Genomic DNA, 72089 nt, shown 5'->3' on the forward strand with positions numbered 1-72089 from the left:
GCTTTTCATTTTTTGTAACACTTCAACAGGCTTATCTGCGGCCGCCATGAAATGAGTTAGAGCTAATGTCTTCAATGATGGCAATGGGCAATGGGCTTGTATGGAAGTTGCCTTCCCCTGGTGTGTGTTTGAGTTTGTTTGCTGGTTGGATTCTGCCTTGCTTTAGACGTGCGCATTAGATTCTTTGGATTACGTCTTCATTGACATTTCGTTTTGAAAAAAAAGGATCACTGTTGAATCACCTAATTTGCTGGAGATGAAGGGATGTGAGCTATTGCTGTACCATAATGCCATGGGCTTGGGTGTCAAGGAGGAAATTAATTATTTTTTTTTCTCGCAATAAACGTTGGTGATGTGCGCCTTAGTCGAGCTCTGTCTTCGTGCTGTTTTGGTTGTGCAGCTGTTCCTGTGTGGAAAACCTCGTCCAGCTGGTTATTTGAACAGATATATATTATATTTCTGCATAACGAGCATGTAAATTTATAGGTGTTAAGCTTTTTTTAAATGGTATAAGTACGAACCCAAAACAGAACCGCCTTTTTAACGCTGACGATGTATGTGCCGGTAAACTCGTTTAATAGGAAACCTATGACAAATGATTCGGCAGTCGTTAAAACCGTTAATCAGGCAGGTCAGTTGCAATAATGCCTCTGACGTGATATACTCTGTGCGACAAAGTAGAATGGAAACCTTCCTCCGGTAAGCTGTGAAAGTATGCATATCTATCTAAGCTCGGATCCAAATATAACAAAACCTCATCGTTGACTTTTTTTCGTTGTCTTGCGGCCTGCTCGATGATTCATCTCGATTAAATAACGGCCGGTAAACCGCCCACGATATTACACAGTCACGCAATCACGCAGTGACGCAATTGTTGCTCTATAGGAAGAATTTAGATTCGTATTTTTTTTAGAATAAAAGTTTTGCTGATGGTTTACATTGGGTTAACCCTGAATTGCCAAGTTTGCATTCAACAGATTGTGCCTTTCTCCAAACAAAGCCCGTTCTTCATGGGCCTCTTCTGCACGCCACCTTTTCAGTGTCTCATTCTGACGTGCCTTCGCGTTCCGACGCGCTACTCTGTAGGGTGTTTGTTCTCCTCCATCTTCCGCAGTGTTGTAACCTAGGCATGCGCCCTGGGGCTCTTATTTGTACACATATCACCCCTCTAGCACCCTCTACTTGCACGTCATACTGACGTCACCTCAATTGACTTTGACCTTGACAGTGGCCCCGGGCCACTTGCTGGCTTATGTGACTATGCCCTACAGTCCCATGGTGACCATCAGGTAATGTGACCTTGACAGTGATCACTGGCCCCTTGGTGGCCTATGTGACTATGCCCCAAACTTGCATGGCGACCACCAGGCCTAGCACAGAAGTTTGGCCTCTTAATATCCCTTAAGGTGAAAACCGTGCGTACCCGACGGCACCTCACGATACCGTGACGGTGACAGCGGTTGCGGGCCACTTGACAACCTACGTTACTATGGCTCAATATCACATGGCGACCACCAGGCTTAACACAGAAGTCTGACCTCTAAATCTTCCTGAAAATGAAAACCGTACATTCCCGAAGACTCCAACAACCTGCCGTAGTGAATCTTTCGCATCAAAATTTACTATTACCATGCACTCTATTTCCCCCTTTTCTTTAAGCCGTCTCATATCGCGCTGTAGCAGGGTGCATTTTGTAGCTGATCAGCTAGCCCTACTATAGAAGCTTGCGAACTTTTTACTGGACATGGCGCGAAACTCTCTCAGTACTCCCGACTCCCCATATAATTAGCTGCAGCAGGGTAGCAACGTATCTATAGAGGGAAGTTACGAAATGTTCTGAAAAGGTGGAGTTTGTTCATAAGGTACATTGCCTAATATAAATAAATTCTGTCATTTCACGACCCTTTATACCGTGGCTATACGTATTGTTGATAATTTGGTGAACTGCGTTCAGAAAGGTAGTAATCTGTTCTGAACAATATTCAAATGCCAAAGCTGTCCACCTGAGGTTGGTTGATTGCAGGTTCCTATGGAAATACGTAAACGTAAAATAGGAGCAGTGTTTTTGTTTATTTTATAATAAAAGCATAGGCACGGTAATGAGCATTTACATGAGAATTTATTTTGCACCTTGTGGAATATCTTTTGGCCAAACTGTTCTAAAGTCACAACAAGTCTAAAGGTGTAGAAAACAGAATATATAATATACGCCTACATATATTCAGTTTCATTTTCCATGAGCAGTTCTCGTACAAACTGGCGGCGAGCTTTGGACTACTAGATAAGTTTTTCAATTTTCTACAGCTGAAATTTTGTTTGCGAGAGATTTATAATCCTAGCACACAACTTTCACTGTCGTGCAATTGAATTGTGTTACACAAGTGAAGCTTTCCAGTTTTGAAACTTTTATTCTTTATTACGGTATTATTTTACTTTTACTTATGTTTGTTCTACTAGTGGCACGTGTTCCATAGCAAAGCCAACTTTAGAATACCCGTCAGATGGTTGAGAATACGATGCCTCAAGCTTTTACTGCCGGGCAGTTTAAGTGGTTTCGTATTGAACAAAAACGTATTTATCACTTTTTATTTACTTCTTCACTACGCCATCTAAAGCAAAGGTCGCCATGCCGAGCAGCTGCTACTGCACATGCACCGTAACCATGACACCACGCTGGGCCGTTCGACAGCTGTTCGCCGCTGCGCTACTACAGCATGATCCGACCAGACGCGCGCGCTGGCGCGCAGATAAGGATAGTTTTAACACACTGCACTTGCGTGCGCCGCCGCGGAGAGTGATCGAGTTGAGCAGGAAAGCTATTGCCGGCATCGCATGTGCAGGCAATGAAAGTGTACTCTGCCTAAATTGTGTTGAACTTTAATGCGTCCTACAGAACGCTAGTTGTGTTCGATGCAACAACCCATCACCCGCGGCCAAAGCTTTCGCTCCGCATTCGGTTCAGGAGAGTTGAACCCCTCTAACAGTCAAGCAAAATTATTTACCGGGTTAGTTGGTGCATTACTGATAAAAGGAAACCGAGAGACAGGCCAAAAAAGAGGCTGCTTAAAAGGCGTTTCAGAACTTTAAGGCCTCCGAGGTCGCAAAATATTACAACCATGCCCATATTTTTTTTTATCTAGTTTCAAAGAGTACGAAACGTCCACGTCATAGCACACACATTTTGTTGAACTCCTTCTATCCAAATGATGAAAAGTTGGACTACCAGCTGAATTCCCGTACTGTTATCAATGTACAAATGTCAATGTTTTTTTCCTTCTGCATGCGAGAGCTTGATGCTTCGGCGGGCTCAGATTTTAAGAGCATATATCTATCAGAACAGCAATGAAAATGCTGTTTTTGTGTGAACGTCGAGACGTGGGTAAGCATGAAATACCGAACTTACGTTTGCAGGTATTTTCTAGCCAGAAATTACTACATCGTGACTTTTATGCCTGTTATAACAGGGTAAAGTCTTACAAAAATAAGAAAACGCAATTATTAGCTTGTAAAGAAGATTTGAATAAAGCTTGGTACATTTATATAAGAATTAGCAATATTATGGTTATATCATTAGGCACGGATAATTGCCGCCGTAATGAGCCCAGTATGAAGACTTACTTATTAGTGTGAGAGTCATTTTACCGAGAGCTCTTCTATTAGAGTCCTGTTGTGAGTGCCCTTAAGTGCAAGATCCCTGTGAGACTTATTAGTATGAGAGCCCTAATTGTGTTGCCTCTGGAGAGGCTGTGTAACAAAACGTTGCAAAGCAAAGCGACTGCATAACAGCTGCATATAGTAAAGCCTCTCCGAGGCCACAGCAAATGTGGCAGTGTGGCTCAGTAGTAGCGCAGTCAATGAATAAAGAACTTCATTGTTCACAAATATGTGTCAAGCTTCAAGCGAACTACACAAAACTAGACAACGGAGGAGGAAAGCCTGTGCAACTTGACTTTTGCGCAATAAAAAAAACTATAGCATAAATCTTCTGCATTTTTATGTCAGAATTTTTGAAAACCTCAGCTAGTTTACCCTTAACTCATAAATAAAATATTCACCATATTCCTTCCTAATGCCGATGGCTCCTTTGAGTGTTATGCTCTTCATCACGCCTCTGAATTGCACTAATGCAGTTTCTTCAAAAAAGCCGGCATATCCCATGTTTGTTTTCCAGTAACGATCATCTCTACTTTACGTATGCGATCCTCTGAAGGGTGATGATGCGTACGCACTGACGCTCTGTGGATAAACTATGGGATATTTTCATTGTCCTAGCTTGCCTGGCGGGCAATTTCTTCTTTCGAGATTACTTTTATGATACTCGGGCAGGTGTTTAATGAAGTATTTTATATCCCCTGTAGTTCCCTGTTAATAAATTTGTGATTTACCAATTGTGAGCCGACCGAATTGCTGCGTGTGGGTCATCGTTAAATTAAATATGTTGTCGAGTCTAAATTTAGCCAAGGTTTCTTAAATGAATGGCACTGTGGAAGCAATTTGAGAGGGACCGTTAACGTTGGTCCGGCGTTAGATTTAACCAAGCTATATTTTATTTATTGGAAAATAATAATTATGCTTAATTATTTTTCTTCTAAAGTATAGACCTAGACCTCATGTGTGATACACAGAGTGATAGAGGATTGACAAGAAACTAATAATTCGTTTCTACCGCGCGTTGCCGATAACATTCACGCCATATAATGATTTGTTCAGATATCCTTTTAAATCCTTCCAGCTGAAATTTCACAAAGAAATTAAAATTCATCGTCAATATTGTGAAACCAAAATTGTTTAGGGTACTTGCTTAAGTAGAGCAGATGAAGTCGGCTGTTTGCATGCATGTAGCGGCGGCTAAGCAAAGTAGGTCCCTGACGCAGCTTTGGCCCATGTGGGCCACCTCGTTGCATTGCGAGGCCGAAATGATTTATTGCACTTTTCAAATAAAACTTCATATTTATTATATTTTTTGCCAAACTATGTTTCGCAAATAATTATTGATAAATAATTTATTAAAGATAATAAAAATATTTCTCAAAAGAGCAGTGCCCGCCCACCTTCCTCCGCCAAATCTGTACGGCGGTGTTTCTGCATACAACACGATAGGGCGCCTTAGGTGCCATCCCCAGGACAGCGGCTTGTTTTGCTTCGTTTGTTCTCATTAAATCAGGCAAGTAGCTCATCAAATGTAGTATAAGATGCCGTCGTCTAACGGCCACTTTTGTGCAAAATTTGAGCTTCTAGGATTTAGTAGGTAACCAAGAGGAGAATTCTACGGCATGCAGGTAACTGCTCAATGCGCGTTACACATCATACGTCGTACTTCGTCCTGTCTCGGTAAGACCTCCCCGAAATATAACAACTCCACATGACGGGCGCTCGAACACTGCTGCTGGGATGATATCAAATGGGCAATACATGAACGGGGTGGGCTGCATTGTGACTTGGGGCCGCGGGAAAGTGAGAGCGATTTGTTCCGATAATTCGGCGTGGGCCTCTAGCTTTGTTCCCAACACTGCGCAGAAGGACAGTTCTATCTTAGAGATTCAAAAAGCCGTTATCTTTTTCTTTCACACTCGTGGACCTTTTATTGTTTCCATGACGCTCAGGAACGAACGCGTATAAGCGCCGTCATGCGACATGAAGCGGAGGCCAATTACAAACATCTGGCAAAACGCCCTGTAGCTTCCCCGTTGCCCGTCACACTGCAGCTGACAGCTGACCTTTTTCATCTATTGCACGTGGGAGAACAGCACGATAGCAGTGCGCCGCAAAAACGCCCAGACACGTGGCGGCCTTGGAAATGTTTTGAACAGGCGCAATGAAAATCAAGTTGCACCTCGAATACCGCCGTTCGGAGGCGTATTCCGGTGCGCGGCAGCAGGAGTACCGTCTGTTCCTCTTAGACCCGGTTTGATGGAGATTGTTCAGGCAAATATTTACCTTCAATTTATTTTCGCTGAGGGACGACCCGCTGCCCTGCATTTCGGCTTACAACATGTTGGAGGGGAAGCTTCCGCACTTAGAGCTTTAGTCAATTCACACGTCAAGCGTGATGTGAGGACATATATATTGTTACGGACGAGGAAGAAGCGGACAGTGGTGCGGGAAGGTGCACTCGCGCTGGCCCCGCCGCCATTCAATATACGGACGAGAAAGAAGTGGGCAGTGGTGCAGGAAGGAGCGCTCGCGCTAGGACCATCGCCATTCAATAAATCATCTCTGAGTCATCGACCATCTTTCTCTCTGTTCTCTGTGCGCATCGGCTTGCCGCTCAGTAAAATACGGATGGAGGTGCCGGGTAATTCATCTCTCCTCATCTTCGGCCGGAGCTTCGGCGCCCTGTGTGTTCTTGCGGCGTCGGCAGAAGGCCTAGAAGGCATTTCATGGCTGGTCACCAGCCTGCCGGCCCCTTAGCGACCTCGTCACACGTACCACCGCCTCATCCCCCAGCAACGCCCACAAGGCATGACGAAAGAGACTGACCTGAGAGGTGTGTCTCGTCCTCCCTTTTTTTCCGTGTTTAGCTTGCGCTGTTTCCCCCTTGCGATGAACCAACTAGCCCGCAATGTTTTGTTTTGTTCATGACCTGAGAGACCACCCGCACGACCACAAGGAACGACTAGAGAACCAGATGACCATGTTATTCCACTGACTCGATATGCAGACCGTAGGCCTCAGCGACCCAAGATGCCATTACACTCGAAGACATCACTCCGCCATCAATTTTTTTGCGAGCTGTGGTCCGAAAACGTCCTGGGCAAGGCTTCGTCGGGAATCATTGGGGCGGCAAGCCAATGTCTCATTTTTTCATGGCATGACGATGGGCGTGACTGGATGCCTGAATAATAATTCAGACATCCAGTCACACCCATCGTCATGCCATGGATCTCATCCACATCGGTAGACTTGTTCGTCCACGATTGGGACGATCGCTCGGTGGCCCCGGTTAATGTTATGGACGAGGAAGAAGCGGGCAGTGGCGCGGGCAGGAGCGCTCGCGATAGGCCCGCCGCAATTCATAAAATAATTTCTGATTCATCGACCATCTTCTCAGTCTGTTCTCTGTGTCCATCGGCCTACCGCTCCGTAACAATATACGTGTTAGTTTTCTTTTTCTTGACCTGGCTTCTACGAGACAAACAGATAAATGTAGGGTTTTTAGAATCTGCTAGGTAAACATTGTGATTTAGTAAGTTTAAAATCTGACGGTATGCAGCAAATTGCGCGAGTTCACACGTTTCCTCAGCTATTCTAAAGATATGGGAGAAGGACAAAAAGGAAATACGTAACGTTGTGCTCTCAGTAGTATAACAGGATAGCTAAGCGGGCGGGTTGGTGATACAGTAGTGTTCGCAGTTGTTGGGAGGGTTTCTGTGCCGCCGATTAATTGTTATCAAAAAAGGAAAATCAAGTGTTCGCCCTATTTGCGCCAACGCTCAAGTACTTCAAAGGAGTTCGTTGAGGAAAACAAATGCACATATAGCACATGGTAAAATTCTAATACGGGGCGAAACAAGTTTTATATCGCCTAACATTTTTTGGTTCGGCTTCAATATTACGCACATTTCCTGCAATTTAAATGTTATATTGTTTTCCTTGATTGCGCAACTGCAGCGCCATACTGTGCATTTCTCCGTTGCCTCGCTGACACGTTGCGTTGCGCTCAATTGCTGGTGCTACAGATAACAATGCAATGCTATGAAGCTGTAATATTAGAAGCTGTTTAACAATCGCAGCTGCTCCAAGCAAGACAAAATTGTGCCCCTCTGGATTATCGCTTTTACTGTAAGGCTGAGGTGCCTACCACAAACTTTTCCCCTACCGTACAACTTTGAACGTTTGCCTTGCGTTCCCCTGGCATGGGTTCTCATACTGCTAGATGGACGCGCGAGTGTCTCACGCACAAAATACGCTATACCTATACTGGAAATGATCAAATGGACACTCAACAATTATTTTTAGAGCATGAAAGATTTTATTCTCCCTACATGTCAAAATATCAATAAACATCAGGCGGATAAATGAAACGTTTTCCTCCATGATGTTCACGCTTCGAAAAGAGCCGCACCGACCAGACGCCCAAATGGAAATAAGTGGATCGACGAAACGGCAAGCGACGTCGCGTATCCCTGGATGCGACAGCGAATGTGGTCAGCGAGTGGAAACAAGCACAAAGCGAGATCCATGAAGGTATCGACGCTGTACTTTCTGTTAAATACACGAAATGGCTCATTCCGATGCTTCTGTTCTAATTGTAGAAAGCGTACATTGGTCGCACAAGAATTTGTATGCCCAAATGAATGAAGTCGCATACGTCGGAATACCCGCTCTACCGTGGATAGAAAGGGCCTTGTTTTCTTTGACACAGTTCGCTCCAGGACACAAATACAGAGATTTCGTCCAAGAGTATGTCGTCTACTAAGGACAAAACGACAATGACTAACTGATAACGCGTTCACTTTCACAATAATCACTTGTGCATCCAACATCACCTCAGATTTTTGGACATGGCGACCAGGTTGAATAGGGCTGCTCAAACCGCAAATTACAGATCTCCATGTTGGTATTGGTGCGCGTTCACTGTATTTTCCGGTTCCATTGGACGACGAAATGACCGTTCTTCAAATATCTGGCAGGTCAAATTCGCCGGTGGCGGGGTTTTTCCCTGCGCCAGGTGTCGAGTGCGCGCCGTCGGGCGAAAGTCGTCTTCTTGACACTGAAGAAACGCATTATGTATACCGTCCTTAAGAGCTTTACACCCCTGATTGTTGCTGCAGAAAGCGGTTCTGCAGGTTCTCAACCGTAAAGCTTAATTTTCTCTACTTAGATCAAAACCATTAAAATTCGCTAAACACCCCGCCTGGGTGGCGCGGTTGTTTCGGAACTCGGCTGCTATTCCCAAGGATGCGGGATCGAATCGCGGCCTGGTCGGAGGTGGAGGCGAAAAAAGCAAGGCGCCCGTGTGCTGTCCGATGTCAGTGCACGTTAACAATGCCCAGGTGGTCGAAGTTTTCGGAACCCTCCACTAGGGCGTCTCTCATAGGCTGAGTCGGTTTGGGACTTTAAACCCTACAAACCAAACCAACCAAACCAACTATGAATTACGCCGCTCTATTTAGAGGCCTTCAAATATGCTGTCACCTGACCAGCTGTTATTTTAAATCGTTCACCAAGCACTGCCCGGAGAAGTGGGTGTTGCTATCTCATATGCGCCTTGAGGGTTTAAAGTAGCCCCGCAGGCACGAGTAAAATTACCGTACGTTAATAGCTTTAGTGAAACAGCGTGGCTAATCAGCGGCGCCGAAATAGGTAGAAAAGGCAGGTCGTGAGAAAAAGTTTGATAGACTTTGTCTTCAGGATGTTTTTCGTGAGGTCCAAACATTGTTGAATCTGCAATAAAGATAATTTTTGGGGAATCTTTGACATGCAGACACTGCATGTACAGCTCCATAGACGTCTTCTAAACATCGAATTATTGTCGTGTGATGGACGTTTTGCTATTGTAAGGCCGCAGTGAAAAGCGACTCGCACGTGGAGTCAATCTGGCGGTCGAACACCCCACGCGCCGAGGCCAAGGAGCGAGCACTGTTGTTTTTTTGTTCTCCTTTTCTCCCCTCTTCTTGGATGCACTTCTTGGATGCTGAATGCGCCACGCGGGGCGCGCGGGAGGCTTCGTTTGTTTCGTTCCTTTCGCCCCGAGGCGTCGCCAAGAAGCGAACGGCAGACGCGTCCTTATCAGCCGGGAAAAACATCAGCACGCTTTTGCGAACCACTTTACGGCCAGCTCATCCAGCGATGTCCCGCCGTGGCGCCAAGCATGGGTGCAGGGAGACGCCGTTTATGAAGCTCTTTGCACTGCCACAAGCGCTCAATAAATATCTTGCAGAAGGCGACAATAGGCGCGCCCCTTGGCCCTCCCAAGTAGGCAATCAGCCCAGCGGCCTCCCGCTGTGTCGCGAGACATTGAATCCGAGCAGCGGCGACTGTACACTGCTCTGGGACAAGTGCCGCCCCCCCCCCCCTTTTTCCTCGAACGGGACGGCTGGATGGCCTGGTCTCCAGATCCCCCGCGGCGTTTCTTTCACAAAGGCGTCAGCTGCAAGGTCGCTTCGCAAACACGCCGGGGAGAGGAAGGAAAGACAGGCGCCGTGTGAGAGGGTTTGGGGACCGGCGAGTGGAAAGAGTGTGTGTTTTGAATGTTGTATTTTTATTTGACGTAATTAAGGACCTGGGTCCGAGATTATTCCCAACCCACTGGTGTTGTGGCATGTTTTCAAATAATTTGATTGGCTGCTTCATTTTCGGGGCGGATCACCTAAGGTGACCGCCCTTGGGTCTTTGTTGATGTCTGGTATCAAAAAGCGTTCCTCGGACCATGTTCGACAGTCAAGATTGAGGCTCCGTGCTTAGCACGTATTTACACACTCGGTAGGAAAGTAAGGGCCTGTAAATTGACTTCTCTGTGTGAGAGTCTTCATTTTCTTTTAAGTTACAGTTGTCTGTGTGACTTGTTGCTGTAACTTTGCCTATGTATACTATTTTGCTTCTGTAAATATATATCTCCTCCTGACCATAATCAGATCATCATCTTCTGCTTCCTCAGTGCCTGCCGAAGACAGCTAAACATCACTGCCATTAAAAGCAAACAAAAACGGCCCAGCTGGTATTTTTTTTCTTTTATTCGCCGAACATAATAGGACCTAATTTATTATAGGTAATTGGGTGGCAGCTTGCCGTAATTTCATCGGCGCAGCATTACGCGAAGGGATCTTGTGGACATATTACCCTTGAAATGGGATTTTTATTGCGAATGCTTTGCTACGACAGCTGTGGCGTCATCCTGAGACGCACTGTCTTTTCCCTTTCCTTTCCTTCGCCCAGCTCTTACGGAAGTTATGTGACTGTTTTGGCTGTATGTATATCTGATAGCTAAACATTAAAGATGGTCATTCTCGGTCAGGATACCACGAGCGTCTGTCTTCTTATCTGACATGGTGTCAGAAGTGGGATCAAAGCAATCCGGACGTAGCACCGCTGCAGCCCCGTCAACCAGCGAACGACCAGCAATTGCATCAAAGCGTTCCGGAGGCAAGCGACAAGTAATGCTTCGGAATGGCAGGAATCAAGCCTCCGAGGCCTTTGGACTTCCATAACACGGCGGACTGGCCTGCCTAGATGGATGAATTTGATGACTACAGGTTCGCGTCATGACTACACGAGAAGACAGACGAAGTCCAAGTGAGGACTCTTCTCTATACAATGGGCAGAATTTTGCGGGAGATTCTTCGATCATTAAGTGTCACAGACGAAGAAATGAAGGACCTCAACTTGATAAAGTCGAAGCTTCATAGCTACTTCGTCCACACTAAAAATACAGTCTACGAGAGTGCTCGCTTTAATCAACGCAGCCAGCATCTGGGCGAAACAGTGGACGAGTTCGCAACCGAGCTCAACAGGCTAGCAGACAGGTGCGAGTTTAGGGACATGACAAAATGCCTCATTAGAGACTGGTTCGTAGTCGGTCTACGGGACCATGCGTTATCGGAAGAACTGCAGATGGATCCGAATCTCACGCTGAACATTGCTTTGGCAAAAGCGCGTACGAGCGAAACGGTAAAGAAACAACAAACTGAGCTAAAAGGTGACGACAGTGCGATCCCAGACGCTTACGTCGCCGCGGTAAAGTCTAAGATAATGACGTGTAGGAACACGTTTAGACGGAGACAGAAGGCTGCTAACCGCCAAAACAGCTGTAGTTTCTGCGCCGGTCCATCTCATCCGAGACGCAGTTGCCCAGCGCAACAAGAAAGGTGTAGGTTCTGTCGAAAGTTAGGCCACTTTGAAAAAGCATGTCGAAAAAAGAAGCAAGCAGACAGGGAATCTAGACGGTGTCTCCGAACCCGATAAGACATTTCTCGGCACGGTCGAGCAGTCACAGAAAAGCGTTTCTGCGCACTTCGTCAAGGCGCTGATAAATGGCCACGAGGTTTCCATGAAAGCGGGTACTGGAGCGGAAATGACAGACATAGGTGAAAATTTTCCTTTCCTTCCGCTTTCTTTATACCAAGCGGGCAATCTTATTGGCCCGAGCAATGCAAGCATTTGTACAACCGGAATGTTTGTCACTGAAATTGGTTGGAAAGACAGCAGTTCACACCAAACTATTTACCTCGTGCACAACTTGCGCACGCGCCTGTTGGGACTGCTAGCTATCAAAGCTCTAGGAATTGTGCATTTTCTGGGTGAGTTGTCGACTGCTGATGACATGGTACGTAAATATTCCAAAGTGTTCCTGGGGACAGGCTCCACAGCTGGGGAACATATAATAAGCCTCGTGCCAAATGCAGTCCCGCATGCTGTGTCTACAGAACGACGGATTCCTATACCCATGAAAGAAAAGGTCAACGAAGAGCTGGCAGAGCGAGAAGGAATGAAAAAAAAATGTCGAAGTGCCTATTGTTCCCGTGGTGAAGCCATGTGGGGCGGTTATAATATGTGTCGTCTTCACGCAACTAAAAAGGTTTGTAAGGGCGCGCCTTCACCCTCCAACAGAAGAGCAAGTAATGGGTAGCTTTCAGGAAGCCAAAGACTTCTCGAAACTGAACGCCAATTCAGGTTTATACCAAGTAGAGCTTTCCAAGATGTGTGAAAAGCTAACCACTTTTATTTCACCATTTTGGCCTTACTGCTACTGCAGACTACCGTTCGGAATCACATCAGCATCAGAAATTTTCAAAGGAAGTTCTCGCAAGTCTTACAAGATCTAGACGGTGTGCTGAACTATATAGATGGCATTCTGGTGTACGGCAAGAACAAGAAGTAGGACGACAACCGCCTACGTAACGTGCTTGACCGACTGCAAAAAATGGGCGTGACGCTCAACAAAAAAAAAAAAAAGTTGTTTCTCTGTCGAGCAGGTGGAATTCCTGGGCATTACATTTGGCGCCAGTGCTATGCGCCCGGACCCTAAGAACCTTAGTGCCATTAAAGAGTTGCCCCAACCTGAAAATGTCGCGGAAGTTCGCTCATTATTGGGAATGATGAACCACCTCGCAAGGTTCCTTCCCGACGCTGCGTCGCTATCGGCGCCTCTGCGCAGCCTCCTCAACCAAGACAGCGACTGGTCTTGGGGAACACAACCGGAGGGAGCCTTTGAGAAAATCAAGGCAGCTCTGAGTTCGAGCAGGTGCCTCGCAATGTACACCCCGGGTATCCGACAATCGTGTCAGCACACGCGTCTTCGCAAGGGCTTGGAGCAGTTCTAATCCAGAACCAGCCGTCAGGCCACAGAAGGCGTATAGCATAAGCCTCTAGATCACTCACGAAAACCGAGCAGAGATACTCGCAGATGGAGAAGGAAGCATTGTCCTTGACGTGGGCAGCAGAATGCTTAGACGAATTTCTGCGAGGTCTTGCGTTTTTGTTTGAAACTGATCATAAGCCACTGGTTACGCTACTGGGTCGTGATCTTCTCGACTCTCTTCCACCGAGAATTCACAGGTACAAGATGCGTCTTATGCGGTACTCGTTTAAACTTGCGCATGTTCCGGGAAAATCATCGCTACGGCGGACACTCTTTCGCGCGCCCGAGGGATGCAATCACTACTTAGCATCGGCGAACTGTCCGAAGCAGACTTCTCGGCTCACGTGCACGGAGTCGTTCGATTTGCACTCTCAGATGGCACGTTTGACCGCATACGCTCAGAACAGGCGACGGATCCCAAGTGCGCCTTGTTGCTCGAAGCGTGCACGTGGGATTGGCCAGAAAAACACCGGGTACCGCCACTTCTAAAACAATTTTGGCACATCGTGGCAACATCACAGTTTGCAAAAAGCTTCTTCTGAAGGATTCCAGACTAATGATACCACGAGCGTTGCGGAAATAAATGCTGCAAAGAGTCCACAAAGGACATCAAGGCATCGTCCGCAGCCGCGCGTACGCAAAGGAGTCGTTCTGGTGGCCAGGAATCAGCCAAGAAATTGCAAGAACTGTACCAAACTGCCAAACGTGCGCGCAAAGAGCACCCAATTCTGTGAACCAATGATTCCCTCTGAAACAGCAGAGCTCTCATGGGAAAAATTGGAGTTGATTTATTCGAGATGGGAGGTGCTGTCTGTCTTGTCATTGTCGATTATCACTCTTGGCATCCTGAGCTGGCCCTGCGGGATCGAGGAACATCGTCTGAGATGGTCACCTGAAAAGTCACCTGAAATGGTCAACATCTGAAAAGCATCTTCGCTAGGCACGTGATCCCGAACAATCAGACAATGGACCACAGTTCATATCACTTGCTTTGATTAATTTTTCAAGACATTACGGCTGAAAACATGTCACAACGAGTCCTCGTTACCCATAGGCTAACAGTGAAGTTTAGCGCATAGTAGGGACACTCAAAAGGCTGCTTAAGAAGGCGCAGGAAACTTGCATTGTCCTGATGAACTATCTTGATTCTTATAGCGCTGACGAAACACCACAGGAAGAAAGACACAAAAGGACAGAAGCGCAACTTCCAACTTTAATGAGAAGAAAAGGAACCCGGGCATTCTTTTATAATCTCTGGTCTGCATGAATGTGCGATAACCCCCACACTAAATCAGAAAAAAAACAGTAACACTAGGCAGGATTGAACCAGTTCAATCATGACAAAACACATGGGTGAAATGCAGGTCGCACGGATAAAGACAAGAAACAAGAAAATGATAAAGGCGAGCAACCACAAGTGATTAAAAACCGGAGATGACATGAGAGAGAGAAGTCAAAGATAAAAGCATAAAACTCAAACGGTGGATGGGAGCGTGTAAAAGGCGCTTAAAATCATTAAAAAAACATTAAAAAAGGAAGAAAACGGAGAAAAAACTACATATATCCTTCCAAAAAGGAGAGTTCGTCTTTAGAAAGGAGTATAGAGGGCGTGCTAACGCACTTGTCTTTTCTTTGATGAATGTAAAAGGCCTCAATGACTTCTCTTTCTGTCTTGTCCTGTGCCTTGGCTAGAAACTTGGTTTCCTGAAACTTGGGACGACAATTTTCACAGCGGCTACAATGTATAGCAAGGTTACCTCCTGTCTTGTTCTTTATAGTCACATTGTGCCTTCGAGCCCGCTCATTGAAACATTTCCCCGTCTGTCCCACATAAACCTTGCCACAGGTCACCGGAATCTCGTACACCACCTTGCCGGTGCACTGGGTGAACATGTTTTGATGCTTTATAGTACAGGCCTGGTTGAAACGCTTTCCTGACACCATCGGGCAAATGCGTGACAGCTTGCAGGGATCTGAAAAGATTAGCTGCACACCATGCCTGGCTGCCACTTTTTTCAAATTGTGCGAGAGACCATGCAGATAGGGAATAACCTGCACAGGTTTCTTTTCGGCCTCTCGTTTGTTGCCTGGCTTCTTGATAGGAACTATAGGACTTCACCGGGCCCAAATGACTACAGTCTAGCTCAACTGCTCATGAGTCGTCGCTTATGATCAAGAGTACTATGCATGCCAGCTTCACTAAACACCTCGCGTAGTAAGCGCCTCTCGGGAAAAACAAGACGAAAAATACAGGCCTAAGCAAAAGCTTTATTTTGACAGACATCATGCTACTAATCTTCCCAAGTTATCCGCAGGACACCATGTGTGGCTGCGAGAGGGATGTGACGGAGGCACAGTCCTTCGATACCCAGGTATTACTGAATCCAGAGTCAAGGGGGAGCCCTACATCGAAATAGTCGACATCTGTTCCTCTTCCCAAAGGGAAAAGAAACCGGGCCCTCACTGGACGACCAGGGTGAACAAGCCAGTCAGCCTACGGAAGCAACCGACAATGGTGTGAAACAAACTGTTGCGAATTCGCCTAGCCAGACCATCGTGGCAAAGCAGTTGTCCAACAACGAAGCGAACGTATCCGTAGAGACACCTTCAAGCACAGTGCAAATAACAACGCGATACGGGCGTCGTACGACCACCGAAAATACTCGGCTTTGATGAGTAAATTGAAAAGTACTTTTTCCTTCCTTGTGGGCACACACGGTGCTTGTAAAGAGTGGAAAATGTGGCGTCATCCAGAGACGCACTATGCGCGCCCGTCCTTTCCCTTCCCTTTACCTCACCCAGCTCTCACGGAAGTCATGTGACTGTCCTGGCTGTATATGTTTGGTTTGGTTTGGTTGGTGGGGTTTAGCGTCCCAAAGCAACTCAGGCTATGAGAGACGCCGTAGTGGAGGACTCCGAAAATTTCGACCACCTGGGGTTCTTTAACGTGCACTTACATCGCACAGCACACGGACGCCTTGCTTTTCGCCTCCACCGAAAAGCTGCCGCCGAGGCCGGGATTCGATCCCGCGTCCTTGGGAACAGTAGTCGAGCGTCGTAACCACTGCGCCACCCCGGCGGGGTGGCTGTATATGTATTTGATGGGTAAACATCATTCTTGGCCAGGACACCACAAGCGTCTGCCTGCTTCTCTGACAACAACCAAAACGAGACCTCGTGGGGCCGCAGCTACACCGTAAAGAGGCGCCGTGTAGAGGCGTAGCTATGGTCTCCCCATAATAAAATCAGCCTATCATGACATTTCAATTCACGTTACCCATAAGCCACAGGCAGGAGCTCCCAACTCGGGTAGCTGCTTTCATATGGGAGAATAATATTAATCAGCCTGCCAGACGGTTTGCATTCTCGTTACCACTACGACACGCAGGCATGATTATTCGGCTTGGTTGAAGCGTGACTTCATATGTGGGCTGGTAGCTTACGCTTTCGTGTCCTAACCTTGAAGGATGAGGTTCAGTTTCCCCAATAATGTAGCACCTTACAGTGATAAAGCGTGATCGGGGGAAAATGTAGCAGGAAAAAGAAGCCTCCGCCGTTGCTATCGCCATTCAACTAGTGTTAACCAGAGCTAAACCATAACTCAGGAAGCACGCAACGAACCACAAATATGTAGTGGCCATATCACATTTTTGCATCGTCCCGAAGAGCTCCAACAGAGATCACATTGGGAGTTAACAGGATATTTTCATTAGTAACTGCAGAATTATGAGGTTAATGATTCTCTCAAAAACAGACTACGTGAGTAATTATTTTTTGTAAGCTTAAATTAAGGCTACATTGTCTATGACTATAACTGATTAGGCACGGAAATTCTTAAAACAACATAAAACCGAGGACGAAATTTTGAAGTGCGCCTTTTAGGTCGCCGCAAAGTGGTGTAGCTTGACAAGTTCAACTGCTTAGCGGAGGGTTTCTTTCATGCATGCGGAAACAATAGGTAGAACGTAGATCTTGTTTGATCCTTTATCGGACAGTGCAAAAAAGTTTTGCCGCGCCTTCTCTTAGGCGATTTGGTTGGTTGCCAAACAATATGACTTATAGGTGGCCAATCTTGATGTCTGGAAGATGTCAAAAATTATTGCCGTGTCACTCGCTTTATTTATGTTACCCCTCAAAGCTAAAAGTATTAAAACGGGCTCACGATAAAAAAACGAGCTGCAGATTACAGATTTAGAATACTTGATATTCTATACAAAATATACAACGCTCCAAAGCACCTGCGTTTAGAATATTTTTAACGAAGAAGCGGAAATAGCACCCATTGTTTATAATATTGAATTCCGTGAAAATGGTTCCTTATGTGGCTGAGAGTAGGAGTGGCTAAATGAGACCTCATATCCTTACTGACATTATGTCCTCTTAGTTATGACGACCGATGCGATCGGAGAGGTTTTGAGTATAAGACACGGGATAATTTCGGATCGAAGTGATGTGTAACGGAATAAATTTCCCCGTGTGAATAATATTGTTACCGGGAAACGCGGAACCAAAGCGATGTGCTCACTGACAAAGACGACGACCGAGGAACGCGGGCACGACGAAGCGTTGAGAAAGAGGACGACGGTAACAGAGTGGATACTGCACGGCTACTGAAGTCTTAGCGTAGAGTTTAGCCCATCGCAGTGCCTTTACATTAAGTACATTCCCGTAACATCTTGGTGGAGGTCGCGGGTTTGACACAAACTGACGCTGGATTTCCGCAGTAGCCATTACTTCGGAACCGTCACGACGACAACCGACGCGGCTCCATCTACCTCCTCAACTCCAACTGTCGTCGTAACCCACTCCCGTGACCCTAGCCCATTCTGCGGTACAGATGAGGTCGATGTCGAAGACTGGCTTTCGCTTTCGCTTTATGAGCGTGTTAGCCAGCAGAACAGGTGGGACGCCATGCTGATGCAGGCCAATGTCATCTTCTACCTTACTGGCACGGCACGCGTGTGGTTCGGAACACATGAAGCAGATATACCCTCCTGGGATGTTTGCAAACGAAAACTCCGTGGCCTGTTCGGAAAACCGGTTGGCCGTCAACTCGCCGCCAAGAGGGACCTCGCCACACGTGCCCAGACATCTACCGAGCCTTATATTACGTATATTGTCACGTAATACGTTGGTTGCTGAAAACACAACAGCGTCGTCCAGGTAGACTAGACACATCTGCCACTTAAGACCAGATAGAACTGCGTCCATCATTCGCTGGAATGTCGCTGGAGCGGAGCACAATCCGAAAGGTAGGACATTGAATTCATAAAGTCCGTCGGGCGTGACAAACGCTGTCTTCTCGCGAACACGTTCATCGACTTCGATCTGCCAGCAACCGCTCTTAAGATCAAGCGATGAAAAGTAGCGCGCGTGGCGCAACCGGTCTAATGAGTCATCAATGCGTGGCAGCGGGTAGACGTCTTTTTTGTGACTTGATTGAGCTTACGGTAGTCCACACAGAACCTTAAACTTCCGTCTTTCTTCTTAACGAGGACAACAGGCGAAGCCCAGGGACTCCTCGATGGTTGTATGACAACGTCATTTAACATCTCGTCTACCTGTTGAGCCGTGACTTCGCGTTCCCGCGGTGACACTCGGTAGGGGTTCTGTCGGACTGGTCGGGTGCGGTCGTCGGTTATTATGCGGTGCTTGGTCAAGGGCGTCTGTTTAACCGCGGAGGCGGATGAGAAGCAGTCTTGAAACTGAAAGAGTAGCCCGACGTGTCTGTCCTTCTCTGCCGGTGATAGAGCGGGATTCACATCAAGGTCGAAGTTGGGCGTTTGGCTGGCAGACGTGTTGGTCTCAAGAACAAAGCAGTCGTGGGCTGCTTCTGCGACACCTTCAAAGTAGGCTACCGTGGTGCCCTTAGCGATGCGTTGCCATTCGTTCCCGAAGCTCGTAATCAGCACGTGAGCTAGACCATTAGTCAGATGAACTATACCGCGTGCAACACAGACTCCATGATGTAACAGAAGCTCTGTGTTCTGTTCGGCAACGCCGGCAGCACAGGACTGGTCGTCGCACCTGACTGTGACGAGAGCAGACGAACGTGGCGGCATAGATACATCCGCGTCAACGATGCGTAAAGGTGCGTGCCGTCATTCGGAGTCAGCGGTCGTCGTTGCAGGCGTCGAAAACGTGACAGTACGGTGAGGAACATTAATAATGGCCCCATGCTCACGTAAAAAGTCTATGCCGAGTATGAGGTCCTTGCAGCAGTGTGGCAGGATAACAAAAACGGCTACAAAGGCTGAATCGGCGATGGTTACTCGGGCAGTGCATCGTCCGATCGGCGTCATAAGGTGACCGCCAGCAGTACGAATTTGCGGCCCCAGCCATTCAGTTTTAAGCTTGAAGAGCCGATCTGCGAAATTCTTGCTTATTATTGAAAAGTCTGCTCCGGTATCTACCAAAGCAGTTATTGGGTGTCCGTCGACGAGAACGGAAAGGTCGGAGCTAACAGAGTGATCGGCTTGAGGTTGATTGGGAGTTTCGGATTCTTGGAGCATCGGAGGCATCGTAGTCACAGCATCGGGCAGAGTCGTCACGGGAGGGTGTTCGGGACATCGATTCCGTTCGTCAGCAACCTGCCCCCCTGAGGTCGCCGCCTTCAGTTTCCCCGGTGTGGGCTTGGCGACCGGCGCCTCGACACATGATTAAACTCACGGAGGCCGGGTGACGAGTAGCGCACGGAGGAAGACTGTGTACTGTCGCTCGAAGAGGTTGCCCGGGTTGCCAGATATTCTTCGATTTCTGGAGGGCGTTCGCCGACCCGGGGACGCGGGGAATCACGAGCAAAACCCCGAAGACCGAGTTCACGGTATGGGCAACGACGGTGCAAGTGGCCGGGTTCTCCGCAGTGGTAGCACAGCGGCCGTTGGCGAGGAGTGCGCCAGACGTCTGCCTTCCGAACCGGTTGCTGCATGACGGGGCTCTGCTGGGATGGCGGCCGGTAGGACAGTTGGTAGAGCGGTGGCTGCAAAGTGGGCGGCGGCTGTGCTTCGAAACGAAGCTGTTGCGCAGGCGGCTCTGCAGGCCGACGAAGAGCCGCTGCGTAGTTCATAGAACGTGGCTCCGACTCAGGCGGTGACAATGTCTGACGTATTTCTTCCCGCACGGCTTCGGTAACAGCCACGGCAGTCGGGTTAGGCGATCCAAGATTGAACTTGAGGAGCTCCTCGCGAACTACCTCGCGGATCAGCTCACGCAGAGAGTGATCGTCAGTGGACCTGTTCAATGTGACCACACTGCTGAAGGGCTGACCACAGGCAGACTCCGTGCGCCGGTATCTTTGCTGCAGGGCTCGCTCAATGAGGGTAGCTTCATTGATGAAGTCCGCGACGGTTTGGGGTGGACTGCGAACCAGACCAGCGAAGAGGGGATTTTTTTACGCCCTGCATCTGGTGCCGCAACTTCGCTGATTCTGTCATGTCGGGATCTACCCGTCGGCAGAGACGGGTCACGTCCTCAGTGAACATGGCCACGCTCTCGTTAGGTAATTGTACACGAGCGTCTAGGAGGCGGCGTGCACGATCACGGCGGTCATGGCTGGCAAAAGTGTCCCGCAGCTGCTGGCGAAAGGAATCCCAGCTTTGAAGACTGGCTTCCCTATTCTCATACCACGTTTTTGCGCAGTCTTCAAGGGCGAAATATACATTGCGCAGCTTTTGAGCAGGGCTCCACTGATTGAATTGCGCCACTCGCTCGAATTGGTCGATCCAGTCGTCGACATCTTCCGCAGTAGCGCCATGGAAACTGGGGGGCGTACGAGGCTGCTGAAGCAGCAACTGATGCTGACTTGCCTGTGCCATTGCAGAAGTCTCGAACTGCTGGTCAGCTGGCGTCGGTTCAGGTAGAGGAGCGAATTCTGGCGCCAGACCTCGGAGGCGACGGCTGTAGCGATGAACGGGTGTCGACACGAGCGGAAGCCGGTTGGGACTCGACGAGCGGCTGCGAGAGGCCCGAGACATGTAATTCAAGGCCTCACCTCCACCAGTGTCACGTAGCCGTTTAGGCCCGTAACCAGAAGGTTGGGTTTTATTGGAGGGTTGAGCTAGCAGGCGCAGAAGAGCAGGGTCGGAGCACCGAGAGACGGCAGCTAACTTCAGCTTCTTCTCGAACGCCACGGGGCACTACTTCGAGTCCGTGCACGAGACTCTCGATAAGCAGCCGCCTAGCGGCTGCTGTTGCACACGCTACAATATACAAGACGTTCTGACCTTCTGCCGAAAAGTTGATGAAGACATGACAGAACCTGATAAGGTGGGGAACATCCTCAAAGGCATAGCCGACGATGCCTTCAATCTTCTACTCTTGCGGGACTGTTCTACGCTTGACTCCGTTCTGCAGGTTTGTTGACATTTCGAGCAGGCCAAACACAGACGCATTGCACATCGCTTCCATCGGCTTCCCAACACTGTCCCTAGCTGGGGAAGATCTGCTGACCCTAAGGCAACCTTCCAACATTGAAAATGTGACCCGCATCGTGCGTCTTGAGCAGGAAGCGTTCGCTCCTGCTGCATCCAACCCACCCTCCTCGGACAGCAACCTAGCGACGATATCCCTTATTCATGCCGGCGTTCTTTAAGAGGTTGCCAGCTTGGGCGTCCCCTATAGCCACACCGTGGAACACCACAGTTCGAGCCCCGTCCCTCCCATGGTCGCCACTGCTACGCCCCGCAACACCTACACGCCACGCTACCGATACCGCAATCCTGATGAGTGGCGCACCCCTAACGACAGGCTGATCTGTTTCACGTGCTCGCGTATTGGCCACATCTCTTGTCACTGCGGCAGCCACTGGACATCACCACCTCGGCGGTTTCTTTACGTTGACCGCTACTTCGATTACGGTCACCGCCGTTTCACTCCTCGTTATGAACCGCCCCGCACCGATACCACTCCGCTCCCTCCTGTGTCCAGTCGCTCGCCTTCACCGCCAGTCCGCTGTTCCCACTCACCTCTTCCTAGCTGCAGTTCCTCGCCCTCTTCTGCCGGCCGCTACACGGGAAACTAGCCAATGCAGCTCCCGGAGGTGATGCTGCATTGGTACCCTGAACTGGAAATCCTTTACTGCCCATTTCTTCGCCCTGTAACCTCCTCTCCCTGTTCGTGGATGGTGTTCCCGTCTCTGCCCTCATTAACACTGGTGCCCAAGTCTCGATCATGATTTCATCGTTTTGCCGCCGCCTCAAGAAAGTACACACCCCCGCCGTTTCGCCCACCGTTCGTGTTGCGATGACAGTACTGCTGCCGTCGCTGGGCTGTGCACTGCCCGAGTCACCCTTGCCGGTCATCACATCCCTGTTTTGTTCACCATCCTCAACCAGTGCCCTCACCATGTGATCCTCGGCCGTGACTTTTTAACGGCCCACTCTGCCCTTATCGACTGCTCCAGCGGCATTCTACGTTCGAACCTGCCTGTCTGCTCGGAACATCCTCCATCTACACCCCGCCTTCGCTCCACCGAGTTCGCTCGCCTGCCCCCTGACTCTGCTGTTTACCTACTGCTGTCACCTTTCCCGCCTGCACCTGACGGTGACTGTTGCTTGCCCTATCACTGAGGTCTTTCTTGACCGCAACTTCGTTCTTCCTCATCTGATCGTACGCGTTACACAGAGCAGCACCTACCTTCCTATCCTGAACTTCAGTCTGTCACCCCAAGTTCTCCCCGAATGAATATCCCTTGCTACCTTGTCCCCTCTCACAGAGTGTACATTTGTGCACTCACTCCTGGCCCACATTCAAGAGTCCGTCCAACACCCGTACTCCCCGCCACAATTACTCACCCTATTTCCGTAATGATTGCCTCTGACCTCAGCCCCGAACACGCTCAGAACCTGCACAACCTTTTGTTATCCTTCTCCGACATTTCTGTTTTTGCTGCCGGTTCTCTGGGCCAAACATCAGTTGTGACTCACCGCATTGACACCGGCGATGCAAAACCTGTACATCGGAGGCCTTATCGTGTATCCCTTTCGGAGCGCCAAGTCATCCAGCAGGAGGTCGACAAGATGTTGGGGAACGATATCATCGAACCTTCGAACATCCCCTGGGCATCTCCTGTCGTGCTCGTTAGAAAGAAAGGCAACAGTTGGCGTTTTTGCGTCGCCTATCTACATCTGAACAAGATTACAAGGAAAGATGTTTACCCGCAGCCGCAAATAGACGATGCCTTGGACTGCTTACTTGGAGCCCACTACTTTTCCTCCATCGCCCTTCGTAGCGGCTACTGGCAGATCTCTGTTGACGAACAAGACCGCGAGAAGACACCTTTTTCACACCCGATGAACTTTACCCATTTAAGGTTATGCCTTTTGGACTTTGCAATGCCCCTGCTACGTTCGAACGAATGATGGACTCCATTCTCCGCAGCTTCAAATGGACGACTTGTCTATGTTACTTGGATGACGTGATTGTCCTCTCGCCCTCGTTCGAAAGCCATCTTCGTCGCCTTTCTTCCGTCTTGGCACTATCCCACCGTGCCGGACTTCAACTGAACTCAAAGAAGTGCAGTTTTGGTCGCCGCAAACTTTAGTGCTTGGTCATTTGGTGATTCCCACTGTCGTGCAACCCAATGCCGTCAATGTTCGCGCTGTCAGTGCTTTTCCATCTCCACATTCTCCCCGTGATGTCAGCAGCTTTATAGGACTGCGCTCTTATTTTTGCCGGTTCATCACAAACTTTGCCGCTGTTGCTCGTCTTCTCAACAATCTGCAGAAGAAAGGTGTTCCTTTCTCATGGGGAGCAGAGCAGGCTAACGAATTCTCCACTCTCATCGCTGTTCTCACAAATCCTCATGTGTTTGCCTATTTCAACCCGTTTACCCTGACAGAACTTCGCACCGACGCCAGTGGCCGCGGGATTGATGCCATTCTTGCACAGCGACAACGCGGCCAACACTGCGTGATTTCCTACGCCAGTCGTCTCCTGTCATCAGCGGAACAGTACTATGTTATTACGAAACGGGAGTGCCTGGCTCTCATTTGGGCCGTTGGAAAATTCAGACCCTACTTTTTTGGCCGACCCTTCACTGTAATTACCGATCACCACGCATTATGTTGGCTTTTTTTCCTCAAGGATCCTTCTGGCCGCCTCGGCCGCTAGGCACTGCGCTTGCAGGAGTATACCTTTTCCGTTGTATACAAATCCGGTCGGTTCCACCGGGATGCAGGCTGTCTGTCCCGTTATCCCGTCGATCCCCCTTCCTCTATTGACCATGAGTCGGACAACTGTGTCTTCTCTATATCGCAATTTTCCCACATAGCCAACGAACAGCGCTTGGACCCAACCCTCAGTTCTGTTGTCGGCCGCCTCCGCACACACAGCCGTGACTCTTCCCTCGCCCTGTTCTTCCTTCATGGCAATACGCTATACCGCCGCAACATGCGACCTGATGGCGCTGAGCACTTGCTGGTCGTTCCCCAACACCTACGCTCTGCCGTTCTCGAACAAATGCACGACGCCCCTACAGCTGCTCATCTTGGCCTCTCACGCACATACGACCGCATGCGCCGGCGTTTCTTCTGGCCTGGACTCTACCGCTCTGTCCAACGTTATGTAGCCGCTTGCAACCTCTGTCAACGCCGGAAGAAACCCCCTATGCTACCACCTGGAACCCTGCAGCCGATTGCTATCCCGGCTGAGTCATTTTCTCGTTTTGGCCTTGACATCCTAGGGTCCTTCCCCGAGTTCTTGTCAGTAACCAAATGGATCGCTGTGGCCACCGATTATGCCACGCGGTACTTAATCACTCACGCCATTCTAGCCAGCTGCGCCACAGACGTTGCTGACTTCCTTTTGTACGACGTTGTACTTCACCATGGTGAACGCCGTCAACTACTTACCGACAGTGGACGATGTTTCCTTGCCCGAGTTGATGAGGAAATACTTTGTTCTTGCTCCATTCGGCACAAGATCGCCACTGCGTATCATCCTCAGACGAACGGCCTTACGGAGCGTATTAACCACACACTCGCCGACATGCACGCAATGTACGTATCCGACCGTCATTGCGACTGGGATATATTAGCCTGCCGTTTGTCACCTTTGCATATAACTCTTCGCGTCATGATACTGCTGGGTACTCTCCATTCTATCTTCTCTTTGGAAGAGAACCCTTAAAGCCCTTAGACACTTTGCTTGCCGCCGCTGGCCCCGTCACAACCTATGCACGCGATACCATCGCCCGAGCCGACACTGCTCGCCAGATTGCTCGTCACAATCTCACCATCTCAAGAAGCTCGAAAACGCCGCTACGACGCTCACCACCCCGATGTGCACTATCCTCCCGGATCTCTGGCGTTGCTCTGGTTTCCGTGCCGTCGTGTGGGGTTTTGTCAAAAACTTCTGCCCCACTACGCAGGTCCTTACCGTTTACTATGCAGAGTGACCAACGTGACCTATGAGATTCACCGCTCCACCCAAAGTCACCGACTGCTACACCCACTTCCAAAATCGTACATGTCGTCCGCCTGAAGCCATATTACTCCTCTTCCACACCGCAAGCGTAATACGCACCGGGACGTTGCCTTTTGCCGAGGGGGGTAGTGTTACCGGGAAACGCGGGACCAAACTGATGTGCTCACTGACAAAGACGACGACCGAGGAACGCGGGCACGACGAAGCGTTGAGAAAGAGGACGACGCTAACAGACTGGATAATGCGCGGCTACTGAAAATTTCAAATTATTTCAGCAACACTAGGTCCTAATTATTAGGTTATAAATATCATACAGTCAAATCGACATTATCAAAAATATTATGTTACCTACAACGAATTCTGGCCAATTCTGTGGGTATGTGCCATTACAACGATGGAGAAGAAGAAGAAGAAGTCTTTGTTGTGTTGGTGAAGGCTTCTTCGCACAGAGCCAACGAGCAGAAGGCACGAATCGGCTGTCTATTGGGCGGCTGGTCCTCTTTTTCTGGTTTCCCCAGCGCATTTGCGCTTTTCACCGTGCTGATAACGCTCGCAGACAGATTGCAACCGTAAAGTAATGTCTACGCCGTCTCCTGGTCATGGGCATTCCCCCTGATCGGCTTTCATTATGCCTCACGATCGACCTCTGGAAGTGTTCCAACGATCTGGCGTTCCAAACATTCCTGTGGCGCTGGTGCCCAAGGATGGCGGATTTATCAAAATGAATAACCCTGGGACTGTTCGAGCCGCTCTTCAAGCAGCCTCTTCCCTGTATGACTCTATCACAGATGTGAGGCAGTTTGGGCATGGCGGGATACTGTGCCTATCTCCAGACCTGAAATGCGTTAAGGATCTGCTTAAATGCAATTCATTTGGATCGCTTCAGGTGAGCACCTTTATCCCTATCCATCTTGCATGCACAAAAGGTTTGGTCCGAGGAGTAGACACTTCGGTAACTCCAGCTTAGACTATCGACCTTCTTTCGGTGGCTGGTGTGGTAGCGGTGTATTGTTGCAGCCGGGAGGTTAATAATACGCGGGTACCGACAGAGTCAGTGATTGCCATATTTACGGGAACTTCATGCCCATCAGAGATAAGAGCATGAACATTGATATTTCGTGTGGATCCTCTTGAATCTAAGCCACTGCAGTGTGCTAATTGCTGGCGATATGGTCACAGTGCTCGTGGCTGTAAGTCCTCCGTGGGGTGTTGCAAATATGGCGATTTTCATCATTCGCATCATGTCCACAACAAAACGGCAAATGCTGCCTTTGCATTGGAGCCCATGCTGCAAATTCTTTGGAGTGTCCATCTTGAAAACAGGAGCTTCAAATTCTAGAAGTAATAGGTAGAAAACGCTGTTCTCGTCGTGACGCTGTAACAGATGTCAAGGAGCGATTGCACGGTTATGCAGGTGTGTCAGCCCGATCAGGTGTGCCTCTGGATAATCAGTCTTAAAGGCGATAATGACTGAATTGGAAGCCTCAATGACTAAAATTGTCGACCGAATAGTTGCTACTGTCACAGAGTGTTTTTATAACGTTCTGGCAGTTCAGCTAACGCAAGCCCTGCAATCAGGAACACCCCTTTTCATAGCAAACATGCTCTCTGAAAGCTCTCAACTGCTTGAAAGCACTATTGTTGGTTCACCTCACAGGGCTACACCTCCAGATGAGGATGGAGACATTATTGACGCAGAGATGGTGGAATCAGAGGTAAGAATTCTAAAATGGTGTGGGTCTCCCATGTCCAACCATTCTTCTCCGCTGTCCCAAACAAAATCAAAGAAACATTAGCATGCATCAAAGCCAAAGTATAATATTTTGGGGCAGGCAGTTGCGGCCGCCCAGATTTTGCAGTCATATGGGCACTAAAAGTTATCCAGTGGAACGGTCGCTCAATTCTAACAGCTTGACAGATTTAGTCTACATTTCTTATCAATATAATCCACATATAATTATTTTGCAAGAAACTTGGCTAACAGCCGAAAAGCATTTCTATTTATAAATTTATCATTCATTCGGACAAGATCGCTAATCAAAAGGAGGAGGTTTAATTATATTTGTCTGTACAAAATTCTGTCACAGGGCTAAGATTTCTTTCCAGCTATCTTCTATTGATTGTGAGTTATTGGCACTGGACTGAAAATCCAGAGCACTCTCCGTATTCCATAGTGAATGCCTATTTTCCTAGCGGTGTACAAGATACAAAACCTCTAGATCTGCTATTAGTTAATTGTAGAAACTCAGTTCTTCTGGCTGGAGATTTTAATTCGCATCATGTGTCATGGGGCTACAAGACATAGCTGTGGCAAGCGTCTTTGGGATAGAATAACACATAACGTTTCCTGCAGAAATTCGGGTTCGGCCACTTTCATAGGAAAACACACTCAATCGGTGTCAGATTTAACTTTTACCTCTCCCAGTCTTTTCGTTAACAGTTGGTCGACACTTGATTGTGGCACCTCTAGTGACCACATACCGATTGCGTTTGATGTTAATTGCCCTATAACTCCGGCGACTTCTCAATTGAAGTCATTTATCAACTATAATAACTTTCAGTTAACGCTACGCTACTCTTGAGTCCGTGACTAACACAGATGAAGAACAAAAATCAAAACGCTTATGCTCGGTGATTGAGGATTGCCGTAAGAAGTCTGAGATCTTGGTACGGAGCTCAAAGGGGAATACTTCAGCTGTTTGGTGGAATGCTGATTGTTCCCGAGATTAAAGACGTAGAAAGGCGGCATGGGAAAAGTTTCTCCACAACAAGTGCCCAAAAAACTGGCATGATTATGTTCATTGCAGCTACTTTTAAACGTACAGTTGCAAAAACAAAGGACGAGTATCATGTTAAGCATTTTGATTTCCTGTCCAAATCTGCCAACCGAACTGCTCTTTTTGGTTTTTTACGCTCGCTTAAAAATATTCCGCAATGGCAAAATCTACATTCCCTTATTTTTACTCCCCATGAAGCAACAGAAACAATTGAAACAATTGCCCAAAGACTGGAGAAGCGTTTCTCGTCTACACTTTCCTCATGGTCGATATCTGTAATGCCAATAGAACCAATTAGTTATGATCTTCAAATTTCCGTTTCTGAGCTTTCTCCTATAGTTATGAGATTACCAGCCGTTACTCCCGGTCCTGACAACGTAAATTCGAAAATGTTAAAAATTCTTTTCGACGGGTCACCTGAGACATTACTAGAGCTAGTCAATTATTCCATCAAACATGCTTGGATACACCCAGAATGGAAACTTGCAAAAATAATTCCTTTACTTAAGAATAAAGGTGGTGCCTTGTCCATTGATAATATTAGACAAATTGCATTAACATCAAACATTGTAAAATAATTGAGAGTCATACTTATACGTATTTCGGACTTCATGAATCAAGAAAATATCCTCAATCCTTGCCAAATTGGTTTCCGTCAAAAGTGTTCCACCTGGAATGCGCATGCTGACCTCGTGAGTCGAGTTCTTTTAGCGCGGCGCCAAACAATGCACGCTGATTTGATAGCGCCAGATATAGTCAAAGCGTATGATAGCGTTGAACATAACATTCTATTGCAAAAATTTAAATCTCTCCAGTTTCCAAATTATTTAGTAGCCTGGATATCTGAATTTCTGCAAAACCGAGAATTTTACTGTGCATTAAATGGCGTTCATTCTGGCAGTTTTAAGCAAGCCAGGGGAGTGCCACAAGGAGCAGTCCTCTCACCAGCCCTTTTCAACATACTACTGAGCTCAATACCAGTTAATCATGACGTTCGCACTTACATATATGCAGACGATATTGCTTTTTTTGCAACTGCATCGGATATTCAATCGCTTTATCTCCGCTTGCAAACGTACCTAAACTCTATTGGATTGCGTCTCACATTAAATGTGAACAAAAGCGCGGTCGTCGTATACAATATAAAAGATTCTGTACGTCTATATGTAATGTATCAGCTGCAAATAATACCACAGGTTAAATCATTAAAATATTTAGGAGTAGCTTTTGATAATCTTTCATGGCAGCCCCACATTAACCATATTGCTATGAAGGGGGCTCGGGCCGTGGGCATGTTGCGCAGATTTAGTCGTCCCCGGTCTGGAATGCGGAGAGATGTGCTTCTAATGATTTTTGTTATGTATGTGCGCCCAATTTTAGAGTTCGGTTCAGTCTGGTTTTCAGGTTCAGCAGCTTATAAAATTCTACCGCTTGTTCTCTTGAAGCGAGAAGCGTTTTGGTTGTGTCTTGGACTTCCAAAATGTGTTGCCAACAATGTGCTCTACCTTGAAGCCTGGATTCCTCCCTTGATATATAGATTACAAATTCTAACTGTTCCGACGTACCTAAGGATATATGAATTAGAGTTTCACCGATCTATGTCTATTTTCTGCTGTCAACCGACCTCCTTTTTCGGTGTCCATTGGCCTAATTTCACACCCCGCAGGTTGTTTAGTAAAAAATTTGCTGGGCCCTTTAAATGTTTCCCTTACTAGTAATCTACCTATACAAACCATCGTTTCATCTGTTGAAATTGCCTTTTACGACATATTCCCGAATAATGCTAAACACTTATCATCCGTTATTCTAAACGGATTATTAGAAAATCATTTAAGAAGCCTTTCTGCTTGTTTAGTAGTAGCTACTGACGCAGCTCATTGTAATGAAAAGGCTGGTGTGGGTATATATTGTCCACATTTAGACTAGTCTTTTTCTGTCCGGCTTCCGGACTTCACCCCAATTATTGAAGCGGAGTTTCTGGCGGTGGTACATGCTGTACGGAAATTAGACTCCTCTTTTTCTAAAGTTGCTGTAATTTCCGACTCTCTATCATTGTGTTCATCCCTCTCTTCGTCGGTGGATTCTGCAATAGTAAAACCCTTTGTCTCGCTGATCCCTAGACATTTGAAAATTGTGCATATGGTATGGGTACCAGGCCACAGCAATGTGACTTTAAATGATTATGCTGACAGTTTGTCAAAAGAGTCCCTCAATGGCCCCGTATTATCTATCCTTCCGGCGACAGCGTGCATCCCTGCAGCGAGGTTTCGGAGAAACGTTCTATTAAATATGAAAAATGGCCATCTTTTAAAATCTGATGACTACCTGCATCTAAATTATTCTTGGAATAGAAAATTATGTCATTCACGGCTAGTTGAGATTTCTGTAACAAGGCTGCGATGCTGTATCCCACCTTTAAATTTCTATCTTTACAGGTCTGGTTTTGCACTGTCTCCCGTCTGCGCACTTTAGGCGAACAAGAAACATTACATCACTTTTTACTGTTTTGCCGCTGCTTCACTACGTTGAGAAGACAGCTGATGGAAAGGCCATTGCAACAGCTTGGCCTTAGTTTAAGCAGCCCGACATTGTTATCATTTGGCGCCACCATCCTTGGGAACAGTCACAGGTCTGTTTTTACCGCCATGCAAAATGTTTTACTGTAATCAAATCGTTTGCCTTGCTAAATATTTAAACATCACTTGTTCTACAATTACAGTGTCAATCTCCCGTGAGTGTTACCACTTTTCATTTTATATTTCACTTTTTCCCGTTTTATTTCCTATCCTCCACCCTAAAATCAATTTTTTTTTTCTTATGTAAGTAGACCTCAAAAAAAAAAAGTTTCTTTGCCACCCAATTCTTGGCCGATCCCCCTCTCTGGGTATGTGCCATAAGTTATTTGGACAACAACAACTTAAGTCTTAGCGTCGAGTTCAGCCCATCGCAGTGCAGTTACTTTAAGTACATGCCCGTAACAATATTAAGTACATCGCCGTAACAATATTAATAGAAAAAGAACTAGCAAGCTACTGTATGACGCAAAATGTCTGCTTTTGTAATACTGCTTGTTCAAGATTCTTTTACTACGCTAGCTTTCGCGTTGCCTTTTTTGCTTAATATTGCCGTCTCGTTTTATTTTCTCTGTTGCGTGGAAGAGTGAAGCTGAAGTTAAGAGTGAAGGAAGTTTTGGATGCACATAACGGAAAAAAAGGATCCGGTCACCAAAGTTAGAGTGAATGATACCGAGTCAAGTGATAACCAGAATATTGCCGAAGCGTTCAACGAGTACTTTGCCTCGGTATTTCTACGCGGTAGTGATGACAATAATCCAGAATTTTCAGGTTCTGGCTGTGAACTTCCGGACCTTTTTGTTTCTGAAGAAGGTATTCTTTCGTCCCTACTAAGCATAGATATAAAGAAATCTGCTGGTCCCGATGACATCCCAAATAATTTTCTTTTTAGGTACGCGGAGTGGTGCGCAAAATATCTGTTTATAATATTTAATGAAAGTCTAAGGCAAGGTGTCCTTCCTAATGATTGGACAGCAGCAAAGGTAATACCCATTTATAAGTCCGGAGATAAACTCAGTATTATTAATTACAGACCCGTTTCTCTTCTGTGCACCGCTAGTAAGGTGATGGAGCACTTTATTTTTAAGCACGTGATTAGCTTTCTAGAAAATAATAGTTTCTTTTCCGAAAAACAACATGGATTTCGGCGTGGCCTATCCACAGTTACACAGCTTCTACACATTACCAATGAGGTCATGGCAGCGCTGGACCGGGGCGGGCAAATAGACGTGCTTTTTCTCGATTTTCAGAAAGCGTTCGATCGTGTTTGTCACAATAGACTAAAACTGAAGCTACAATGCGTGCTAAAGAATGAACAAATTCTCCGCTGGCTTGACTCCTATTTATCTAACCGAACACAGTACGTCCGTATAGGAAACTCAATTTCTCTACCTGCTCCCGTACTTTCCGGTGTACCGCAAGGTTCAGTACTTGGACCCCTTCTCTTTTTAATTTATCTAAATGATTTGACCTTTGATTCCCCGGTACGATGCCGGTTCTTCGCAGATGATTGCATTGTGTATCATAACATTCAATCACTGCACGATCAGACTGCCATACATGATTACCTAACTGCAATCAATAATTGGTGTCAGTCCTGGCGCATGAACTTAAACGCGTCAAAATGCACACACATGGTCATTACAAGGAAGAAAACACCATTAATTTGTACATATAAAATCAACAATGTAGCAATTAAGCCGGTTGACAAATTTAAATACCTGGGTGTAGTAATTGACTCGAAGCTAACCTGGAATGCTCATGTTGAATATGTCGTTTCGGCGTCGCTAAGGAGACTATGGCTACTTAAACACCGGCTGAAGCATTGCACTAGTAGGACTAAACTCGCTGCCTATACGACACTCATTAGACCATTGCTCGATTACGCCGATGTTGTGTGGGATCCCCACACAAAAACTGCCATCAATAACATTGAAAACGTGCAAAAGAAAGCCCTTAGATTTATTTATAATACTTACAGTAGAAGAGCCTCGGTCACTGAACTCAGAACACGGTCCGGCCTCCCAACATTAGAATTTCGGCGTAGACTACATCGCCTACAAACGTTGTTTAATATAGTTAATAAACAAACAAAAATGGATTCCGACATCTACATCAATTTTAATAAGAGAAGAGAAACAAGAGGCAAGCATAGCAAAACAATTGTGATGCCACAGGCTAAGACTAGCGCTTATCGCTTCTCGTTCTTCCCTCGAACTATAGCAGAGTGGAATGCCCTACCGCAAGAAGTCGCCAATATGACCTCGGTCGAATCCTTTGCGTCTGCTGTGCACTCTTTGCAATGAAGTATGTTAATTTTAGAGTGTCCAGTCTCCTGTTTTTGCAGTTTGCAGATGTGTGTGTGTTTTTTTTTTTTTTTTTTTTTTTTAATGTTCTTTTTTGTAATTTTGTATAAGCTGCTTTTGCCCGCGCAATAATCTGTATTGCAAGTCATTTCCTTATGTTTTCTTGTCACTCACATTCTTGTTTACCTTGATTTGTAGTGCCGACTGTACTTACTCACTCCTGCTTGGACTGCCAAGAGGCAGTTGGCAGTATCAAATAAATAAATAAATAAAAATAAAAGAAAGAAGCTCAAAGATTCGGTAAAAGATTTTTCAGGAATGCAAGTGGGTCGGTGGAAAGTGTTGGTATTTATGTGTAGGAGGAGGAGGAGGAGGAAGACGAGGAGGAAAGGCAGGGAGGTTAACCAGTAAAAGCAAGCGGTTTCTTACCCTGCACTGGGGGAAGGGGATGAGTGGATATAAAAGTTGTGAGAGAGGGATAGTTTGCTATGACATGACTGTAACATGATGGGATGTGGCGTGTCTGTTATGTGACTATTAACTTCAACTATACGTGTAAGTTTGTTCAGGGCAAGAGGCCTGCATATGGGGCTTGGTGCTGCTTTGGAATTCTCGCGTTTAGGCGGACGAACAGCAAGACGCCTGGTACAGTTTTACTTATTGACGCTTCCGGAAGGTAGCAGTTAGCAAACACACCTGCACACACAAATGGGCACACTGCGCATGCTCGTATGCGTGCACTTCCACTGCGTAAGCTTGAAACGACCTAAATTCTATGAAACTAATCGTTTTCATCGGAGAACGAACAAGGCAACTGCTCGCATAGCTTAGAATTTGTAAGCAATTACATGTGGTCAAGTTATACTGACATTGCAATAATTTCTTTTCCGCAGGCAACGGCTTGATTTTACTTTACTATTGCCCTATGAGTACTAATTATTTGGTTAACATTTGCTTCGATTTTCTGTTTATTTCTCTTAGGCTTTCATAAATTATCTTATCTTAATACCTCTCAGTACCTCGAGTTTATATCTTTGGAGAATATTAGTAGTAATTCCACTAAGCTAAAGTTCATAAACTTTACCACTGCTCTTAGAATATCAATACTCTCATGACGAATTCGGGATTTTAGATAACCACCAGCTCACAACTGGCCATAATCATTTTATGCAACGAAACCTAAGCCATGCTCGCAGTTTATAAACAATCATTTTTCTACGCCCTTAGCTATGTTCTCGCAAGTACTTAAAAATATTTCTAGGCTCAACGGATTGAAGAGATTTCTGTACTCACACTGACACTGGCACGTGTCAAATGTTGAACGACTCACACAGTGCCAACACCCCGAATTATGACGTCAAAGATGAACGTGAAAATCTCATTGCGTTCTAGGTCCTCGCGCCAGAGATTTTCTATAAGAGTGGTGTTTGTATCATTGTCTTTCGTGGTGGAAACATTCTTGGTTGCCTCTTTCTGGATCTCGAAGAAGAACCTGAGAACTCGGAGCCAGGACAATTCAGTACAACGGAGGTAAATATGACACGTTTTACCGGTAGCCATTAGCTGTAGTCTCGTACATACTAGGCAGTCGAAGAAGAAAAACGTAAGTACTCATGCCTGATGTGGAGCCCATAAGTATGATAAATCTTCTTCCTAATGCAATAGAACTCATATTTGGCATGTAAATATATTGTCACGCTACTGACGACGAGGAAGGATTGTACTGGTGTGGCAGAAGAAGAAGGAGCGTTGGTGTCTGGGGGCTAGTAGGCTTCACCTTGTCCCGCTGCACAGCACTGTAAACAAACACCCCCTTTCTTAATTAACCGTAACAACTTGGTGGAAGGTGCTCCGTTCATAGATCACTGCCTTCATGGATCACTGCCTTGTCGTGGCGGAGGGGCTTGCGAAACTCGATGAAGTCGTGAGCTCTGCTGTGTAGGGCACCCCAGGTAGACAGGTCACGGCAGAGAGTTCTGACAAAATGTTATTCACTGGAGAAGGTAATGGCAACCCACTCCAGTATTTCCTGCCAAGAAAACCCTATGGCCAGTCACAATACCATTATCGATATGGCGCCGGAAAATGAGCCCCCCAGGTTGGAAGGCGTCCCACATGTTACTGGGGATGAACAAAGGGCGACTCCTAGTAACTCCAGGACGAATGAAGCGGCTGGGCTAAAGCCAAAAGGACGCTCAGTTGTGGATGTGTCGGGAAGCGACCGGAAACTCCGATTTTGCAAGGAGATATATCACATAGCAACATGGAATGTAAGATCTATGACGCAAGGTAAACTGGATATCGTCAAGCGAGAGATGGACAGATTGAACATTGATATCTTGGGTATCAGCGAGCTCAAGTGGACCGGAATGGGAGAATTTAACTCCGGCGACCATTATGTCTTTTATTGTGGGCACGAATCGAAGAGAAGGAATGGGGTCGCTCTCATAGTAAACAGAAGAATGGGCAAAGCAGTGCTAGGGTACAACCCCAAAAACGAGCGAATGATTTCAGTCCAGATCCAAGGTCACCCTTTCAACATAACAGTTATCCAAGTCTATGCACCGACCACTGCTGCTGAAGAAGCTGACGTTGAGAGATTTTATGCGGACCTACAATGCCTTTTAGACCGCACCCCATCATCAGACGTCGTTTTTCTCATAGGAGACTTGAATGCTAAAGTCGGGAGTGAAGAAATATCCGGAATTACAGGCAAGTTCGGTCTTGGTGAGCCAAATGAAGCTGTGCAGAGGCTAGTAGAGTTCTGTCAAGAAAACAACCTGACCATAGCGAATACTCATTTTCAACAGCACAAGAGGCGCCTGTACACATGGATTTCACCGGACGGTCTGTACAGGAATCAGATCGATTATATTATTTGCCGGCAGAGATGGAGAAGCGCTATACAAGCAGTAAAAACAAGGCCTGGGGCCGATTGTGGCACCGATCATCAGCTTCTTGTTGCCAAAATTAAGCTTCGATTGAGGAAAACGCAGAAAACTAGAAGGCCTTTCAGGTATTATCTGGATCAGATTCCATTGAATATGCTGTGGAAGTGAGCAATCGATTTCAAGAATTAGATCTAGAAGACAAAGAGCCCGAAGAGGTGTGGACTGATGTTCGTGATATAATACAAGAAGTTGCTACTAAGGTAGTTCCAAAGCAAAAGAAATGCAAAAAAGCAAACTGGTTATCTGAAGAGGCTTTGCAAATAGCTGAGGAAAGGAGGATGGCAAAAGGTATGGGGGAAAGAGAAAGATACAAGGTTCTCAATGCGGATTTTCAGAAAATAGCAAGGAGAGATAAGAATTCCTTCTTGAACATACAGTGTCAAGCAGTTGAGGACAACAGCCAATTAAGGAACACAAGAGCTCTGTATAAGACAATCAAAGATATCAAAGCAAGCTTCTGTGCTAAGCTGGGCGTGATAAAGGACAAACGAGGCAAGGACCTCACTGAAGCCTCAGAGATAAAGAAGAGGTGGCAGGAATACACAGAAGAACTGTACAAGAAGGACCCGGATGTACAAACCCAACATAGGACGGTTGTGATTACTGATCTCGAGCCGGGCATCCTGAAGAGTCAAGTTGAATGGGCCTTACCCAACCTTGCTAAGAACAAAGCTAGCGGAATTGATGGTATTCCAGCTGAGTTGCTTCAAAACCTCAACCACGACGCTGTTAACACACTGCATACATTATGTCAAAAGATTTGGACAACCTTGCAGTGGCCACAGGATTGGAGGAGGTCAGTTTACATCCCCATTCCAAAGAAAGGCAGTGCCAAAGATTGTTCCAACTACCGCACGATCGCGCTTATTTCGCATGCTAACAAGGTGATGTTAAAAATCCTGCAAGGTAGGCTGCAGCAGTATGTGTATCGGGAGCTTCCGGACGTGCAAGCTGGGTTTCGCAACGGCAGAGGAACTAGAGACCAAATTGCCAACCTTCGCTGGATCATGGAAAAAGCAAGAGAGTTCCAGAAACCCATTTACTTCTGCTTTATTGATTATGCGAAAGCGTTTGACTGCGTAGATCACAGCAGATTGTGGCAAGCTCTCCAAGAGATGGGAGTTCCAATTCACCTCATCTGTCTCCTCAGGAACCTTTATGAAGGGCAAGAGGCCACAGTCAGAACTGGGCATGGTCTTACTGATTGGTTTCCGATTGAGAAAGGGGTGAGGCAAGGCTGCATACTGTCGCCCTGCCTATTTAACCTATATGCAGAGTGCATCATGTGGAAGGCCGGTCTGGACGAGTCTTCAGCTGGAGTGAAGATCGCTGGAAAACGCATCAACAACCTTAGATATGCGGATGATACCACTTTAATGGCTGAAAGTGAAGGGGATCTCAAGAGACTTCTGATGCGCGTACAAGAAGAGAGTGAGAAGTTTGGGCTTAAACTGAACATTAAAAAGACGAAGATCATGGCGTCATGCCCTATCAAGTCCTGGAGCATCAATGGACAAGAAGTGGAAGCTGTGACAGATTTTCTGTTCTTGGGCGCCAAGATTATCTTGGAAGGACACTGCAGCCATGAAATTAGGAGACGCCTGCTTCTGGGAAAGAGAGCAATGGTTAGCCTTGACCGCCTAGTAAAGAGCAAAGACATTAGTCGGCCAACCAAGATCCGTATAACCCGTGCTATGGTCTTTCCAGTTGTGATGTATGGATGCGAGAGTTGGACTGTGAAAAAGGCTGACCGCCGAAGAATTGACGCGTTTGAATTGTGGTGCTGGCGAAGACTTAAGAGTTCCTCGGACTGCCAGAAGATCAAATCAGTCGATATTGTCGACCATAAACCCTGACTGCTCATTGGAGGGTCAAATTCTAAAGTTAAAGCTCAGCTACTTTGGTCATCTGATGAGAAGAGAGGAGTCGCTGGAGAAAGATTTGATGTTGGGAAAGGTTGAGGGTCGCCGGAGAGGGGGTAGGCAGCGAACGCGATGGTTAGATGGCATTCTCGAGGCATTGGAGATGAAGCTATGTGATGTTAAGAAGATAGTGAGAGACCGGAAAGCGTGGCGTGACATGGTCCATAGGGTCACGAAGAGTCGGACACGACTGAACGCCTGAACTGAACTGAACTGCTCCGTTCGATCCCTGCCTGCGGCGCAGCCAGAACAACTGGAGTTCCGACGTAGTCGCCGCCTTGCTGAACAGCCACCGCTTTCAACAATCATAATCATCATCAGCAGCCTGACTATACCCACTGCGGGGCGAAGGCCTCTCCCATATTTTTCCATTTAGCCCGGTTCTGTGCTAACTCTATCCACTTGACCCCTGCGAACTTCTTAATCTCATCCACCCACCTAACTTTCTGCCACCCCCTGCTACGCTTTCCTTCTCTTGGAATCCAGTTTGTTACCCTAAGCGACCATCGGGTATCCTCTCTTCGCACTACATGTCCCGCCCATGCCCATTTCTTCTTCCTAATTTCCACTAGTATGTCGGCAACCTGAGTTATTTCTCTGACCCACTCTTCGCGCTTCCTATCTCTTAATGTTACCCCTCTTCGTTCCATAGCCCTCTGGATTGTCCTCAACTTAAGTAAATTCTCTTGGTTAGCCTCCACGTGTCAGCCCCATAGGTGAGTATAACTGTTACATACTTTCCTTCTCAGCGATACCGGTAAGCTGCTAGTCATAATCTGTGAGCGCTTGCCAAATGCGCTCCATCCCAATCTAATTATTCTTGTTATTTCCTTTACATGGTCCAGATTTGCGGTTACTACCTGTCCTAAGCAGAGATATTCGCCTACTACTTCCAGTACCTCACTATATAATGTAAACTGCTGTTCCTTTCCGAGGCTGTTGAATATTACCTTAGTCTTCTGCATATTGATTTTCAAGCCTACCTTTCTACTTTTCCTGTCTAGGTCACAAATCATTTGCAGTTCATCACCCGAGTTGCTTAGCAAGGCAATTTCATCAGCAAATCGCAGATTACTGAGATATTCTCCATCTACCTTTATCCCTAACTGCTCCCATTCCAAGTCTCTGAATACTTCCTCTAAGCAAGCAGTGAATAGTACTGGGGAGATCGTGTCTCATTACCTAACACCTTTCTTTATGGGAATTTTGTTACTTTCATTATGCGGAACTATGGTTGCTGTGCAGCCACTATATAAATCTTCCAGCACTTTCACGTACAGCTCGTCTACCCCCTGATTTCGCAATGCCTGAATCACCGCCGAGGTTTCAACTGTGTCAAATGCTTTTTCGTAATCAATGAATGCTATGTATAAGGGCTCGTTATATTCCGAGCATTTTTCTATCACCTGATTGATGGTATGGATATGATTGATAGTAGAGTACCGTTTCTGAAAACCTGCTTGATCATTTGCTTGTTTGCAGTCTAAGGTTGTCCTGATTCTTTTAGCGATTACCTTAGTAAATACCTGATACGTAACAGACAGTAAGCTGATTGGTCTGTAATTTTTAAGATCCTTAGAGTCCCCTTTCTTATGAATGAGAATAATGTTTGCATTCTTCCATGCATCCGGTACCGTCGATGAAACCAGGTACTGCGTATAAAGGGTGGCCAGCTTTTCTCACACGATATCTCCTCCGTCCTTCAGCAACTCTGTAGTTATCTGATCCTTTCCAGTTGATTTCCCCCTTTTAATAGTTTCTAATGCTTTTTTGACCTCATCCTTCGTAACTGGTGGAAGGTCAGATCTGTTTTTTCCCTACTGTCAATCTCTTTACGGTTCTGACTACTTTGGCTACTGTAGAGATCTGTATCGAACTCCTCGGCTACTCTATCTTGTCCATATTCGTGGTGACGTTGCCCTACTTGTTCCTTATCGCATACATCTGGTTTTTGCCTATGCCCAATTTCTTTACCGCTTTAAGGCTTCCCCCGTTCTTTACAGCATGCTCAATTTTCTCCATGTTATACTTTCTTATATCGGCCACCTTGTGCTTATTGATTAGCTTTGATATCTCGGCCAATTCAATCTGGTCTGTTGGATTGGAAGCTCTCATACTCTGGCGTTTTTTAATCAAATCTTTCGTCTCCCTAGACAGCTTACCGGTATCCCCTCTAACTATCCTACCGCCTACTTCTACCGCACATTCAGTAATGATATCTCTGAAATTATTGTTCATTACTTCTATGGTAATGTCGCCATTCTCGTTTAGAGCTAAATATCTTTTCTGTAGCGAGATCCTGAACTTTTCTGCCCTTCCCCTCACGCTAATTCGTTGATGGGTTTCTTTCTTACTAATTTGTTGCGTTCGTTCATCAGATTTAGGCGAATTCGTGACCTCACCATCCCGTGGTCACCGCATCGCACTTTCCGGATTACCTCTAGATCTTGCATAATGTCGGGGTTTGAACACATTATGAAGTCAATGTCATTTTTAGTCTCCCCGTTAAGACTTTTTTCATGTCAATTTCCGGTTCTTCCGTTTGCTGAAGAAGGTATTCATGATTCTTAAGTTATTGCGCTCTGCAAACTCAACTAGTAACTCCCCCCTGCTATTCCTAGAACCAATGCCATAGTCACCTACTGCCTGTTTGCCTGCCTGATTTTTCCCTACCTCTGCATTGAAGTCGCCCATTAGTACAGTATACTGCGTCTTTACTTTTCGCATTGCCGATTCTACATCTTCATAGAAGCTTTCAACTGCCTGGTCATCATAACTACATGCAGGTCCGTAGGCCTGTACAACCTTCAGTTTATATCGCTTATTAAGCCTAATAACGATGGCTGCCACCCTCTCAGTATTACTTTAGAATTCATCTATATTACCCGCTATTATACATATTGACAAGGAAACCTACTCCTAGTTGTCGTCTCTCTAGTAAACCTCGATAACACAGTACATGCCCATCCTTCAGTACTGTATATGCCTCATTCGGCGTCCTAACCTCACTAAGCCCTATGATATCCCATTTCATACCCTCTAGTTCCTCTAACAGTACTGCTAAACTAGCTTCACTAGCTAGGGTTCTAGCGTTAAACGTTGCCAGGGTCTGTTTCCAATGGCGGCCTGTCCAGAGGAGCCAGGTATTCTTAGCAACCCCTGCTGCGTCACAGATCTGACCACCGCCATGGTCAGATGTTCCGCAGCCGCTGGTGACTGGCCGCTGATGACCGTGATGGTTCGCACTATCTCTAACCGTGCAAGCCGCGAATCTGCAAGCCAGGCTGGTGACAGGCCGCCCTCCAGCTCTATTCCCTCCCATCCTTATCGGGATCCACGACGGGTTGCAGGAGGAGACGGTGATGAAGTTGAGAAGTGGCTGCTTCATTATCATCGAGTTAGTCGGTACACCCGGTGGGACCCTATCACCATGCTAACAAATGTCGTTTTCTTTCTAACATATACCACCATGATCTTGTTCGAGAATAACGAAGACAATCTGACAGCATGGGAACGGTTTTCCACCGAGAGAAAACAGTGTTTTGGTGACTCTGTACCGAGCAAAAAGCGGGCTGAGCAGACAATTGCTCAAAGAGCTCAATTGTCCGATGAAATCAACATGCCCGAAGAAGACAAAATCGGCCACATGTTGAAGGGCATCGCGGCTGACGTGTACAACTTTTTATTCCCCAAAGACACCATTGAAACTGTCTCCGATGTTATAAACATATCCGCGCGTTTCAAGCTCTCAAAACACGTCGTATTGCGCCGAAATATGGGCGGCTGGCCAACGTACCTACCATGGCCAGCCTTGATGACCATGCCCAACTAGAGCTTTTGTCGAATATCCGGCTAATCGTGCGGAAAGAACTTCTGCGGCTCAACCCATTTCCCCTACACAAATCTGCTGAGGTCTCTGTCAAGAGGGTACCTAGACGGCCGGCTTCACCACCACATGCGATTGCAGTTCAGCCTTTCGCACAAGCTCCTCAAGATTCAGCTTCTATCGACTATCCGCCTATGCATTTCGTCAACAGGAATGCGTCGATGCTAGACGCCCCAGGGTATGATGCCCCCTCAAGTGGACCTAGATTTTGATCTACGAGGATTACTGAGCAGTATGAGTATTCAACTAGACCTACGACGCGCAAAGCCATGCCTGGCTCTTATCCACAACAGCATTTTCTACCTTCCCCACCGATATGCCACCGCTGCGACGTCAAAGGTCACATCTCAAGGTGCTTCCGCAGTAGTGTTCCGCCTCGCTATAACCGCCAGGCGCCTCCAACGGTAACCAACAATCAGCAATGCAGCCCCGTTTTTCAGCAATCAAATACTCAGCGTGGGTATTACAGCAACATCCATAACGAGAATCTCCACGGCCATTCCCCTGCATCGATCTGCTGATAGAAGTGTTACTCTTCCGCCCACCTGCCGTGCGCGTCGTTCTTCATCACCGCGGCGGCGCTCCATGTCGCCTCGGCAGAACCAGCGCGACCAATGGGGGTAAGGCCGCTGGAAAGGTGCTGTGTGGCAACATGCCTCCAACTGTAATGCTCAAAAACAAGATTCGTGAGTTCATTGATGGTGTGTGTACATTTGCTTTGGTGGATAGGGGTGCGACTGTGTCTGTGATGCGTACTCAGTTTAGGCGCTTGTTGGAACGCAAAGTAATGTTTGAATATGACCGTGCTTCAACGTTTTGCGGTGTGATTGGAGAGGCGTTGCGGCCGCGGGGTGTCTGTAGTGCGCAAGTGTCTGTGGTTCGTGCAAAGTTTCAAGCTGAATTCGTCATCTTACCCCACTCTACACATGACATCATTTTAGGAATGGACGGCTCGCATCTGCCGACTCTTTTTGATAGTGGCCGTAAGGATGAAACAGTTTTAGTATTACCGAAGACACAGTAGTTCCACCTTTGTCTGCCATGTTGGTCCCCGTGTCCGCTTCAATTCTTGACCAGGTTTCGTTTTAGGCCGTGGGGCACCCAGTTCACTCATCATGCCTGAAGAAAAATGTTATTATTCCCCACTGTATGATCTCCGTGCATCACTTTACTGGCTCATTATGGACAATCAATCCATCGTCCGAGCCAGCAGTTTTACCAACGCGATTGAAGCTTGCTACTGTGGATCCTTTGCGCCCGCGTCGTTGCTTTGGTCACAGATACTACGCGGGCCACCATACCTCTGGCTTATGATGAAACATCGATCTTCCGCGTGGTCAGCGCCGATCTCAGCTCATCTCAATGCCGTACTCCTGTGGATATTCTTCTACCCCTTTCGCCTGTTTGACCTTTCTCAAACAGATGAACCAACCTCTCGCCCTGCACATCGGACCCATCATACCAGCGACACCGGTTCGGCTCGTCCCATCCGTCGAAAGCCGTATCGCGTGTCCCCATCTGAACGCAAAGTCATTCATGGGCAAGTGGAGGACATGTTATGGAAGATGGTTTTACAGGAGTCATCTAGCCACTGGTCTGCCCCTTTTATTCTCGTACGCAAGAAAGATGGTTAGTGGCGATTCTGCGTCGATTACCGGCATCTAAATTCTGTTACGAAAAAGGACGTCTATCCTTTTCCTCGACTGCCTCTCTGGTGCATCCTATTTTTCTTGTCTTGATCTCAGATGTGGCTATTGGCAAATTCCAATGGACCCTGCGAAACAGCTTTCATAATGAAACAGCCTTCGTAACGCCAGATGGCCTTTATGAGTTTAATGTTATGCCAGTCGGGCTGTGCATTGCGCCTGCAACATTTGAATGCTTTATGGACACAGTTTTGTGCGGCTTAAATTGGGACATTTGTCTTTGCTATCTGGACGATGTAGTCATATTTGGGAAGTCGTTCCAAGAACACAATGACCGTCTAGTACGTGTATTGAATTGGCTTCACAACACCGGCCTAATTCTGAACTCGAAAAAGTGCCGCTTTGGAGAGCGCCAAGCGCTGGTGCTGGGACACCTTGTGAATGGTGATGGTGTAATGCCGGATGCCCAGAAAACTGCCGCTGTTGAGTCTTTTAAACCCGCACAGGCAGTGAAGGAGTTGCGCAATTTTGTAGGGTTGTGTTCGTATTTTAACCGCTTTATACATCGCTTTGCTGACGTTGCTTACCCATTGATGTGCCTTTTAAACAAAACCTCAAAAACTCCCCTTTTGACTGGACACCAGACTGCGACGTGTCATTTTGTCAACTGAAGTTTCTTTTAATATCGAAACCCATACTACGTCACTTCGATCCTGCTGCAGTGACAGAAGTTCACACGGACGCAGTGAAATCGGTCTTGGGGCAGTCCTTGTACAACGGCACGATGAACGAGAGCGTAGTATCGCATACGCAAGTTGTACCCTGAGCAAGCCGGAGCGAAACTACACAGTCACCGCACAGGAATGCCTGGATGTAGTTTTCGCTGTGCAGCTTTTCCGTTCATATTTGTACTGACGGTCGTTAACTATCGTAACTGACCATCATTTACTCTGTTGGCTGCGGAACCTTCGAGACCCAAGTGGTCGCCTCGCTATGCGTTTCATACCACTACGTATGAGACAACTGGGTACAGTCCATTCTTCCTGCTGTATGCCAGACCGCCACGCTACTCCCTGGATACTCCTGCCCTTCTCAAGCCGTGAAGACCCCTGCCTGGCTGAGACCCTCTGTCTCGCCGAAAAAGTTCGGAGAATCGCCCGATTACGGTCTGTTGCTTCCCAAGAACGTGCTAAAGTACAACACGATGCCATTCACGAACTCTATAGGCGATTTAGTCTGGCTGTGGCGTCCAATTCGGCGCCGTGGTCTACATCAAAATTTCTTGGCCCACTATCACGGCCCATATCGTGGTAGTCAAACGCATCAGTCATTTAACTTATGTAATAGCCCATCTGACAGCATCTGGTCGTCGGTCTGCCAAACCCGAACTATGTCAGGTTGCCTGCTTGAAGCCGTGTCAGCCTCGCACGACTCACGAAAACGCCCAGAGGGCATAAGCTGAGTAGGGGAGAAATGTCATTCTATTGACGACGAGGAAAGATTGTACTGGTGTGTCAGAAGAAGAAGCAGCGTTGGTGTTTGGGGGCTAGTAGGCTTCACCTTGTCCCCACTGCATAGCACTGCAAAATAAACCACCCTTTTTCTTACTTAACCGTAACAATATTTCTCTAGGCATCAAGACAGAAGCCGCAGCACGTGAAGAGCTTCAAGAAAAGCTCGACATACGTATTGTGCAGGTATGTTATACCGTTTTACACTGCATGAGTTACTTAGTGCATGCCCAATTTCCTATTTTCGGTCATTTCAATTTGTGAGCAACTTCCAACTCCCCGTTTTCCAGATTGGACTTGTGGTGCTCCCGGAGCAGCCATGTATATGCTGCAGTCCATACGGCCGGACAAAGATTAATGAAGAATCAATGCTAATTGAAATTAAATGCACGTACAAGTACAGAAACCAGCAATTCATAAACTACGAGGAAATGCGCAGCTACCTTCCCTACTTGACATTCATTGATGACATCATTGAACTGAAAAAGACACATACATATTATACCCATATTCAGGCGCAATTGCATGTTCTCAATCTCCAATTGGGTCCTGTTGTATGTGTACACCCCAAAATATCCTGTAATGTTAAAGCCGTTCGAGATGAGCCCTTCCTGTGGAATCTAATACCTAAAATTGAATACTTTTATTTCAAGCTCCTTATTAAATCTTTATTCTAGGTTGCAATGGTTGGTGTATTTTTTACGTTTTTGCTGCTTTCTATATTTGGATTTCTAAATATTTATTTATGTTCTTCTGATTTCTGCTTTGTTCAAATCGAATTATTTGTAGGCTGAACATTTTATAAATGTCACTGCACAACTGCTAGTCTGGGTGATCTAAGTGGCCTCATTTGCTTTGGTAGTTATTTTGTTTATGTTTCCTGCTCGACATCACTCCCCACAAGAGTTGGTGTGATATCGTCAGGTGCTTATTTCGCTTTCAACTGGAGCTCTGTGAACAATTTTTATTATTGAATGTTAGTGTTGTGGTGTGCTGTATGCCATGGCATGTGGCTTATGGCAAGCAGAAATGTGTTGTAGCTGCTACTTGTCAAAAGACTTTCTGAAGCAACTCTGATTAATTGAAAGGATGAAAACGTGTTCATCTTGCAGTTTCTGTTTCGTCTTTAAGCGAGCACTCACGTTTTTTGTCTAAGTACAAATTCTGCATTCTGGTTCTGTGCAATATCATATAAACACAAAGTAATAAACTTATAAAGTGTGGAGAAATAAAAAATCTAAATTAAACAAAATAATCTTTGACTTGTTTACTCCTGGCATTTAGAGCTGTGATATTTACCACTTGTGTAAGATACAACTTTTTACTCTTTTACTCCTTCCGACATTTACAGCTGTGATATTTCGCATTTGTATAAGATACATCTTTTATATTTTGTTATATGAGTCTTCCGTGGCATTGATAAAGTGAAGTGTTGTGTTCTTTGGCTGCTGTAACATGTTCAACAAATGCATCTGTAAAAATATATCTTGTTATGTTTTGATGGATGCAAGTTGGTCGTTTGCATCTGTTGGTTACTTTCAAAGAACAGTTTATCCACTTCAAGTGGTAGCAGCTAATACTAGTAATTGTGCAAACACACACTATGGCCACATCAGCATTTGTTGTAGTAACTTTTTTAAGAAATCATGAAAGAATTCAGTGAAAAAAAAAAACAATGACAATGTTGACATGTAACCCTGATCAGCTCGCTTACTACTAATGGTTTTTGCCACCTACATAACATCATTGTTTCGAACCTGCAGAAAAGGCAATTAATTCCTAAATACATTACAGCATGAGCAATGTTTGGCTTTCTCTAGAGCCTCATTCGGCAGAAAAAGATCTTTTTACTCTCTATGCAGATAGCGCTGCTGTCTTCTCAAATAGCAGATTAAGTACAGGGATGGATAGAATTTTTTTTTTTGAGGCTATGATGGGCACCATAGCGAAGGGCCAGAGATAATTTCAACAGTTTTTAACTTGCACTGACAACACACAGTACACCGGCTGCTGCGGCCAGGGTCAGCAGCCGAGCAACGCACTTCTGAGAGGGCAATTTATTTATTCAAAGATGGCCGGCGGTAAAGACCTAAAGACCCTCGTTTACTGTAAACTATTGCAAGGGAAAGTAGAAACTCAAGGGGAATTATGGAGTGAATGGAGAGATGATGTTAGTACAATGAAGATCCTTGCAGTGATGCAAAGTACTGAGGAGATTTCGCACAAACTTGGGGACACTCTTCTTAAGCAAGTATATGCTGCGGATGTCTTCCATGCACACCATTTGCCACATAACTCACGAGCAATCATGGAACCTATGGGGTTGCTAGACATGCTAAATATAATTCAGTGAAACACACATAAATGAAACATGTCGTATGGGCTTTACATCTTGTACTTCAATATGTTGAGATCTAAATTACCAGCCCAAAGCATTTTCATGAGGAATGAAGTGTCAGAAAAATGTATTATTAAAATGCGGTATTTTCATGTGTTTGCACCCACTGGAGCAATGCAGGCACTGATGGAGAAATAATCCTAATGCTTTAATAAATCAAAGTTCTTTCAAAATTATAGTGGTTACGAAATGAATATTGCACAAGAGTGTTTGTTTTTTGTGTATCATTAGTGAAGTGGACATTTTTGCCACAACAGTTTTGGCTGATAGACACACTTGCTCTTTTTTCATCGCAATTTAGTCATTATTTGTCATTTAAGTATTTCACAAGCGCTGAGCGTGCTTGTAGTTGTGCTATACATTCCTGCAAAAACAGTCATCATGCGATCGTCATCCCCATGGTTCAACCAAACATTAAAAAGACTGCTGAATAAAAAGAAAAGGCTCTTCCATTATGCAAAACGCACCAACAGTTCCTGCGTATGGCAACAGTACTATAATGCGGAAACAAATTTTACTTTTACATGCCGCTAACGCTACAAAAACATTTTACTCAACCACTTTACCGTCAATGCTTCACAATAACCCTAGACAGTTTTGGAAAGCGATAAGTTCTAAGCCACTCAACTCATTATCACTGTGTGACGACCTAGGTTTACCCATATCACAAAATCTTGTGAACGAATCATTCAATCATGTCTTTTCTGCCCACTTTACTAATGCACCCGATGATTTCATGCCTCATTATCCACATTTTAATTGCTCTATGGCAGACATACAATTCGAGCCTAACGGGATAAAATTGCTAATTGAATCTCTAAAACTGTCATCATCTGCCGGAGTCGATAACATCAACGCTAAAGTACTTCACAATACTAAAGATACTGTCGCCATCATTCTTTCCCACATTTTCCAGCAATCACTCGAACACAATGGCATACCTCATGACTGGAAAGTGGGAAAAATTATTCCAGTGCATAAAAAAGGCTCACTATCGTCTCCTGAAAATTACTGCCCTATTTCTTTAGCCAGTGTTCTCTCCAAGCTAGTAGAGCATGTAATTCACTCACACGTAATGAAATTCCTGCAGTCTGTTAACTTCTTCCATCCAAGTCAGCACCGATTTTTAAAAAACCTAGCCTGCTCTAACCAAATATTATTCACTAACGACATCAGCTCTAGCTTGGACACTAGCACACCAGTGAATGCGCTGTTTTTAGATTTTGAATTTGCCCAGTTACAGAGTTACAGAGTTACCCACCGAAGACTACTCCATAAGCTTTCACTACTAAACGTAAACCCACTAGAGCTTGAATGGCTGCAGACTTTTTGATTAATCGCCAACAGTTTGTATGGGCCAATAACCGCGCATCTTCCTTGTCCCCAGTCACTTCTCGCGTACCACAAGGTACTGTTTTAGGACCCTTAATATTTTTAATATACATTAAAGATCTTTCTAATAGCCTGTCTTTTACCATTCATTTGTTCGCTGACGACCTGCGTCATTTACAGAAAAATAACAAACAGCATGGACTTATTTAAACTTCAGTGTGATTTGAAACTTGTTGAAACATGGTGCACTAATCGGTTAAACGTAAACATAAAGCTAAACGTAAACATAACCACTCTAGTCTCATTTGATCGTCGTGCATCATATCACACCGAAAAGTATACTTTATGTGGTGACAAAATACCTGGGAATTTCATTTACTCAAAATCTTACCTGGACATCTCATATAAATAACATCACTAACGAAGCTAACCGTGTTCTAGGATATGTTAGGCGAACACTACGACTTGCTCCCACTCACGCAAAACTGTCTGCTTATTTAACCTTAGTCCGCCCCAAACTAGAATATGCTTGCTCGATCTGGGACCCACACCAATCTAACTTTACCAAAACACTCGTATCCGTCCAAAACAGAGCGGTAAGATTTGCCTTTTCAGACTATTCATATCACACAAGTATTTCATCACTAAAACACAAAGCTAACCTTGCAAACATAGAATCCCGCGTAAAACCACCAGGCTGTGTCTTCTCCATAAATGCCGTTATCATCCCTGCGCATCGCCAATCCGTCCAGATCAACCCTCAACAAACCGTCCAACCCCCTCTTGCATCTACGTCATCTCAAGTCATTTTTTGTTTTAACAGCAAAAGATTGGAACTGTTTGCCTGCAGAAGCTGTGACTCATCTCGACAACGCGGACTTCAAATCATTCATTGAAAATATACCTTGATGTAAGCCCACCCCTCCCTAATGCCTCTCATGGGCCTTTGAGGTACTAATATATAAATAAATAATAAATAAAAAACTCGTGCTGTGATGTGTGCTGCACACTGCATTTTAATAGCTCTTCCATTGCAGAATTTGACAGCTTTATACAGGTGAATGTATCAATAAATGCAGGCACCAACAATGTGAAAGACACCATTACAAAAATTGAGTCACTCACCAAAAACTCATTGGTGCATTAATTTACCCATTCATCATCCGAAAATTGAAGGGGAAATGAGGGGCTCATTGTGATACAATGAAAGGTGCCAATAATCCGGGAGTCCAAGGTAAACATATGAATATTTTTTTTATTGTTTTGTAGTTGATATTGGACCATAATTAGTCGTGTAATGAGTTTATGGCCAGCCTATTGTTTTTGGTTCCACTTTGCATTTAATTATCCTTCTCCCTAAACTCACTGCACAACTTACTCTCGCCAATATCAGCTACAAAAACAATAAAAAAAAAAGATATCCTCTATGTTTACCTTGGGCTCTCAGACTGCTGGCTACTTTCATCATCCGAGCCACACATTGTTGTAAAGAATTTTCTGTTAATATGAAATCACAACCCTTGCACCGACACAGCATGGAGCCATATAGCTCTACTCCTTATTAATTGGCGCCTGCATATTCTGAAGAGCAGCACAAGCTGAAATGACAGTTCATATGCGGCACCAGGCTTAGAGATACTGTTACTGAGGGTATGATAAATCTTCAACCTTTGTATGACTCTGTGTACATGAAGGCGTACCTACGCAATCTCATATGTTTTTTTTCCCATACATTCTTCTCACAGTTGAGCTCCTCCTGAAATAAAGGGAGGCATGAGCAGCACAGCACCTCTGCCTCCCACGGTTGTACGAAGGCTTGGAAATCCTTCGTCACTCGGAACTAAATCGCCTGGTTTGAGAAGCTGCAAAAAGCAAGAGTCTTGAGCGATGAATGAATCAGTATGCCGCCCTCCATACACCTTCCATATAAAACTATAAAACTTATCATGCCGTTGGGAATTATTCCTATTAAGACCTTTAAAGTGTATCCCCCCTTATAATGAGAATACAGCATGTGCGGACAATCAGGATTCGAGAGCATTTTTGTTCGGATCTCTGTGCAGTCTATTATTAGCCTGCAATTTGGATACTTCTCTTTAAATGGTACAGGAAGAGAACGTTTGATTATCTCTCGTGATATCATAAACAGCCAATTCTTCAGAGAAACACTTAAAACACTGAATGTTTTCCTAAACACAGTTGATGCTGTTGGGGCTGTGATGCCAAACATTGCTCCCAAGGCACTGTATGTTATCCAAAGTCGGAGCTTGGTGAGGAACAAGCAAAGCTTGTCTTCCCTTGATACGGCATTGTATATGTGCTTTGGTAGAGGCATCAAGTTCAAAAGAAGGCAAAAGACTTGCAGTGTTAAAGCGCACAAATCTTGCAGTGCCTCTTCTTTTTCCTTTAGGTACTCAAAGCCACAAAATCCGCAGCTCCTTTTCGAGTTTCCATCTGTGCTTGCGACCTTCAGAAGAAAGACAAACAAGAAAGCATTAAGATGAAATGCATCAAGATGAAGGGCAATCAGAAGATGCAATAATAAATAAAAAATAATATTTCCACTATACTGCAACTAAAAGCATTCATTCCAAAATAAAATCGATGTTGCCATGACATCATGTAAAACTTAGTAAATTAAGCAGAAAAAGGAAATTAAAAATTAACATTTCATAATACTGCTGCAATGTATTTTTTGTCTGTTACAAGCAAGACAGTGTCACAGTGTAAAGGCAAGAGCCTCCTCCACTTTCTGAGAGAAAACACTGCACATAATTTTCGTTAGTGCAAGATTGCAAAAAATACTCAAAAGTCCAACTCTTTCCTGCTCATTTCTTTGTGTTCGACATGAGTTAAGGCCTGGGGGCCACTTAATTGTTGCTGAAAGAAGCATGCTTAGCTTGCCTGAAGTTGCACATTCTTCTGTCTGGCTTGTCTCAAAAAAGGGGCGGGGTAAAAATGGGACACTAGTCGAATTTGTACCACTGCATGAGTCAGTTGAAAGAACATTAATGAAAAGAAATAGTGATTACAGAGGCAGATGCACCGTTTACATTCCCCTGTAATGGAAGGATGGCCTTACAGCAACACTCTTTGTAGTGTGTTGACCATCGTTTCTTGAGCCACATGCATGCACCAAAGGATCTCAAGCATTGGTGCTGTGGGATAAAGGGCTAGTGCTTGTTTCCAGACAGGCGTCAGAAAAATCCACTTCTGTTTGGTCAAGCAGTAGCTTTTCTGAGGGAGACGTTTCTGACACCTGTGTCGTCACTACATCATTTGTTGCAGGTGACGGATGTTCAGCTGCTGCATCGAAATGCCTGGACGAAGTTGCCTGGTTGAAACGCCTTTTCCACCTGCATTGCACAGTCCTAGCATGATCAATGTCAGTCATGGAATCATATAATAGTGGGCATGGCTTAAATAAATGCAATATGGACATTTACTCATTTTGTACACCAATAAGGGAACTCGGTATGCTGAAAGATAACCATGCTTGTAGTTTACAATTTAAGCTTTAGCTTTGCTTTCATACCTTTGCGCCCTTTTTTGGTCAGGTACCTTCTTTCTGTACGCTGGTGGGAAAATGGTTGGGATGTAGGTGGGATGTTCGCTGATATCATTCCTGCAGTTTCCAACAAAATGAGTGCTGCAGATTCGTGTATATGCCTTGGGCTCCCACGTATAGTGCTGTCAAGACAGTGCAAGAAAAAATATAATGGCTTTTAGTTTTCAGGTATGTAATTAGTGTCTGCTAATCTATTAGCTGTAGTTTGTTAGGTGCAACAACATTTATTATGCTCAATGTGAAAAAAGCTTTAGTTATTTAAGAATAACTTGAAGATGTATTTGTTGAATTTCTGATTTGTATACTTATTATATGTCTAATATATATGTTATTACTTTGCTTTGTATAAATAACAATTAGCTAATTATGTTGTTATTTTCTTTTATTCTAACGATCGATCGGGGGTCCCTGTGCTGTGTTCTGATTATGGGACCTTCGTCTGTATTTTTATGTACTTTATAAGTATGTTCATACAAACGTGCACAAATCGAAAGGTAGCAATAAAGAAAAACCAAACATTTGTCTGTGCAATTCTAAACAAAAAAACGAAGTGAATGAAGAAAAAAATGAAAAAGCTTACATTAAATGTCAATCAGTCTCGACACGAATACACAGCGTTCTCAAGAAGTAAATGCATGCAGCTGAGCCTTTGACAACATATATGCTGTAGTAATAACGCAAAATTTACTAAACGCCGTTTTGAACTAACAGCGCTGCGCGAACTGGTGGAGGAAAAACATCGAAAGCGCCGGGCGTCCCTCGCCCGCATCCCCACCTGTTCCTTAACGATGAACGCCACCTCACTAAACAACTTGCTATCCTGCATATTTAACCGCCTGGAAGCATGTTTACTGGAGAATAGAAGAAAACTGCGAGTAGCGACGGCTTATAAAATACGTGTTAAGAAAACGCGATGTTCTATCCACGCAACCTTAACTCCACTTTCACAACACTGTTACAGGAAGAAGGTAATGTGAGCAACAGTTACCCCAGCCGTGGCTTGCAATCATGCCCTTCGTTAGTAAGTTGAGTGGGTGTAGACATAGAAAGCAAAAAGCTGCAAAAGCCAGAGCATTAGGCGAGATAAAACCGGCAGTACTTACTTGAACCACCTTACTGCGGTAACCCACGCTTGCCGCCTTTCTCGTACCACTTTCCCGGGAATCTGGTGGATCACGTCCTTTAGTGTTCCGTGTACTGAATTGTGACAGCCTAAGACACAAAAACACCTCGTACCACCACTTCGCTTTGGCGGGACCACTTCAGTCATCGCGAATATTGCTCCCGCGCAACTGTGCAACCGCACGGGCACGCAAAACTAGCAGACCGTCTGCTCCGGCGGTGTCCCGACTTTCCACGGCTCGCCGCTGGGGTATTGGCGTCGCGCCACTAAACTTGAGCTTGGACTCCCTATAGCTGAGTCACCTCCACTGCCTCGTGGGGACAGAACAGATTATAGAGAAGAAAGAAAAAGAAGAGTGAAAGAAAAACGCGCGTCGCAACAGCCGTCATCCTTCACCGAAGCGGTGGCGTGTGCACTGACGGCCTACAACAGATACAACTCCAGTTACAGGCTAGCCCCTGCTGCAAGCGGCAGTGGCCTACGAGTCCCAGCCCCGTCGGACCAGAAGCAGCTATACGCGCCCCGGTGAGTTGCAAAATTATTCGTCGGGAGGCATTTTATGGTAGTGCATCGATAGCGGAGCACTGCGCGTGCCAATCCAGCTTTGCGCATGCGCACGTACACATTATGCTCGCAGGGCGAGGACGACGAAGGGTGCGGAGCACAAGGGGTGCTGAAGTGCCAGGAAACTCAGGTATGAAGTGAGAAAGCGTCGCAGAGTACAAGGGATTCAAGTGTGGAGTTGACAGCCAACGTACTGTGGTATAGCGCGGCCTAGATACCCTTGGATCGGCTACATTAAGCTCACTATCACAATTGTCCGCATTTCCAGCTCATCTCTAATTGATGGTATCGCTGATGCTTGCCTACCCGCGCCGTCATCTGGTCATCTTCACTGCTACTGCAACTTGGATTCCTTATGCCGCGTTCTTCGAAGCAACGCCAGGGGCGCCTTGCAGTTCATCTATCTGTGTTCGCGCTGTCTGCAACAAATTCCTGCTTTTCTTCGGACGCACATGATCTGATGAACACCTTTCTTTAACCTAATAGGAACTGAAAATACGACTAGTTGGTGAAGATTCATAATTGGAAGCTCAAAAAAGACAGGACAAAAGTAAATGAAGAGGCAGTTTTGGGGCAAAATGCTTGGGAAAGGGGTCATAGTTTACTAATTGTTGCGCCAATGGCACAGGGCTTCGTTCCGCCATTGGACAAGAATAAGTCCGCCTCGCGCTGGAAAAGCCCCTTATGTGGTCGTTTTGTGCGCAAAGCCAACACAATGAAGATTGAAAAATAACACACAATGCCTCGAGTGGCACCATGGAGGCCGGTGGCGTGCAATGAGAGTGTTCAAGCCTGTTGCGTCTCCTCGTTCGCTTTGGTCCTCTGTTTTACCGCTGCCAAGTACGAATTCTTTAACCTATAGTCTTGTGCGTGTTTCGAGTTGTTTTTTAAAGTGAAAGCTTTACTATTACTTCGGTAGTATCAATGGCGCGCTTCATATGGCCTTGAACGTGCCTATCAAATCTGGCTACAGGCCACCGTGAAGCCGAGCCGACAGCACAGACGGCCCGACTTCTGCGTACACCAGCAGGCTACGCACTGCTCTTTTCTATGCACACAACCCTAAGTGACTCTCATCAGGAGGCACCCCATTACCTCCTTCATTTCGTTCCAAAATTTTAGTGCCCCTTGCTTAAAAAATTACGAGTTCAACGCTGCCGAACGAAATATAGAGCAAAAGCATTACCTGCGGGTGACCGAGCGTTGTTCTCTTTTTCTTCTTCCTCAGCCCACATATAAAGCCCCGCTTTAACCGAGCCGTATGAACCTGCCTTAGTGGCCTATAGCGGTAACGTGAATGCCAGGGTCCTCGGAGGCTGATTCTGACCTAACCGTCTCATGTGAAACGAGAGACCCAAGTTGGCAGCTCCTGCTAACCGCGCCATGCCGCCGCTTGAGTTGGGAGCCCATCTCTCGCTTTTGTGCTACGTAAGTTGTGACGTCGCAGCATCACGTGGGTAACACTTTGCTAACGCCGCGCTACGTCGACGCTTCAGTTGGTAGCCGAGCTCTCAACTTAGTGTCACGTGGGGTGTCACGTCGCAGCGTCACGTGGGTAAGACGTACGTGGCTACCGCCGCGCTACGCTGAAGGCTCGAAACCTAGAGTAGCATTGCTTTCGCAATAAAGCATGAACTCGGAACGGGACGGGAACCGCAGAACAGCCACCGCGAAAGACCCAGAACATTACTTGCAAGTCGTGAGAGCAGACAGCAAGCTAAAATGATCAAGAACTTGCAATTGTTAGAGCGGTAGCAATGGCCTGTAGACTGCGAAACATGAAGTCCCAACATTATAACTGCGGTTCATGACATAAAATGCAGAAATGGTTCAAGAAAATCCAGTTAGGGGTCCGCTGCACCAAGTTCGTAACAGCGCAGCCTACTGGGATTCACAAATCGTACCTATGCGGCGACAAACGCAGGCTTGGATGGGTAGGGAACTCTCAGTGTTTGCTAGGGCACAGGTCTGTAACATATTTTTGTTTGCAAAACTTGCGTATGTCCTTCAAGTCCTGCATTGTGCGAGGAGCAAAGTACAAGTTATACACAGAATATTTGCAACATTTGTGTGGCGCTCTCAATGGGAGCCCATGCGGCGTGACAACTTGTTTCTTCCCTTAGAGTCTGGTGGAGTGGGCCTTGTTCACTTGTTTGTGCATCAACTTGTCTCCCGTTTTCTCTTTTTCAAATCGGCAAACCATCCGTTTCTTGTAACTGTGCTCATTAGGCGCCTTAGTCCACATTTGCCTTACTTATTCGCACCAACTGGGCAGGCTCGTGAGGGGCGTTTGTGGGGATTCCTTAAGGAGGTTGCTGACACTTTCAATTTTCTCACTATGCGTTTCTCTGTAGATTACCTGTATAGCCTCTAGAGAAAGCAGATGACCCAGGTTCTCACTGACTCTTTGTTCCCTACACCGTTGTATCGGCAGCCTTATCTGGGGTTTTTGGACACCATTGTCCTAAAGCGTGTTAGGCAAATGTGCATTCAGGCAGCTGCAAAAACGTTCTTTTTCAAATTACATACAGCGACGTTGCCTGTCAAGACATTTCTTCACAATAAGGAGATGTTTGTGCCCTGGTCGGTAAATTGTCGCCTCTGTAACGTGCCTGAGACAATTGATCATTGCTTTATTCTGTGCCGTGATGCTATGTTCTTTTGGGACATACTACAAAGAACTCTTAAAAAGGACTTTGAAATTACGCCTTATACAATTAGGTTTTTGCCTCCTGACAACAACTTTGCCGTGCCTTACGATCTATTTGTGTTGATGGGACTGTTCAGCCTTAGGAAAAGCCGCATGATCGACAGGCATGCAGAGCCACCAAGATCGTCGAAATCCGTGTTTCGGGAGCAGTGTGCTTTGGTGAGAAGTGTATATGCTGCACGTGAAGAACCTCCAAACTGGATGCCGTATCTAGACGCATGTGTATGTCTCCCAGACTTTTGATGTTCTGATGATTGTGCATTGTCGGGCTGAGGATATGACGGGCTCGTATTAAGCAGCCCGGTAACTTTAGACATGGACATGTTTAAGCAAGTGGAGTTGTTCCTTTTTACGCAAGTTTTTCCATGCAATAAAGAAAAAAAATAATCTCGGCGTGGCCGAGTGGTTAGCGTGCTGAGCTAGTGCTGAGCTGAGCTGAGCGTGCTGAGAAACTGTGTTCGAGGCGCGCTTGGTGCACAAATTTCTTTCTTTTTTTTTTAGGTTTTTTATGTACCTAACTTTTTCGTTACTTTTGCCTTTTAATTTTTGTCCCACACCCTTTTTTTTTTCTCCGGGCGAACAGTGCTGCCAGTGCGGAGCGTCCCAGTATGCCGCGTCCCAGTGCGCCCAGTTTCCAGCGTCATACTGGGACCATAATCAGGTATGGCGCTGGGGCGCTGGCACCCAGTGGCACTGGTTTTTGCAACAGGGTTAAGATGGCCTTCTGTAGATTTAGGGGGTTCTAAAATGTCATGTAGGGGGCTGCACCCCCACCCTATGTAATTTTGACTCAAAATGTTTTTACCACCACCGCCAAGCCGCCTATGTCATCTTCGTACGCGTCGCGCGGAGCCGGCAGCTCTCACATCTTCAGCTGCTGCTCCGTTTCTTCTTCTGTATAAAGTACCTATTTGTTCTTCACAAATCTGGCAAACGTCAACCGTATCGATACATTCACAAATATAAAACATTGTCTGACAGAATGCCATACATTCTTCTAGTCCTCTGTCAACCCTGAACAGCATTGCCTGGCGAAAATGCACACAGCAATCCAGTCCCCTGCCTCCTTTATCCTTCCACGGGCACCGCTTCCAATCTGACTCGGCTACTTGGACTTCTTCGTTCAAAATACCGTCGACACTTTTCTGTCGTCTGGACCCGATTGTGGTACAGTTTAGGTTCGCACACATCCACAAAGGAATCGCACGTTTTCAACCTTGTTGCGAAAGTAACACTACGCCAGCCAGCTCGGCTCGTCACGTATGCTCGTATGCCGTGCCATCTATATAGATCTCTGGTTTCACATGGACGGTTATGCCAGAATCAGCCTGCCAGAGTCCTGGTATTCACGCTACCTCTTGAGGCCACTAAGGCACGTTCATATGGCTTGGCTAAGGCTGGGCTTCATATGTGGGCTCATACCCTCATATACCCTCATACCCCTATTGCAAAAACCAGTGCCACTGGGAGCCAGCGCCCCAGCGCAATACCTGATTATGGTCCCAGTATGACGCTGGAAGATGGGCGCACTGGGACGCGGCATACTGGGACGCTCCGCACTGGCGGCGCTGTTCGCCGGAGAAAAAAAAAGGCGGGATAAAAAAACTTAAAAAGTAACGAAACAAGTTATGTACATAAAATACCTAAAAAAAGTAAAAACAAAAAGCGCACCAAGCGCGCCTCGAATTAAATCCCTAAGCACATATCAATCACCAGCTCAGCACGCTAACCACTCTGCCACGCCGAGAACTGGATTTTCGTGAAACATTTCTACATTTTACGTCATAACCCGCATTTATAAGGTTGGGACTTCATGTTTCGCAGTCTACAGGCCATTGCTACAGCTCTAACAATTCTAACTTCTTGATCATTTTAGCTTGCTGTCTGCTGTCACGACTTGCAATAAATGTTCTGGGTGCCTACGCGCGCTGTTTTGTGCACTGGAATCATTTTAACATGTGGAGTTTGACATCGCTGGCAAATTTACCAATGCCGGCTCTTGGGTGGTGCTCTGCTACCGTGGGCGTAATTTTCGTTGAACATGGAGCTTTAGTAGAAGCCTTCAAGGAAAAAAGTGCGACCAAGCTTCAATACCGGCAAGCGCCACAGCGATGACCCTAATTGCGTGTAACTAAACCTTATTTGTATGTCAACATTTCGGGAAGCGCTGCGATGGCTGAGGGCTCGGCTGCTTGATACGCAGAGTAAGAAGGAGCGCAAAAGCTTGAGAAACATGGCAAATATTATGTATTACAAGCGCTGTATGTTGTTGCTTTTTCTCTCATGGGCCCATCGCTCGGTAAACTACCCTCTTCCTGGTTTTAGGTTTTCTTTCTGCTGTTTATATTGGGCCGTGGTGCAGGCTACGCTCGTCTGCGATTGAGCCCGAATTGATCATTTTGACAGTAATTATTGTGTTAGAGTGCCCTTAGGATCAGCTGGGAAGATGGTTATGCATGGTAGCCCACATTATTCAATTCCAGCTTTAGTTGTTCGTTAATCATCAGTGTGTCATGAGATCGAGGCGCGGCGGTAGTTCTCTGTCGAAACGCTCGAAATGACCTATCGAAACATGGAAACTCTAGAAAAAAGATACTGCCTTTGTTTTCTTACAAATGCCCAACGACTTCGCAGCAAAAAGCGCTTGCTTGAACCATATTTTTCATATGCCCCCCGATGGTCGATTGAAAGTACGCTGTTGCCCTGTTGGCCCCTGAGGGATGCTACTCCGGCTGACGCCGCAGGCCGCACCGGCTATACTGGGGCACTGGGACCAGTGCTGCCCCAGCGCACATACAGCGCTTCTCCCAGTGCATCGCGGATGCCAGCGACACACCCAGCGTCAAAAGTCTAATTCCAGCGTTTTTCTCCCATCGCACCAGTGCAGCCAGTGTCTTCCCGTTACTGCTCCAGTGAATATCGCAGACCTCCAGCATGGCCAGCAGATCCAGTGCAAAACCAGCGCGAAAATCTTACGTGTTTCGCACTGGAGGCGCTGGTTTTTGCAATAGGGACGTCATACGCTTAAAGGCTGAGCTTCGGCGTCCTCGATATTTAGATGTAAAAAGCATGAAGAGGGCTTTTTTGGCCGGCGTACTTTTTGGGCCTTGACACCTCAAAGGTGGTCGGCGAGCAGACTTTGCACAAAGAGCGGGCGAGCACGAGTCGGCCACGGGAGCTTTACCGTCCCTTCAAGAGTAGCCCCTTTGGAAGTATGTGTTGTCTGTGCGACCGGCTGTGGCATAAAAATGATCCAACACCAGTAAGCGGACTTATGCATCCGACTCTTCATTTGGCCACAATCGTAGCCATACAGGCGTTTCTTTCGCAATTCAACTAGGGTTCCTCAGAGCTAAACCACAGCCAACTGTTTCTACTTCGGTTCAATCGTGTTAAACCTTTTCTTAACTTTTTTTTTGTTTTCATCTCATATAGGATCTAAAGCTTTAAAGGATACGCATAGCTTCATTAAGTTTTGTTTGATATGCGCGTTATCTCATGTGAACATGCACGCGATATCGTTCTCCTTCTGCAGTTGAGAGGGCATTTCTACTTAGTGACAACTGGCGTCCACAGCAAGACAAACTTTACTTACTTTAGGGGTTTTTTAGAAAAAGAGCGATGAGCATGCTCACTAAGCATTTGATTAAATTGAACAAATATTTGGGGGTGCGATATGCCGAGCTGCGTTGATGAGCAGGAAGAGGAAAGCGATGCACATGCAGCCGAGCCAAGCACGCCAAGGCCAAACAGAACGCGAGAGCACCAAAGCACAAGCAGAGGCCAAACGAAATTATGCTAATTCACTAGCAGAGTCTTACGAGTGCCGATTGCAACTCAAATCAAGGCTCGGAAAAACTGCTGACAGTAACCGAGAACCTGCAACGTGGCTCTCAGTAAGGTTAGCCCACACAAGTTAATCCCGCCTTTCAACGATCGCAGGGATGACTTCGATGTATACCTGAATGGTTTTGAGCATGTCGCAGAAAGGCCTGAAGGCCTAACGCCTCAAGAGCGAAGAAACAAGACTGTTGTTTGATTGGCACCAAAACATGGCTGCCTTCAGAGGCTGCAGGAGCCACTACCAGGCGCCGACTTTATTTCCTTCGCCGGGCAGAGCGTAGTACCCGGGTTCCCGACGCCATCCAGAGGGCGCGACAGGATCTCCCGCCTGGACTAGAAGTTGAAACGGGCGGAGAGCCGGCGATGGCACTGGAGCAGCACATCAGGCGGCGATGCGAGACTGCCCAGTGCGGTCTCCATGTAAGCCGGCTAAAGGCAGTCTAGGCTGACGGCCTTTGCCCTGCCGTTCTGTAGATGGGTAGCGATTTTCCAAGTGCGGTGGATAATACGGAAAGGTCCGTCGTAGGCCGGTGTTAGTGGAGCTCGGACAGCATCGCGGCGCACAAAAATGTGGGTCGAAGTGGCCAGGTCATGGCGCACAAAATTCGTATGGTGGCGGTACGGACGCAGTGGAGTAAGCCGGTGGTCTTTACCGCAATCCGACAAGCGTTAAATAATTTTTGGCGCTGGGCTGGGAGCTGCTGTAATTTAAAGAAGTCTCGTGGAAGGCACAGAGCGCTAACATACACCAGCTCTGCAGCTGAGCACTGTAAGTCTTTCTGGATGATGGCCCGCAAGCCAAGGAGCACATGGGGTGAGTAGTCGACCCAGGTGGCGCAATTGAGATGAGAAGCTGCGGTGGCCTTCAACTGGCGGTGTAGAAGTTCCACCATTCCATTGGCACACGGGTGATATTTAGTAGTACGGAAATTCTTGGCGCCGAGAGAGGGAGAGAAAAAAAACTTTATTTGTCAGCGATTGGTATTTGCATTGGGCTGCATTCAGCTGCTCCAGGTAGCCGGCAGAAGCCTGTCAGCGACCTCTTGCGCTCTTGCCGAGTCACGGGACTGGACGTCTGGTCCCGGCTGGCGAAAACAGCTTCCCAGTGTTCCAGCAAGGGAGACGGTACTAGATCTGACGGAAGCGGATCCTCCGCGCAGTCCGAGATTATATGGTCTAAGGTGGCACGCCCGCCGCACACTTGGCAGTACGGATTTACTATATCGGGAAATATCTTGGCATAAGTACAAGGGTTTGGCTGCGACCGCGTTTGCGGCCGCCGCCAAGTGGTAGCCTGGTCTCGGCTGAGCGAAGCGTGCGGAGGAGGCAGGCTCGCCCTGAGCTCTATGATTAAGAGAAACAAATAAGGAGGGCTCAAAGTGTCGGCCACGGTCGGTTGTCACGGTTCCAGAACACCCAAATCGAGATACCCATGCAGAGATTAAGGCACGGGAAACTATCTCCGCGGCGATGTCAGAAATGGGGACTGCCTCCGGGCAGCGAGTGAAGCAGCCGCCATCGTAAGATTATAACGGAAGCTCGAGACGGGTAGAGGACCTACGATGTGTATTGTCGAAACGGTGACCAGGTGGCAGGAAGGCCTGGGAAGGCATCTTGATATGACGGCAGATCTTGGTCATCTGGCAGGGCTAAAATAGGCGCGTCCAAGTGCGCACGTCACGTTGATTCCGGGCCAAACATAGGGCTGTGTGAGAAGTCGCTGAGTAGCCCGAATGCCTGGGTGGCATATGTCATGCTGAGAACAGAAGATGGAGCGACGAAGTGAAGCCGGAACAAAAGGGCGGGAATGTCTGTGGACACAGTGCACCTTAAAGGTCCACTGTCCACCCTCTGGTCGAAAATAATTTCTTCACCGATGACTGTGAGACTTCGCCCCTAGAACGTAAGGCCGCAAAATGTTTTTGAAAAGAGTAACTAATAACGCAGTTACAGCCACTGCAATCACCCGATTCTGTCATGCTTCTCTCCTTCCGTACCCTCGCAAAGGTTTTTCACTCTCCTGCCCGAGGTCGTCTAGCCTCCGCAAGGCAAATTCCCCTTCCTCATCCGCGTTTGGCGGAAGGTGGGGCGTGGCACTCCGCGAGCGCGAAAAAAAAAGAAAAAAAATGGCCGAGGGAGCGCGCGCCGCTGGATTCAGTCTGGCCGTGGCGAGGGAAAAGCGCGCAACGAGCGGTAGACACCCATCCTTCTCCCGTCAGTCAGCGAGACGGACCAATGGACGTCGTTCGCGTTATGTACGTCATTACTGGGGCCCGTCGGGCCAGCGCAGGAAACGGGGAAGCTGGCTTCCCAAAGGAGAGCATGAGAGAGCTTTGAGTTGTATTTTCGATGCTTTGCGGCGCGCGTGTCACTGTAGCATTTTGCACAGACTATCTCCGGTACCTGATCGAAACACTGGGCTCCTTTGCTTAAAAGGGTCTTCCCTGGACAGTGGCCCTTTAAGTGCTTAGGCAAGTACAGATGGGGCACAAGCCGTAGTCGAAGGTAACGCGGGTTCTCTGGAAAAGCAGCTAAATCACGTTCATTCTGCTGGCCGGAAGAGAATGCGCCCCAGTCGATGCTAGCAGATGGAGTGTCTACCGCGGCAGTACGGAAGAGGTCATCAGCGGCAGTGTTGGTAGCACATTATACATAGCAAATTTCGGTTGTAAACTCAGAGTTACAAGCCAGTTGGCGGAGTTCACGTGAGACGTATTTCGAGGAGTTGGTGCAGAATACATACGTCAGAGGCTTATGATCGGTTAGCACGTGAAACTAGAATCCTTCTACAAAATCCCAAATGCTGTATTGCGAAGTAGAGGGCCTGGAGCTGTCGGCCAAAGACGCTGTAGCGGGTCTCAGCAGGAACTAGCGTTTGAGAGTGTAAAGGCAATTGTCTCCAGTCAGAATTAATGTACTGCTGTAGGATGGTTTCGACGGCCATGCTGGAGGCATCCACCATCAATCTCGTGTGGGCGTTGCTGCGCGGGTAGACCAGAAACACGGCATTCGCGACGGCTTGCTTTGCGGCAGTAAGGAAGGCCCAGGCTTCTGATGACCAAGAATTACAGTGGGCGGGCCGGAAGAGGTCAGTAAACGCACGAAGTAGCTCTGCACAGTGTGAGATGAAGTGTCTGGAAAAATTTATCAACGCCAAGAACTGCCGTAAGTGGCACAGTGTTGTGCTGTGGCGACAATTCTTGATGGCTTGGACGGGGAACTTGAGAGGACGGATACTGTTGTATCCTTATTTCTTTTTCAGTTTCGTTTCTTTCAGTGTACATATTGTCATCGTCATTCAATGTGATTCCCTATATAAGTGGCTTCACTGTGACGAATAAAGGAGGGTTTTTGCATACTGCGCTTTCGTGGTCCCGTGTCATGCGTCTGGTCTGAATCGGACACAACAGATACCCTCCGAGGATATGTGATGACCCAAAGACTCGAGCTCAGAGGCAAACAAAAACACACTTTGGGTCATTGACATCCAGGCCATACTGCTGTAGACACTTTAGCAGAGCCCGTGGTTGCTTCTCAATATCTGAAGACATCATCCATGTACACGAAGACAAGTGGCAGGCCCGCATGACCTCACACATTAACTGATCAAAGGTTTGAACCGAATTACGCAGTCTACAAGGAATGCGCATATACTAAAAAAACAAAGGGCGTCGTAATGGCGGTCCTAGGTATATCGGCGGTTTGATGGGAACTTGGCGATACGCCTTCACGAAGTCTTCTTTGTTAAAAATGGTGCAGCTGGCGAGACGCGACGTAACGTCCTGGATGTGTGCAGCGGATAGCTGTCGTGGACAGTCTTGGCATCCAATGCCAGATATTCGCCTCAGAAACGCCAGTCACCGGGATCCCGATTTGGTACTAGATGCAGCGGAGACGCCCACGCGCTGGACGACGGGCGTATATAATACCGAGCTGCAGCGTGGGGTCCAACTCACGTTTGACGATGGCGAGACGGTCTCCAAACAGACGGTGGTGTCGTGCACCTGTGAGCGGACCGCTGTTTTGGCTCCTGAATGAGGTTGCATGGCTTGGTCAGCTCCGGGAAATCCGCCAGCACTTTTTGGAGGAAGATATCAGTGTGCAGGTGACCATGGAAGCATGGTCGGTCAGAACTCCCGAGATGGAGGGATGAGTCAGACCGCCAGTAAGGCGACGACGCTGCACGCTGATGTCCAAGTCGAAGTATGAGAGCAAGTCCTGGCCGTTGATCGAATGAACCACGTCTGCGATGACGAATACTATTCGAGAAGTGCAGCGAAGCCCGAAGTAGAAAGTGAGAGATCTCAGTCTGCACGTGGGGATAGACGCGGCGTTGGCAGAATGGAGCGACTGCCCTGTCGACTTGGACCGATTAGCCCTAGTCAGTGGAATCAGGCTGATTTCAGTGCCCGTGTATATAGAGAAGGGGTGCCGGAGAATGTGTCAGCATAAATAGGCGGCTCGGACGACTTGGGGGGACCGCACGCCGCCATTAGTGATCCTGGCGGCTATTTCCCGACCACGCACTGGGCGGTGTACACTTCTTGGCCCGGTGTGGAAAACGCCGGTGATGCTAGCAGAGAGACGGGCGGCTGGGCTTTCGAGGTTGACGTATGCGCTAAAGAGTGTGATGATCGAGACGAGGCGGGCGGGTCTTCTGGGGCAGGTTGCCTAGTGCGACGGCTGAGGCGGCTAGCTCATCGAGACGGGCCTCCAGGTGCGAGATCGCCGGGTCTTTAGGCAGCAATATAGCAGTGGCGGGTGGGGAGATCGCCTCATAAATGTTATCGGTGATCTCAAACATCTGGTGGAGGGTGACGTCAATGGCCGCCGCAAGGGTGAGGCGGATGGGCTGGGAAAGGCGTTGGAGGAAAAGCTGTCGAAGCAACGCCAAGTGGCTGGAGGTATCGCTCTTACCGAGAAGCTAACGGCTCCGGCGCAAAAGCTGGAAAAGTTGGCGATCGTCAAGGGCTTCCTCGGTAAGGGGCTGCTCGAGTCGGGAGTGCTCCGACGGCATAAATCTCTCCACCGCCTTGGTTGTCAGATTCTGAAATTGTGTATCATCCACGAGATGAAGAGAACGTCAGAGAGTTCGCCGGCAATGTAGGGAGGAAGGTTCGAGGCGATATATTAGTATCGCGTCGTCTCCGAGGCAATGTGGGCAAGGCGAAATCGCTCCTCGATCTGGTGGAACCAAACTTGTTGGTCATGTTGCCAGAGAGCTGGAAGACAAATCTGCAGTGATGAGACGTCCTGCAAACAGGAGCGACGAGATGAGACACGTCTCGTCTCGTCAAGAAGAGGGCGCTACAGGTCCATGGAAAAACGGGCTACAGCACTGTCGCCAGTAAATTCAATGGATGGCCATAAGGCAAAACTAGCCTTCTTCCAACACTTTAGGTTCACAAAGGTCATCGGAAAGGTTGTGAAAAGCAAACTGTGTGATAAAGAAACATGCAAGCAATACGCGGAATGCTTGCTCAATCTTTATATCAAAAATTCTAGATGTCGGGCACGGCTCCTAACCTACAAAACAAGACATGGTAGTAGCCGAACACTTCATATGGAACTGTCATAATCGTCTGTCGATTCTGCTTCGGACAAGAGGGCGCAAGATCATGGGTACGATGTCTGGGGCGACAGACAATTTTTCAGGTGGCCTAGCGGTAAAGAAACTTTTTTCGTTCAAAAAATTGTTCGTGATGAGCCTCTTGACAGACGAGGATGTTCCCTCAAGTAGAGAGTCGGGAAGGTGCCTCATGCGTAACCAACCTGCATGTAGGGCTACCAACTGTGCTCTAAGACGAAACAGCGCACTGCCATTATTGTGGAAAGACCGGGCATGATATAAGCTCTGGCTTAACGAAACATGGAAGCCAGAAGTAATAATGATGTCCTCAGCCAGAGAGTGTTCTGCCTGAACGCGTGTTGACAACAGCACCTAGGCTTCAACCATCTTTAATCTTGTTTAGGTGATTTCCATTCTAAGAGATCTTCAGTAGTGCTATGAGAGATGTTCATTTGTTGTCGCTAAACTTATCACACCACCGTTAGTCCGCTTATATCTAAGCTTCATCCTCCTGCCCTTCGCCATTACGAAATTTCCCGTCTTTCCCCGTATTATACATTTATGATACGTCCACCATGGTGCTACCCACATTACACGCGCTCATCGAATATCCCGTGACTCCCGCCCTAATGCAGTTTACCCTGAGCTCTCTTGCACTGTCACGTATCAAGTCTTTTTTCATCACAACAGCCAACTGCTGGAATGACCGTCCAACCGAAGTGGCAACCATCATCAATCCACTTCACTTCGCATCTGCCATCAAATATCATCTGTATCCACATTAATATCGTTTTGTAAGCCCACCCTTCATGTATATCCTTCATTGACCTTTGAGGAATAATAAATAAATAAATAAAGATGTGTGTGGTAGGAAAAGATAGTCATTTTAACTTAGTGTGCGTGATATGAAACATGCCAAGTAAAAAGTTGTGTCGAAAGGACTGTCGGTGTGAGGAAACGAGAGGCAATTCCAAATTGTTTTCATGCTAGTGATGGAGCTTTGAAAATAGTATTCATTGCACAAAATGGCCGGCTTGGTGTTAAATAGTTTCAAGTTTGCGAACGAGAACTTGCGTATCGGGCCTATGTAATCTATTGATAACGGCAAAGTTTTTATACGGGCCCCATACGACGCATTCGTATTCTGGACTATCGGGAATATTTGTGATCTACCACAGTTCTTTGACATTTTGAGGTGGATGTTTGAACTGTCCTTTCATAAAATTTGACATCTGGACAGCTTTAAATCTAAAGTATTACCATGAGGGTTCCACAAGTCTGATCTAAATGTCACAACTAAATATTTTGCGTCGTTTATTTAAGTAATAAGGTTTTCTGATAAGTAGCACTGAGTGCTTTTATTTTATGGTTCAGAGGAAGGCGAATGTGCCTTCATTTTGATATATTTCACACTATAAGCCAAGTGCGACATTAAGACGAAATCCGGTCAAGTCATTTGGAGTTCAAGCATCTTGTAATCATGTTTAAGTGGAAAGGAAAAGGAATCATAAGAGTTGAAGGCCCCGCCTTATAGAATACGGGTCCGCGAGCGATGGTTTCGCCCGACGAGTAAAAACCAAGTCTTTCTTAAAAACACCGGTTTATTCCGGATCAACATAAAAGTATAAAATAGAAAAGAAACAGCATTGGTCAAAACTGCGCTGGAAACATGCCGTCGAAGTGCGCGACAATGGACTATGCAGAATAAAACGGAACATGGGTCAGGGCTTCACCGCGACAACACAAAACACACTGCGGCGCGGATAGGGCGAGTAATAGGGCCAAAGCGTTGATTACGGTACAAAAGCATTGCTAATCGCGTGGCAGCACTCATGCCAACACTCCTAAGGCTTTCTTGTAGGCGCCGCTTCCGTCTTTGCCTCGCAGGACTCCGCTCCGTCGTCCGTGTACATCCCGCCGGCTTGGGACACTGCCACGCCGCCCTTCTGTGGCCGGCCGCCAGGCGAAAAAGCCCCGAGCCATGCTTCCGACGTGCTTATCTACCCTCGGTCTCGCGCCGATAACATGCCGCCCCCGCTCCGGGCAGCTCGCTCATGCGTACTCGCGCTGCCCGGGCGGACACCAACACAAACAGAAAAAAGCGCACGCGGTATGAAACGCTAAAAGGGGCTGTGGGGGGCCACACTCCCCTCCTCTCAAGATGGGACACCTCCCGAGGTGTAAAACAAAAATAACGCGGGATAAGGGGCACTGGTACTGCTGCTGGCGGGGCGCATGCTTGGAGGTATCCGCCGAGCGTGGGTACCCGTTGTGCCTGGTAAGTAAAGTGGTTCTATGCGGCTAGTGGACGGCCGTGGTAAGCTCGGAGATCGGCCACGTTGACTGGTCCGGCTTCTCGACCACCCTGCACATGGCGAATAAAGTAAGAAAGCCGAGACGCGCGCTTTGTTATCGTGTAAGGGCCAGTCGATCGTGGAGCGAGAGAAGCAGCAAACCCTTTTGCTGCATCACTTAGTGGGTGCGTGCGGCGAAAGACTTTGTCACCGACTGTGAACTCCAAAGGTCGCCTTCCCTTGTTGTACTGGTTACAGTGTTCCAGGCGGCCAAGGTCCAAGTTTTCGCTTGCCTCCTTCAGAGTCTCGGCCAAGCGGCTGGAAAAATCATGCGCAATTTAGAATGGCTAAGACCCGGTAAATCAGAGCCATTCAGAGCACGCTCAATAGAAAACCTGAGCTCACGACCGAGGAGAATGGCCGCTGGCGTAAAACCTGTTGACCGGTTAAAACAGATGCTTGGGCAAGTTGGTAACTCATTTTGACCGGATCAGCGCGCACTAAGACACAGACAAGAGAGAGACACGACACACACGAGCGCTGCTGACCGGTTTACCGTGTTTGACCGGTTGACCGGTTTACCGTTGACCGGTTTACCGTGGTTCTTGTGGCGAAGGCCATATCCTGGATACGAGCGTTCCAGTCCTTGTGCCGCTCCGTGAATGCCACCATCATAGTCTTGAGATTTCGATTCACTCGCTCTGTAATGTTTGCTTGAGGATGGTAGGGTGTAGTCTTGTGCTGCACGCCAAGAACTTTGCAAGTGGCCGTGAATATCCTACCGGCGAAATAAGTGGCATTATCAGTGATAAGCTGAGCTGGGAAACCAAAGCGAGTGAATGTTTCTAGTAGCTTATCCCCAATTATTTTCGAGTCTAGCCTACTCAGGGGATACAACTCTACCCATTTCGAGCAATGATCAGTGATTACTAACAAGTAGCGATTCCCTTTCACTGATCTGGGATAGGGACCCATTATGTCGCAAGCTACAATTTCCCATGGGTATCGGCTCTCTACAGGTTGCATGAGGCCCGGCGGTTTCCCTCCCCTCGGCTTCGCGGTCTGGCAGGTATGACAAGTGCGGACGAATGTCAGGACATCCCTTCTCATGCGGGGCCACGCTGCAACGCGACACAATTTGTCATATGTTTTCTTGCCATCGCTGTGACCTGCGAGGCGTGTATCGGTTAAGTACTCTAGAAAAAGCTTACGTAGGCACTTAGGAACGACCACACAAAATGCGGACTCACCACTCTCGGTCTCCGTAGCAGGTATATACCGCAGGATCAAGCCATCTTCTGCTTCCACGTAGCTGTCGTAGCTTCCGTTAAGCGCCCGGCTCCCTGCAGGGTTGGCGCCGTTCAGGCTTTGGCGTATCTGGTTGCACTGGTCGTCTGAGAGCTGAGCGTCAAGGAGCTGTTGACGGGACAGCAGTGTGCCCCAGGTGTCGGCAGGAGCTGTCACAGCATGGACCGCAGGTGCTCGCTCTCCCTCACCAGGAAGTGGACCTCGTGACAGGGTATCGGCCACTTTGTTGAAAGTGCCTCTTCTGTATTCTACCCTGTAATTATGCTTTTGGAGAGCGAGTGACCAGCGGGCTAGACGGCCAGCTAGATTTTGCAACTTTGAAAGCCACGATAGGGCCTGGTAGTCGTTCTGAATAGTGAATTCTGCGCCATCCAAATACATCTCAAATTTCTTGAAGGCAAACACAATCGCGAGACACTCTTTCTCTGTCACAGTAATGTTCCTTTCCGGTGCCGTCAGTGTATGACTAGCAAACGCTAATGGGCAAAGATTTCCTCGATGTTATTGAAGCAATACCGCCCCAATTCCGTACTCACTTGCATCCGTTTGTACTGTGAATGGCCTGTTAAGGTCTGGAAGCCGCAGGCGTGCAGTATTCGCGATGGCTGCAGAGTGTGAACGGAATGATCCCTGCTCGGCTTCTGTCCATGACCAACGGGCACCCTTCCGGAGGAGCTGATGGAGCACCAGATCAACGCAGTTCGGGATGAAGTGGCGGTAGAATCCCACCATGCCCAAGAAACGCTGGAGGCTCTTTATGTTGGTTGGTGGTGGGGGCTGCAGAATGGCCTGAAGCTCCCCTTCATCCGGTCTACTGTGCCCTGTTCCACAATGAAACCAAGACGGCTGATTGTGCTTGTCACCAACTGAACCTTGCCGGGGTTAATGGTGATGCCCACATTCTGCGTTCGTTGAAGGACATTCGTTAGATGAAGGAGGTGCTCTTCTAATCTTTCTGAGAACACTACTACGTTATCCATGTAGGCCATAGCGTAGTTATATTTAGCGTCTCCGAGCACAATATCCATTACCCGTTGAAAAGTAGCAGGTGAATTGCACAACCCGAAAGGCAATCGCACAAATTCCAACAGTCCCCGGTGGCAAGTGAAAGCCGTTTTCTCAATGTCGCAGCGGTCAATCGGCATTTGCAGAAATCCCCTACTGCAGTCAAAAGTTGTAAAAAATTTTGCTGACCCAAGTGAGTACATGACAGAGTCAACAGACGGGAAAGGGTAAGAGTCTCGCACTCTCACAGCATTCAGACGTCGATAATCGACACACAACCGTGCTGTTCCATCCTTCTTAGGCGCGAGAACAACAGGAAATGCCCAGGGGCGTTTTGATGGTCTCACCGCACCGGTAGCCACCATTTCGTCGAGGGCCCCATCTAGCAGCGTTCGATTGTGGACACTCAAGGGCCTTGGATTGAATCGAATAGGACGAGCATCGATGGTGCCGATCCTGTGGGTTAGTATGTTGGCCTACCCCGGAGCCTCCGTGAAGATTGCTGAAAAGGGCTTGAGCATTGTCTCGATTCTGCTTTTTTCCGCTGGTGACCCAGTGAAGGAATCAAAACTGTTAGAATACCACTTCCTGTGGTATTGGCCAAATGGCCGTTCGTGGCAAGGAACTGTGACTGTGGCTCAGCGGCCTTCTTGGTCTTGAACTGAAATGCTTCTGTACGGGTGGCGTACCGGTAGCTTCCCTTACTGAGATCCATCACGATTCCTGCCTTCACTATGAAGTTACGGCCTAGTATGACTGGCCAGGATAGCCCGGGAAGGTATAAGAAACGCTGTCTAATCTTTCGACCATTTATAGTAACTGTTAGGCGGGCTGCAGAGGTTGCGGGTACTATGTGAGTCGAAGCCATACGACGCCATACACTCCGCAACCGGACACGTTTTGTCTCACAGGAATTCTTCACCTGATCGCCGAAGACTGACACCGTAGACCCTGTGTCTAAAAGGGCTGGAAGTTCCAGTCCGGCCAACTTGACCAAGACCAGCGGGGTCTTGTCTGGTTGGCTTTCCTCAAAAGAAGTTCACGGGACTGCACTCACCGAGTATTTGCAGGGTTTCCCGG

General features: G+C 47.0%; 2 pseudogenes; one reads left to right on the top strand and one right to left on the bottom strand.

The window, feature by feature from the left end:
* The first annotated feature begins 10983 nt into the window (after positions 1–10983).
* LOC146193523 (uncharacterized) lies at positions 10984–12288 on the top strand (annotated as a pseudogene).
* A 38288-nt stretch (positions 12289–50576) lies between these two features.
* On the bottom strand, positions 50577–54598 carry LOC146193524 (uncharacterized; annotated as a pseudogene).
* Between the last annotated feature and the right edge of the window lie 17491 nt (positions 54599–72089).

Source organism: Amblyomma maculatum, chromosome 4, assembly GCF_055883805.1.
Source record: "Amblyomma maculatum isolate TAMU_Amacu chromosome 4, ASM5588380v1, whole genome shotgun sequence".
Lineage (NCBI taxonomy): Eukaryota > Metazoa > Arthropoda > Arachnida > Ixodida > Ixodidae > Amblyomma > Amblyomma maculatum.